Source organism: Microcebus murinus, chromosome 7 (genome assembly GCF_040939455.1).
Source record: "Microcebus murinus isolate Inina chromosome 7, M.murinus_Inina_mat1.0, whole genome shotgun sequence".
Classification (NCBI taxonomy): domain Eukaryota; kingdom Metazoa; phylum Chordata; class Mammalia; order Primates; family Cheirogaleidae; genus Microcebus; species Microcebus murinus.
Genome location: NC_134110.1, coordinates 73,871,087 through 73,943,175, shown reverse-complemented (window position 1 = coordinate 73,943,175; position 72,089 = coordinate 73,871,087). Strand labels below are relative to the sequence as shown.

Here is a 72,089-nt window from a genome sequence, read left to right as displayed (position 1 = left end):
ACATTTTAAATTTAGAATCTTAAACCAAAACTTTGATAACTAGCACTCCAAATAATTTCAGGGTTGAATAATGACAAAATGCCTTCTAATCAGAAGTTCTGTCTTGCACTGAGAATGATATGAGCTGGTAATCAATAAATATATATTAAATGAATAATTAGGTCACAAAGGTAGTGTTTCCAGTATTCTGATAATTCATAAAAATAAATTGAGAGCACATCATTTTAATAATTTTTATGATGTCTCAAATATTAGTGAAATAATAAATATTATGACTAGAAAGGTACCTGAAATGCCTTGGCAGGCAAGTCACTGGCAAACCCACACATTCTTGTTGCTATTGGACAGGAGGGACTCTTTCTGCTGGGCTGGGCAGTTGGCCCAATGTGAGCCTGGGCTCCTGCTGATCTCTGACACATGGGGAAAGACAGAGAGAGACAGCTCTTAATGAAATTGTTAAAGCCCTGGGTACAGTTTCATGAGCTCTCCAACTTCCCAATGCTGTGATACAATACATTTCCTTTTTGTATTTTAAGCTAGTTTGATAGGATTTCTGTCATTTTTCACCGAATGTATTATGATAAAATAAGGACCTTAGTCTTAAACTGGAGGCTATGACTTAAGGAGGCAAAAGAGTAAAAGCAACACTAAGAAGGGCATCTATGTATATGGAAGACTCAGGACACTTGACATCTAGTTTTGACTCTTCTACTCTTAGCTTTACTGACTTCAGTTTTGTTATGTGGAAAAATGAGTGTCGATTCTAGCTCTCAATTTCTGTATTCCTAAGCACTTATTTTATGCCTGTATGTCAGTATCCTGTTTAAATCATACATCTTATTTCTCAGTCTGTTTAGGAAACATACAGTAGTGAGGAACAAAGTTATGTTTTATAGAAAACTGTATTGGATAAGAAAACCAAAGAATATTCAGCTTAGTGTTCTAAGGTCATCAGATCAAAATATGACCATGAAAATAAATTGATTTACTGTAGAAAATATGATGTTAATATTTCCTTTCAATTTGTTCTGTAAGACAAAGAAGACCTAGCTGCAGAGAACGTGCAGAATGCTAATCTCTCAGGAACATACACCCAATTGTGCTGACCAGGTGTTCTGAGGCCCATAAAGGGTATCATAACAATTTTTAAATGGGCTCTGCTAGTCTTGGCTTTTATCTCTTTAGAGAATCCAGGGGTTATTCTTGTATCTTGCTTGGTTAAAACTGCTTCCCTTATTTCCACATCATTGAGTGCATATAAAATGATAACAGTTGTAGGCAGAGAAGACTGATAAGGCTCCCAGGAGACTGAAGGCCACGGGCATCCTGAGGCTGTGGAATCATCCTATCTACACCCCTGTAATCCATAGGAGACACATGCACCTGTGCTTTGACACATCGGCTGAGAAATTCTTGTTCAAAAAGTAAATGTGACATATGTATTCCCATTGATTTCTTTTTCAAATGTGCTTAAAATCCCTATTCTTAAATTCTGGCTTTGGGCTTACATAAATTGTTGGTGTCACTTGGTCCATGAAATGTAATAAAACAGGGCTCTTAGCACTTTTGCAAGCCTGAAAAGAAATATGCTCCATTTATATCAACTTTATGCAATAACCACACTTTTATAATTCCCATTTATTAAAAAGGGAGCTTTTCTTTTGTGTGTGCAACCATGAATGCCAGAGACGGGGAACATTTTTCTATTAACATTTATTGAATTTGAGACAAACTTACAGAGCTGGTAGGATTACGGTGAATCCTTTGATGTTCAGCAGAAGCTGCCATGCTGCCTTCTCTTGGGCTCTGAGGAGTTAAACCCTGTGGCTTCCATAGTGCCTGTGAGTTACATTTAAAGTCACCATTTATTTTCTTGTTCTGAGTCTATTCTTTCCTAATTAAATTTAGTGTATACTAGTTATTTCCTAATGGGATACTATCAACACATAGAGAAAGCCTAGAAGAACTTAGGGGAAAAATATTAAAGTATCAGCCTGACTTGAATAGAGTATGCTTCTCATTCAACATCCATAAGATGTGCTCTTACTAATTTTCCTCAGATCAGTTATTACTCAAATTAGGCTATTCCCATGGCTCCCACCCAGAGCTAATTTCAGAAAAGTTATAAGCTCTGTTGAGGCTTCTTCTGAATTGACTATGGATTTCTACTTGATTTTTACAGAGGAACCCATTTCTCCTTGCTTCTGTCTGCCCATATTTTAAAATTACTCCTGTCATAAGTCAATTTATGTTTTCCATGTGGCTTAGGAGGGATTAGCAGCGTGTCCATCTGGTTTTGATTTGCACACACTCAATTCTCTTCACAGTCTTGCTTGAAAATGGCCTCATCAATGCAGGACAGCAGAGCTTACTTCCTGAACATAAAGATATACGCTTCCTTCTGGGAAATACACTGATTGAAATTTCCACCTGCCCTTCCAGGATTTATAGCATTTACTGAGGAGGTTGTGCACCTGTCCTGCTTGCCCCTTCTCTTCCACTTACTTTTAGTTGGCTTTAAGCAATAAAATATGAGTAAAAAGATAGAAATGATTCATTTCTAGGGACCATGAGGGAATGTGAAGACACAGTTTTCCTCTATCTCACTGAAGGTGAAGCCTTAAAAGTGATTTTTCCCATTTGATCATTCAATCCTGGAGATACGCTTCAGGAAACATCAGTTGGTCAGCATTTACTTTTTATCCAATTCACATACTATTCACCTACTCTTTTTGCAAAAACCAGGAGCATTGGGTAATGCAATTGATGAATGGGAACATCAATAGTTTTAAGAAGCAGAGTATGAAAGCTTCGGATTATAATTTCAATTTAGTATGAGGGGGAACTGGCTGCAACCTTTGTCCTTCCACCATCCCCATGACTGACATGACTGGCTTGGTTGGCCAGGTGGGAGCCCCTCTCACCTACAGAGGTGCCTCATCCTGAAGCTGCCTGCTCGGCACTACAGGATGCCCTTCTAGGAGACTGGAAATACATGTGCATGCTCGCATTTTATTTCAGATTAAAATCCTTTCCCAGTCATTAATTTCTAAGCTGTTATTTCTTCCATTCCTCAGCTTATACCATGGAGGTTTATTACCTCCAAGTCTCTAGACTTGTAGGTTGTCCATGAATGGAATTTAGAGTGTCCATAATCTTTTCATAGTTAATCTTTCCATAGCATAATTTTGGGAGGATGTGCAGTTGGTGATTAGTCTGAGGAAAGATTTCCATAGTGCTCATCAGATTCTTAAAGGGTATGTGAACTAAAATGATTAAGTTAGTGTTCAGGAATCATATTAAATTCTATATCTAAAATAATCCTGATATTTCATGGAATTACTTCTAGCACAGGCACAGCTAAACTGTGAAGTGGTAATTCCATATCGCATAATTTGTGTTTATTTATTTGCACATATGGATCTTGCCGAACTTTCCTTTGACCCATCTACTGAAAGCCTTTTGAGGCTCTGAAGGACTTATCCAGCACACGCTACTGTCCTCACAGCACCAGGTCAATCCTTGTGTACAACCCCATGGCCTGACACTGGGAGCTGGGATTCCTGGTCACCCACCCTTCCAGGCTGCCACAGATCTTAACAAATATATTATTGAATTTTAAAAAATATCTAATCATGAAGATTATTAGAATTTTGGCTCTGTTTCCTTCTTATTTTTAGAATATTTTTAAATCTTTAAAAATTCTTGATGTTGCAGAAATAAACTGAAATATATTAGTATCTACTCATACTTAAATGAAAAACAATTTTTTTAAAAACCCAAATCAAAACAAACCAAAAAGATAAAACGGTGAATATCTTACTCAATGAAATATGCATCTCAGCATTAACAGCTGAGTACAGAAATAATTAGATGCTTTAATTTTTAAAAACAAGGCTGGGAGCCTGTAATCCTAGCACTCCTGGAGGCCAAGGCGGGCGAATCGCTCAAGGTCAGGAGTTCGAAACCAGCCTGAGCAAGAATGAGACCCCCGTCTCTACTAAAAATAGAAAGAAGTTCATTGGCCAACTAAAAACATATAGAAAAAAAATTAGCTGGGCACGGTGGCACATGCCTGTAGTCCCAGCTACTCGGGAGGCTGAGACAGGAGGATTGCTTGAGCCCAGGAGTTTGAGGTTGCTGTGAGCTAGGCCACGGCACTCACTCTAGCCCAGGCAACAGAGTGAGACTCTGTCTCAAAAAAACGAAACAAAACAAAAAAATGATGCTCTCTAATAATGTCACATATATTCCCAGCAATTGGTATTCAATATATGTAAGTATTAATGCTTCCATTTGCTAAAGTAAAGAGAAAATGCCCCAGAATGAATCATACAATAGGGAGAATTTTGTCTGCTTCTGAGAGTAATTAAGACAAAACAGAGTGAAACTAATCACGTCTTTCCCATGTCTTATCTGTGAGATCCAAGACATTATTAACAGCATTTTTCAAGTGGTAGACTTAAGGATTACTATAAAGGAAGCCCCTCACATCTGATCATCACCTAATCTTTCTTTACAAAGATTTCTTTTAACGTTCTCAATGCCCTATTACATTGTTGCCATGCTGGGGAGGGAAGGTTAACTGAATTCCCGTCATTGTGCAATAATACTTAGCAATACTTAATCTGGACCAAACTCACCTAGATTCAGGATGGTCGTCTCCACCTGCACTTAGTCAGTGCTCCTTGTACCGAAAGCCTCTGAACAGCAGACATGACTACATTTCTTCCTAGACATTCTCCAAACATTTTGAGAGTTGCAACTGCTACATTTGTAGCCCACAGAGGACCACATTTCTGCAACTGCAAAATCTTATTAGAGGTTTAAAAAGTTCAGCCACAGACAGGCTGATAAAGAAGGCCTCTTGAACCCCTGAGAGCAATGCTAAAGGGAGCAGGAACAGAGGGTTTGGGAATGGCCAGAAGACCCTACCAGGATAGATGTCGAGGAGTTCTGGTATAGAGTTCATTAGAATATTATTCTCTGAGACCAGCTGCAGCAGATGACAGAGGAAGGAATTTTAGGGATAGTAAGTGACTTCTTAAGGCCACACAGATTGTGGTTAGAGTGGATGAGATTCAAATCCACCCCCTTCAAATGAGTTTCACCAAAGAAATTAGGCGTTCCTTTTGCCATTTTCTTTCTTTCCTCCAGACCTTGTATGTATTATTCTTCAATAACAACCAAATAAACTGGGGAGAATAAGGAAGAAGCTTACTCCTGTGTATAACTTCTCAAAAGAGGGAGGATCCCATAGCAGGAGACAGGGTACAAACAATATGTTTCTTTGGGTTTCTTGACTGTAAGCTCAGTCCCAGGCACGTCTCATGCACAGTAGCTCTTAATAAAGAAAAAGTTAACATAGCTGTGCATTTATAAGAACAGGCTTCACAGAGCTGGTGGCAGTAGCATTAGGGCCACCCTAAGGCCAGCAGCTTTCCATAGTTCACCCCACCCTACCTTTCTGCAATTGTAATTTCTGAGCAGTGAAGAGAATTTTAACATGGGATATCCGTCGACAATGTATAAACTAATTATCTCACAAAAAGGCCAGGAAGTCAGCTCAGAAGTCATAGTCTAGGGGTTTTAAAGTTGAATTATCCATGTAAATCTCAACTCAAATTTGAGAATCATATCAAATTTAACCCTCTCTACCTTTATTTCAGACATGTTGAGAAAATGTTAGACTTAAAATCAGGATTTTACAGCTGGAATTATTAAAAAATGATTGGACTCAACCCATCATTTTATGGATGAGGAAATTTGAGACAGGTTAGCCAAGTGGTTGTTTATGCTGTAGAGTGAGGATCGGAACCCAGATCTCCTTCCATGCATCATAATGTACTGCTCTTCTCACTTTATTAAAAACCTCCCTCAAGTAAGGATGCCAGAGGATGGAATATGCCCAGGGAGTACCCAAAGAGAAGGCAATGTTTTACATCACATACTCAATACAAAAGATTCAAATGCAAATATCAATCTGTGCTTTAAATAGCCCTATTTCTTTTTGTTGAGCTTATTCTTCCTGTAATTTTTTTTTTTTTTGCCCTCTTATTTGATTCTTATATTCCTGTGCATATTGAATAAAAATGACATTTGGCTGTACCACTATAGAAAACAGCTTCGTTCTCCCCAGTGCATTTAATTTTCTGGCCAATTACCTTATCCAAACAGATAGCAATTTAGTGAATTTGAATAGGTTCTTTCTCCTCTTTCCTTTGCAACTTTGTTTTATTCACGTGTACTTCCAGTATGATTTTGAAGATAATCACAGGCTTTTCAAATTCTATTGCTTTGCAGACCAACCAAGTTTTACATTACTTCAATGTGGATGAAAGCACTTTGCAAATACTAATTTATCGCTGTGCTCTCAAAACTGCCAACAAACTCATTTGTTCACTGAATTAATCATTAGATATCAGACAAGCTACCATTTCTAAGGAATTACACTGTTTTGCTTGAATAAAAGAAGCTTTTTTCAATACTGCTAAGGGAGTTCCATATTCCAAATATTTGAAAAAATGCTGGTAATTTGGCATTGGAGGAAACAGTAGGTTTTAAGACAAGGTATTGAGTAGTGGGAATAAATGCCTCAGACTATTTTTCAACTTATCCCATAACAAATTCTTACAGCTACAGCCTTGCTCATGAATAGCTAATGGCCATGGATGGTGACCATCTTTACGACTTGAGTGGCTATACCTTCTAAAGTGCCTCGCACAGAGGGGCAGCAATGAATGCTGAATGAAACAAACATTCACTGAATATATATTTTTCCTGCATCATCACATATATTTTGAAAACATTAAGAATGTATTTGCAAGGTCTTTTCTTGCACTTGACCTTGCACAAGGTCATTTCTTCCTCTTCCACTCCACCCTCACCAAACAGAGTAGCCTTAAGGTCAGTTTTGTAGATGGTGCAATTTCACATTATCCCAGAGATTATTTAAATTGGAAGTATTTAACCAATGTCCGTTTTAACCTCAGCTGATACAAACTGGGATTTTTAAATTAATTAATTTATTTATTTTAGTTGTTTGGCTAATTCCTTTCTATTTATAGTAGAGACGAGGGTCTCACTCTTGCTCAGGCTGGTCTCAAACTCCTGATCTCAAGCAATCCTTCAGCCTCAGCCTCCCAGAGTGTTAGGATTACAGGCGTGAGCCACTGAGCCCGGCCCAGGTATCTTTTTGATATAATGATTTATTTTCCTTTAGGTAGATACCCCAAAGTGAGATTTCTGAATTAAATGGTAGTTCTACTTTTGGTTCTTTGAATATCTCCATACTGTTTTCCACAGATGTTGTGCTAATTTACACTCCCAGCAATAGTATATAAGAGTTCCTTTTTCTCCTTATCCTCACCAACATCTGTTTTTTGTTTTGTTTTTTGTGTTTTTGTTTTTTGTTTTTTGAGATAGGGTCTTGCTCTGTGGCCCAAGCTGGAGTGCAGTGGCTCCATCACAACTCACTGTACCCTTCAACTCCCAGGCTCAAGTGATCCTCCTGCCTCAGCCTCCTAAGTAGCTGGAACTACAAGAGCATGCCGCCATACCCAGCTAATTTTTAATTTTTTTGTAGAGACAGCATCTTACTATGTTGCCCTAGCTGGTCTTGAACTCCTATCCTCAAGCAATCCTCCTGCCTCAGCCTCCCAAAGTGCTGGGATTACAGGCATGAGCCATGATGCCCAGCCTTTTTTCTTTTTAATAATAGCTATTCTGGCTACTATAAGATGATATCTCATTGTGGTTTTAATTTGCATTTCTCTGATGATTAGTGATAGTGAACATTTTTTCATATGCCTGTTGGCCATTTGTATGTTTTCTTTTGAAAAATATTTATTCATGTCCTTAGCCCATTTTTTAATAGGATTTGTTGTTGTTATTTGATTGCCTCATAAATTCTGGACATTAGTCACCTGTCCAGATGCACAATTTGCAAATATTTCTTCCTTTCTGCAGGTTGTCTGTTCACTCTGTTATTTCTTTCATGGTTCAGAATCTTTTTAGTTTAATTATGTCCATTTTTCTATTTTTGTTGCCTCTGCTTTTCAGGTCTTACTCATGAACTCTTTGCTTTCCACTAAATATCTTTGCCTAAAAATTCAACATAAATTTCCATTGTATTAGACGCTCCTCAACTTACAATGGGGCTATATCTCAATAGACTCATTGTAAACTGAAAATATCCTAAGTTGAAAATGCATTTAATGCACTTAACCTACTGAACATCACAGCTTAGCCTAACCTACCTTACATGTACTCAGAACACTTACATTAGCCTACAGTTGTGCAAAATCATCTAACGCAAAGCCTATTTTATAACAAAACATAGTATATGATACACAGATCGTAGACATGATGGGAGGTAAAAACGTAAAATAAAATATCCAAAAACACTGGCAACAGAGTAAGCTGTAGAGCGCTGGTTGTTTACCCTCATCATGGAGTAGCTGACGGGGGGCTGCAGCTCACTGCTCCTGCCCGGCATCACATCACAAGAGAGTATCATACCACAGCTTGCTAGCCTTGAAAAAGATCAGAATTCAAAATTTGAAGTATGGTTTATATGAAATGCAAATGCTTTTGCCCCATTGAAAAAATCATAACTCAGACCACCATAAGTCAGGGATTGTCTGTATTTCATAAAATTTCAAAAGTTCATGCCATTCATAGTTGTTCAAACAGTTCCAGGGACATTCATATCTCCTGCTCTTGTGATAATACATATTTCTGTATTGGAAGAATGGATTGAAAATAAACAATGAGACTGAGTTCTTACTCTTGGAATGAAAGTGCTGTGGAAGTTATTCTATGTCAGGGGCCAACTGTTTTTTTAGTAGGAGTTCTCCAAATTCATTTCCATGTAAAATATAGTGCTTTTTAATGGATAATGTTAGAGATAGGAGAAACCAAACTGGTTTTTCTACTCTCACACTCAATACAACACTCAACACAGAATGCTTTATCTCTGGTATCAAAACAGGTGTGTGGGCTGGTCCAACTGCAGCGGCATTTACAATTAATTGATCACAACCAGTTATGTCAGTGTGACAAGCTACTCTCAGTTCTTGGTGTGCTCTTGGCTGAAGAATGACCAGACACACCAAAGTCTCAAGTCCAGAGTTGAGAGAGACAGACCGACTGACCAACCCATTCATTCATTCATTCACTCATTCATTCACTCACTCTCACTCATTCATTCACTCACTCACTCACTCTCTTTCTGAATGCTCAGATTGTTTCCTTTTATTGGCCCAGTCTGGGGGAGGGCTCTCAGGAGGTATGGGATATTCTCAAATGATCAACAGGTATCCTCAACCTTCCATCTGTGTATATATGAACTCCTTCTCCAAAAGCCCACATGGGGGTGGGGGGTGAACCACTATGCAGATTCAAGCTAATGGCATAATAAATACCCTTAGGTTACTCTAGGTCACTTTCCAAATCCTACCATGGCTGGGCTGGGGAATTCCCTGATTGATAAAACATTCCTTCCTTCCCCAGGTGTAGCAGTTGATCGGGATAGAATTAAGGGTGGGACAACACAAAAACGGAGTGCCCACCCTTATCCTTCTTCCCAGGTGGAGCAATTGCTTGAGATAGCCCCGAGGCAGGGCACCCTTGTCCCAAGAAGAGCAGGAGACCCTAGTTATCTACTTCACAGTTACAGATTCCTTTGTTCCTTCTCCAGTCCCACTGCTTTGCTTGACTAGCTTTAAAAATAAACAAACAGAGAACCAAAATGGGCATGTGAATTTCTCCCCACACAACAAGAAATTCTCCAGTGGACACCAACCAAGTATCCTATAGTTCATTTTCATTTTGACCCTATCTATCTGAAGTTAGCACTAGATCCCACAGGTTAAAGGCTCAATCCCAGAAGACTGCCCCCACTTCAGATGCCAGTCTCAGATGTCCCTCACAAGTCCCAGGTTGTGACCTGTGCTTGTGACTGACCAGCTATATAAAGCAGGTTTCCCATGAGCCCCTCCGTGGGTTTGATTAACTTGCTAGGACTGCTCAGCGAGCTCAAGGGAACACTTACATTTACTGGTTTACAATAAAGAATATTACAAAGGATACAAATGAACAGCCAGATGAAGAGGTACACAGGGCAAGGTGTTGGAAAGGGCATGGAGCTCCCATACCCACCCTCAGGCACCTCTGCATGTTCAGCAATCTGGAAGCTCTGCCAATCTTGTCCTTTTGGGTTTTCATGGAGGCTTCATTGTGTAGACACGATTAATTAAACATTAGCCATTGGTTTTCAACACAATCTTCAGCCCATTCCCCTCCCCTGAGGTTGGGGGTGGGGCTGAGCATCCCAACTCTCTAACCCTGCCTTTGTCTTCCTGGTGACCAGCCCCCATCCTGAAGCCAGTTGGGACTGAAAGTTCCACCTCTTTATTCACATGGTTGGTTCCCCTGGCAACAGCCCCAAATCCTGAGGCTGTTTAGGAGCCAAGAGTTGTCTCATTAGAATAAAAATTGCTCCTATGACCCTGAAAATTTCAGGGGATTTAGAAGCTCTGTAGCAGGAACTAGGATCTAAGGTGCTCACAGGGTAGTAATATTCATTGGGGATTGGGGGAATGGGTGTGGGTAAACTCACAACTAAGGGATGCAGTGAGTATTGTATGGGGGAAAGGGCACGCCTCCCATCCTGGCTTGAGTGAGGCAAAGTTATAACATGTAACCAAAATGTTTGTAGTCCCATAGTATCCTGAAATTAAAAAACAAACAAAAAAAATACAAAGACCAAACATCAGAACAAAATATTTTCCTAGCACGACAGTTTTAGGAACTCTATGTCAGTAATTGGAAGACAGTAATTGGGAGTGTGTGTGTATATTTATCTCCCTCTTATTATATCAAATATCACAGATGAGTAATAAAAGTGTACACATTTGAAGCTCACATATATTATACATCTTATTAAAATCCACAGTAACCCCAATTATTTAGACCTTAGACCAACAAAAGTTGGAGGAAGAGTATTTCATTACTAACATTGTTTAGAATTTGTGGTGTATGGTAATATTAAAAAGCAGACCCACTTTGTGACAGTTCATTATTGTTCTCAAATTCTCTGCAGACATTGCTCTTCCTTTTCACCTACACTCAGAAGTGTCTGTCCCTCTGCTCCACCCTCTGCTTATTCATCTCTGGGGATGCCTTAGCTAAACAAAATTGCCTTGCCCAAGGTCAGGCCTCCCTTCAGGATCAATGCATGTCCAATTATTGATGGACAGAGGGCACAAAGACCTGACTTCTTTATCTCCAATATGGGACAACTCAGAAGGCCATCCCAGCCATGGAGCTCCCTGTGGGGTGGGCTGAGGCCTTCTCTGAGTCTGCGTCAAAGCTCAAGTTCTCCTTCTGCCCAATCTTATTTCTATCCATTCCTTTCCACTGGTGTTGATCCCAGGGATCCTCTCTAACATAGATCCTACACACTAAAATTAAAAATAAAACTATAAATATAAAAAATAAATTAAAAGTCTTGCTTCATGGGGAAACCCAACCTATAATGCTAATTTTTCAGTTTTATGAAGAAGTCAACAAAAAACTGGTAGTTAGAATTGATATTGTTTTGATTATTAGAAAAGTTAAATTTTGTTTCTGACATTTTTGGGTTATTTGTACTTCTGTTTGTGAACTTTCTTTCCTTTGTTTGTTTTTCTTTTGGGTCACTTGCCCCTTGGCCCCCAACAGATTTGCCTGCCCTTTGTCAATTTTGTTCCTTTATTAATTTGCTCTTTATAAAGATATTAATTCTTTGCTTGACACATTCAGGCCTGCCCAAAGTCACATTCCCTTCTTAGCAGAGGATTCAGCCTATGGGAATCAAAACGAATTCTGTCAGTCTTGCTTTCAGTTTTGTTTATGATAATTTTTGAACACATAGGTATTCTAAATATTTCTGTCAAAATCTTTTAATTTTTTTCCTTTACTGTTTCTGCCTTTTGCATAATACCCAGAAAGGACTTCCACATTGGACATATTGTGATGTTGATATGCACTGTGTCATCACTCTCAGTTCTTAGGATTAAAATTCCTCATTTTCTACTCACCACACAGATGTGAGATCACCCAAGCAAATTACAACTCAGGGTTCAGGAATCATCAGAACTGGTTCTCACTGCTTTAGAAGCAAAGTGGAGTGGAAAAGTGGTGACCTAGTTCTCCCCAGGCAAATTTCCACTCACCCAAATCTTTATAACCCCCTATCTTTGGTGACTGCAATTCACCACTCTTTTCACTGACTCTACTGACTACACCTGTATCTGAGGTTCCGTGCTGAGCGCTATTCAGTAGCCTGCCATCTAGTGGTAGCAATGCAGAAGTACAGGTTTTCCCCCATGAGGAATAGCCCCATTTCAGAACACAGCTGTAAGGTCAACTGAATAATAAACCCATATTTGTGTAAAATTATGTATAGTTTTAAAATAGTGAAATTAATCATAAACCTGGAGTTATAATATCTTTGTTTTACCTTGAGTTCTGCCATTATTAATTTGTGATGTCTGGTGAAAAAAAAAAAATTCTTCCAGCTTTTTGAAGTTGGGTTTCTCTTTCGTTAAGGTAAGAAAGATGTCTTTGATGTCCGAAGTTCTCTGTCATTTCCAATATGTTCTATAATTCTACTCCATGTGGCCTTTGGAGCACTTTTACATCAAGAAATTTCTTTTATGAAAAATAGAAAAGTCACTTCAAATATTTTTAAAAGGCATTTTGTAGTAATTTTTTTTAAAAAATTGACCAAGTGCTCTTTTAATAAAAAGAACTTATGCCTTGCAGAAAAAAACCCAGCAGACTGGAATTCTATGAGAACATGTTTCACTGTGTTATAAAACAGTTATTTCTTTTCTTTTTTCTTTTTCTTTTCTTTTTTTCTTTTTTTTTTTTTTTGGAGACAGAGTCTCACTCTGTTGCCTCGGCTAGAGTGCTGTGGCATCAGCCTAGTTCAAAGCAACCTCACACTCCTGGGCTGAAGCAATCCTCCTGCCTCAGCCTCCCAAGTGGTGGGACTACAGGCTTGCGCCACCATGCCTGGCTAATTTTTTCTATGTATTTTTAGCTGGCCAATTAATTTCTTTCTATTTTCAGTAGAGACGAGGTCTCCCTCTTGCTCAGGCTGGTTTCAAACTCCTGACCTTGAGCAATCTGCCTGCCTCGACCTCCCAGAGTGCTAGGATTACAGGCGTGAGCCACAGTTATTTCTAATACGTAGAGATATCTGAAAATTTAATCAGCCTCAAAGTCAAGAGTTCTTCCCTATTTTTGCAGTTGGTGTGGCATTGTATCAAATGGCTTCTGAGGTCCCTTTGTAGTTTGTTAGTATAAAACCTTTTCTGACCCTGTAATATGCTGAAATGAAAAAATAAATAAAATAAAATAAAATAAATAAAACCTTGTCTGATTACAAACCTGTCTCCTGGGCCGGGTGCAGTGGCTCATGCCTGTAATCCTAGCACTAAGGGAAGCCCAGGCGGGAGAATTGCTTGAGGTCAGGAGTTTGAGACCAGCCTGAGCAACAGTGAGACACTGTACTAAAAGTATAAAAATTAGTCAGGCATCGTGGTGTGTGCCTTTAGTTCCAGCTACTCAGGAGGCTGAGGCAGGAGGATCGCTTGAGCCCAGGAGTGTGAGGTTGTTGTGAGCTAGACTGACACCACGGCACTCTAGCCCAAGCCAACAGAGTGAGACTCTATGAAAAAAAAAACTTTCTTCTGTGACATTTTTCTAATCGTATAATAATGTAAAATAATGACCTTTCTACCTATAATAATTTATTTTTCTTAGTTCATATTTCACATAGAAATACTATTCTTGACATAATAATGACATTTATTATTCCCACTGGTAAATTTTCCATCATTAGTTTATGTACTTACCATACAAGTAACTGCTGTAGCAAGACAGTTCCTGGGATCACAGCCATCAAAATAGAAAAAAATTTCAAATGGGAAATATATTAAGGAAGGAAGAAAACACTGTCAAGCTATTAAGTTTTAAAATTCATGTAAATTCAAAAATACAATTTCTTCAAGTTAAAAATTGAATATTTATAAAATAGTGTGGTATATGAGTTTTATAACACTTTTCAAATAATTAATGTTATAAATCAGAATTTCCCAAATAATGTGCCAAAGGATACTACTTCTTAGGTTGTTAAAGGTATTAATTACCTAAATAAAGGAAGCCATTGTCCCATCAATTGTTAGGAAAATGCTGGGTTAAAGTTAAGCAGCTTTAATTATGAAAGGACTTCTCAGAGACTTTACCATGTTAATATGCACAATGGGATACACTATCTATTGCATTTCCCAAACCTATGTATTCACAGAGCTCTCTTTTCCCTAACAAGCATCTTCCAAAAATCCTTAAAAGAAGATAAATTCGCTGTGAATATATAGGGTGAACAAAAACAGACAATGAAATAGCAGATAAAAATGTAAAAAGTCACTTACTGTTTAGGAGGAAGGGAAGAAGAGTGTGGCATTTGTGATGAAGACCAATGGTCATTTGGGAAATGGAGTAAGAGATGGGAGTGACAGAACTCCTTGACACATGATGACATGTCTAAAGAATCTCTTAACACAGACAACTGGAAGCCACTTGTTAAAATTTTGAAGTGACATTTTTCAAATTAAAAATTTACAGATAAGATGAAGCAAATGAAGACACTTGCTATAATGTTATAGTGACCTCTTGTGGTTCAAAACCAATAGAACCCTTTGAAAAATTAATTCTGCCCCCACGAGAAGCAAATATTTTGGTGCCTCAATAACCTTTTTTAACGTTCACTCAAAGTGTTATCAGGGATTATTTCTTCAGAGTGGTTTTTGGGAGACTTTCATCACATATAATTCTCTAATGGTTGTAGTTGTGCAGTTGTGTAGTATCGATTTTTCTGGTAAGCAGAAAGAAAATAAGGACAGAGTAAAATATAATGAAATAGACATGGAAATTATCTTCCTCAGATAATTATTTGTTTCATGGTAATTGGCATATAGAATTTGGATTAAGGTACTAATCAATGCCCTTAAGCATTTGAAATAAACAGCTATTCCATGATTTGGAACTTTTTGTTTTTGCTTTGTAGTTATACCTATGTAAATATTTTATCTACATGTTAATGAGTGGTGATTGATTTTTCCTACTTCTCCAATCAGATTACAATTTTTTGCCATAGAACATATTTTGTAAGAAGAAATGAAATAGTGTTCTGAAGAACAATAGGATATTATGAAGGAAGACATGTATTAAATCAGGTCCAGGGTTACTTAATATATAAAAGCAAAAATATTATTTTGTTAAAGTACAAAAAGTGAACCAGTAGGGTAACTAGCACATTACAAATCACTGACGGGGCGGATTTTATAGCCAACCTGCACCTGAAATTCTTTTAGTCTTCTCTTCAGAAAGAAGGAAATATTCAAATACTCTTAAAACTTTAAATTATTCCAAATCAACAAATGATCCCACTTCTAACCTCAAACATAAGGGAACCTTGTGGCTAAAGTAGCTCAGAGAGTCAATAATTACAATGGCACTTCACTAATTCTCCCCTGTTTATCAGAAGCAAGTTACACCAGGAGTGTGCTCCGGTTGGGTAGCGTGATGGCTGTTCTGAATCAACGTCATGGAAGCAATCTTGGTTTGCCTGCAGAGTTCTGGTCCTGAAGACAGTGACATGCGTTCTGGTCTTTCTCACTGCAGTCTGCTTTAATCAAGTTAGGATTCTCGAAGAACATACACAGGTGTTAAGTTCATGTGGCTTTAAAACTCAATTTTTCCAGGATATTGTTTTTTCTTATACTGGTATGGGAGGTTTGTTTTGTTTTCACATGGTATAATGAGACAAACTTAAGTAGTGGAGGGAATGTTAAGAAAGGTAACCACATATGCAACCACAAAAGCACTGTCCCCAGCTGAGCACATCTGCTCTTAGAAGTCTGCTGCCTGTGTATTCACCTTAAATTCCAGGGAGGAGTGTGGGACCATCAGATGACTTGTTCTACTGCCCAACACACTGCAGGGACTTTGCCTTTTCCTGAGCACACATTAAGAACTACAGTCTTCTCAAAAAGCATCCATGCTATAGTAGGATTGCAGATGGCAGGATTTCCTTCTTTTTTTATAACTGAATAACATTCCATTACATATTTTCATTTATATATATATATATATATTCACATTGCATTTTCTTTATCCATTCATTCACTGATAGACACTGGGTTGTTTTCATGTGTTGGCTATTGTGAATAGTGCTGCAATGAACATAAGAGTGCAAATATCTCTTTGAAATACTGATTTTATTTCCTTTGGACATATACCCAGAAGGCAATACAATATATGATCTCACTTATATGTGGAATCTGAAAAAGTTGAACTCATAGAGACAAAGAGTAGAATTAGAATGGTTATTGCCAGGGGCTGGAGGAAAAGGGAAATAGGGAGATATTGGTTAAAGGGTACAAATGTTAAGTTATAAGATGATTAAGTTCTGGGGTCTAATGTACAACATGGTGAGTATAGTTATAATATCATAATACTGCACTATATTGGGAGGCCGAGGTGGGAGGATTGCTTGAGGCCAGGAGTTTAAGACCAGCCTGGGCAACATAGCATGACCCCATTTCTACAAAAAAAATTTAAAAACTAGGTGGATGAGATGATGCACGCCTATAGTCCCAGCTACTTAGGAGGTTTATGCAGGAGGATCACTTGAGTCCAGGAGTTCGAGTTTGCAGTAAGCTATGATCAAGCCACTGCATTCCAGCCTAGGTAGTAGAATGAGACCTTGCCTCTAAAAATATACAAATAAATACTTATATTATATTATATTATATTATATTATATTATATACCAGAAATTTGTTAGGAGAGTAGATCTTAAGTGTTATCATCACACACACAAAAAAGATAACTGTGTGAGGTGATGGATAAGTTAATTTGTTGGTTGGTTTTTGGCAATCATTTCACAATGTATACATGTCTCAAAAATTCACATCCTACACAGTAAATATATTCAAATTTTATTTGTCAGTTATACCTCAATAACACTGGGAGAAAAAAGATCTGCGATGTTTACCTAGAGCTCCTCAGAGAAATAGCTGATTCCAGTTCTGGGCAAAAATTGTACCAAATGACCATGGAATATACTATCATTGCAGAAAGCAAGGAAGCTATCAAAAGCTATCAGAGTTATATCAAAAGCTATCAGAGTTATATCAAAAGAACATGTGGACTATGTTTAAATACATAAGTTAATAATATATTTTTTTTTTTTTTTTTGAGACAGAGTCTCACTTTTTGTTGCCCAGGCTAGAGTGAGTGCCGTGGCGTCAGCCTAGCTCACAGCAACCTCAAACTCCTGGGCTCAAGCGATCCTCCTGCCTCAGCCTCCCGAGTAGCTGGGACTACAGGCATGCACCACCATGCCCGGCTAATTTTTTGTATATATACTTTTAGTTGGTCAATTAATTTCTTTCTATTTTTTTAGTAGAGACGGGGTCTCGCTCAGGCTGGTTTTGAACTCCCGACCTTGAGCAATCCGCCCGCCTCGGCCTCCCAGAGTGCTAGGATTACAGGCGTGAGCCACCGCGCCCAGCCAAGTTAATAATATTTTTATATTTAAAAACCCTCATTTGCCACTTTTGGAGGATGCTAAGGAACCAATTAACTACCTGAAAACTGGTAAGTAAATGGAAAATTAAGCCTTTATTCTGCCTTTTCTATACAAACTGTATAATACAGCAACCAACAGTTGATGTTGAAAAGTTTCTTTTTATAGAACTATTCCAGCTAATAAATGAAGAAGGAATGATAAATTCACATACAATCGCTTGTTACTCCTAATGAAATAGTGGATCTAGGTAGTGAACAGAAATGGCTGCTTTAAAAAAAGAAAGTGAGAGACAAATGTTACATTCATCCAGATGGTAGAGTTCAGTACTGCTGAGAGTGTTCTTGCAAAAAAATCTAACGTCAAAGTGATCTAGCCTCCAGCTCTAACTACCAATTTGTAGGAATTACAAGGACAAAACAGCAAGTTAAGTGACACGTCAGGATACAATCAGTAATTTCCAGACTGTGGAAAATTCTATTGCATATATGACCCAGTTTCTGAAAAATTAGGGCTGGATAAGATGAGGGAGACATACCTAAACAAAAATTAAGAGACATATAAACCAATTGCTATGTCTCCTATTCAAACAAACCAACTGTAAAAAAAAATAAATAAAATTCAGAGGCAATTGAGAACATTTGACCGTTGACTGGATTTTGATGATATTAAGGAATAACTTTATTCTAAAAGAATTGTGATTACATTGTTAAAGAATCTTTATCTTTTAAAGACACTTACTTAAAATATTTATAAATAAAATAATAAATCTTGGATTTACTTGAAAAGAATTCAGAGTGGATAGGAAGTGAGCAAAGTTAAAGATCAGAGGTTGGCAAATTAAAGCCCAGAGGGCAAATCTGGCTCACCATCTGTTTTTGTAAATAAAGCTTTATTGGAACCCAGTCACATTTATTCATTTATGTGTGGCTTATGGCTGCTTCTCTGCTACAGTGACAGAGTTGAGTATTTTTAACAGAGACTGAATGTCCCACAATGCCTAAAATATTCACTATCTCACCCTATACAGAAAAAGCTTGCTAATCCCTGGTATGGCTGAACCATGATAGGTTATGAGTGGATAATTATTGAAGCTCGGTGATAAATACATGAAGATTAATTATAGTGTGTTTCTTTTTGTATATGTTAGACATTTTCCACCATAGGAAGTTTAAAAGGGCCTGACAAAGCGGCTCATGCCTGTAATCCTAGCACTTTGGGAGGTTGAGCCAGGAAGATAACTTAAGGCCAGGAGTTTAAGAACAGCCTGAGCAACATACTAAGGCTTCATCTCTACAAAAAATAAAAAAATTAGCCAGGCATGGTGGCGCATGCCTGTAGTCTCAGCTACTCAGGAGGCTGAGGCAGGAGGACTGCTTGAGCCCAGGAGTTTGAAATTGCCATGAGCTAGGATCCCGCCACTGAAGTCTAGCCCAGGTAACAGAGCAAGAGGCTGTCTAAGAAAATAAAAATATAAAGTTTAAAAGTTAAAAATAAAATACTGATAGCTTTAGGAAAGGGCTTTGACTTGGCTTTTGACTTGGCCATTAAGGATGGCATCCTGGGGTCTGCTCCAAGATGCATTCGGTACCACACCTGCCTCTAAAAATGCTCCCAGCAGCTGTTTGAGGGTGGATACAGCTGACAACCACCTCAGAGGTTAGCAAAGCCTTGGCCTGCCTTCGCTGCACAAATACATCCAAAGGGCTGTGCATGAGGAGCAGCCTTCATCTCCTTTGCTTCCTCTCTGTGCTTTGAAGAGCCTACTACATCGAGAAAGAAACTTTATGCTCAGGATAGCAGATACTATTACTGCTCCAAGGAATATCTCCATTCCTTGGAAGAATAAGTTCATCCTCTAATGCTATGAAGCCAATGACTCTTGGGAGCTTTTAAAATGGACGGAAAGTCACAATAAATCTTATATATCCTACGCATATATATATATATATATATATATATATGCACAATTATGTACATATGTGTATGATGCTACAAAACTACAAAATGCCCTCCCTATCTGGATACAAATGTGTGTTTCCTAGAGAAACACAGAATTAAAGATTCTGTAAGAGTGATTTTAAGTCATTTAAAGAGTCAAACTCTATGGCCGGGCGCTGTGGCTCACGCCTGTAATCCTAGCTCTTGGGAGGCCGAGGCGGGCGGATTGCTCAAGGTCAGGAGTTCAAAACCAGCCTGAGCAAGAGCGAGACCCCGTCTCTACTATAAATAGAAAGAAATTAATTGGCCAACTGATATATATATAAAAAATTAGCCGGGCATGGTGGTGCATGCCTGTAGTCCCAGCTACCCGGGAGGCTGAGGCAGAAGGATCACTCGAGCCCAGGAGTTTGAGGTTGCTGTGAGCTAAGCTGACGCCACGGCACTCACTCTAGCCTAGGCAAGAAAGCGAGACTCTGTCTCAAAAAAAAAAAAAAAAAAAAAAGAGTCAAACTCTAGTTAATCCACAGAAGAGGTATTGAGTGTCTGCTCCCCACAATGCATGCTACTAAGCACTTGAGAGAGAGAAAATTGAATAAGGCACTGTTCTTGGCCTTAAGAAACTCAATTTAATGTTAAGTGGTTAGGATTACAGTGTTTTGAAGTAGATAATGATAACATAAGAGTAAGAGCCTCTACTATTTATTGAATACTTTCAAAGTCTGGGCACTGTGTAAAGCTGAGTTTGATTCTCTGTGATTTTCAACAATTAAAGCAGAATTTACACTGATTAGACTTTATCTAGCTTCTCCCAAACAGTCTGGAAATACCAAGAGAGAGAAGAATTTCTGGCACTCCAATTAAGGATTTGTGACATTATATATGAAACATTATATATGCAAATAGCGCTCAAGATACTTGACACAATTTTTGAGCTACATACAGTATAAATGAGAACAAGCATTCTTTTTGGAACATGAAACTCAACAATTAAGTCCTGGCTTCATTAAATACTTAAACTGTAGGCCGAGGCGGGCAGATCACTCAAGGTCTAGAGTTCGAAACCAGCCTGAGCAAGAGCAAGACCCTGTCTCTACTAAAAATAGAAAGAAATTAATTGGACAACTAAAAATACATAGAAAAAATTAGCCGGGCATCGTGGCACATGCCTATAGTCTCAGCTACTCGGGAGGCTGAAGCAGAAGGATTGCTTGAGCCCAGGAGTTTGAGGTTGCTGTGGACTAGGCTGACGCCATGGCACGCTAGCCAGGGCAACAGAGTGAGACTCTGTCTCAAAAACAAAAACAAAAACAAAAAAAACTGTATTGCCAGCTGGGCATTTCGAGCTGCCTCATAGCTGAGAGCTGGTTCCTTATCTATGATTTCGATAATAATACTATCTGTGTAGAGTCATGTCTCAGTGTAATCCTGAGATTCAAATGGGAAGAAGAAAATAAAGAGTACCTCATAAATAGTCAAATTTTGCAAATGGCTTATTATTATAGAATCACAGCATTGTGTATCTGCTTCCAGGACTGTTTTCTGGGCTGTGCCCATAAACCAGGTAGGAAGCAGTTACCACCAGCCTTTGGCATGTTTAAGACATTTCTAGTTTCCATTTTTTTTTTTTTTAATGTAAAGGGTCCCATTATGTTGGCTAGGCTGGACTCCCAGCCTCAAGTGATCTTCCATCCTCCTGCCCCAGCCTCCCAAATTGCTGTGATTATAGGCATGAGCTCCAGTGCTCATGAGCCACTTCTCATTGCTCCTGGCCCATTTCTATCCACTTGTTTTACAAACTCATTTTGTTGCAGAATTAGCTTCTCATAATTCTTCAAACTGCCTGATCACATTTGATTTATTTATATAAGTTAAGCTTTTTATTAAAAGGAGAAGACCTTCTCTTTGTTCATCCAATAGTCCTAAAGGAATTTAGGACAAGTATAATGAACAATTGAAAGCTCAGGTGGGGGTCGGAGTGTTTACAAAACACTCAGGAGTTGGAAGCCTCCCAATAGCAAAGGTGGGAGGAGACCAGCCTATGGGAGGGTAAGAATTGAGCCTGACTCTCTAATCTCTTTTTCCCAACAGTGGTTTGTTCCCTGGGTTTACTTGGGTCATCTGGCTGATTCACTGTTGCTATAAAAACAGGGCTGAGCTCGCTGTGTTAAAACCGGAGGAAACTAGTCACAAAAACCCTGACTATCAGCTGATAGATTGCTTTAGCCGCCTGATAACTTACTCACACTTTCCCCACACTAGTGCAAGTTGCAAGTCTTCTGTGGAGACAGGACTACAGAACTGTTTCAGCCTAAATTGGCTGCAATCGCTTCCCCCATGCTTGAGTGCGCAGAGCTGTACTTCAACGTGGACCATGGCTACCTGGAGGGCCTGGTTCGAGGCTGCAAAGCCAGCCTCCTGACCCAGCAGGACTACATCAACCTGGCCCAGTGCGAGACCCTAGAAGGTAAGTGCAGCTCTTCTCACCCTTTAAAAAAGAAAAAAAGGAAATAGCGTCTCTCTCCAGAAGCCTGGAGAAGAAACCATAGTCATGACTGTGGTGGGGCCAGCCCTGGATGCAGAAGTCCTGGCTTTGACCTCGGCCATGCCCAGGCAGGTGACCTGGGGCTCCAAGCCTCTGAGCCTCAGCGTCCTCATTTGGAAAAATGTGATGGTGATGCCCGATTTGCTGAGCCGTAGAAGACATAAATGAGATAAGCACTCGGCAAGTGGAAATGATCTTTAAACCACAATTTTTTAAAAAACCTTATCAAATATTCCACATCTGTAATAGTATTTTTAGGATTAAAATCAGCTACACTTGCTCCTTTTGAAGCATACTTATAAAAATCAGTGCTTTTAACACTTTCAGATTATACTAGAAAAAGCAAGAAAGTGCTAAGAATAAAGCCTCCTGCGAAAGGTATTAGCAGACACAAAAACCTTCTGAAGGTGACTTTGCAGGCTCCTCCAATAGGGCTAAAGAGTGCTGAGGCCACTTGTTTAGGTTTATGACCACTTGAAGCAGGAGTTGAGGCAGAACTGCAAAGTTGAGATAGACCCTGTTCCTCCATTAGCAGTGGAAACTGCTAGAATCTTTCAGATAAGTAATTCTGTTGGCTACAAATAATTACAGTATAATCCCAAGTCTAAAATCACTTCAGCATATTAAATTAGGAGTTTGGTGACTGGAGAATGTTCATAGAGTATAGAAAAAAATTAGTAAATTGAGGTAGAAAAAAATTAAAGAACACAGGGTGCACTAAGTGCTTCTGAGAAAAGCCATTTGAATGAATTCTGTTTAATTTTTAGACAAGTTTTTAAGTGAGCTAAGCAATGCAAATTTAAATGCAAGCAGCACCTAAAATATCCTCCTGACACTGAGATGGTTTAGCCAGCTCACAAAAGAATTCAGAGAGAAACCATAGGAGGCCATATCTAAAGCCATGTAATAAATACTAGAAAATAAAAACGTAAAAAAGATAAAAACCAGATCAGGAGTTTAAAGTTGCTGCCAATATTTTCTGCCAAGGAGCCTTTTGGCCAAAAGGTTCTGAAATTGGCATCTTCTCTTCCTTCCTTCCTTCCTTCCTTCCTTCCTTCCTTCCTTCCTTCCTTCCTTCCTTCCTTCCTTCCTTCCTTCCTTTCTTTCTTTCTTTCTTTCTTTCTTTCTTCTTTCTTTCTCTTTCCCTCTCTCTCTCTCTCTTTCTTCTTTCTTTTTTTTTTTTTTTTTTTTGAGACAGAGTCCCACTCTGTACCCTGAGTAGAGTGCAGTGGTGTCATCATAGGTCACTGTAACTTCATACTCCTGGGCTCAAGGAATCCTCCTGCCTCAGCGCCCCCCTCCCCTCACTGAGTAGCTGGATCTACAGATATGTGCCATGACACCCAGCTAATTTTTTCTGTTTTTTAGTGGAGATGGGGTCTTGCTCTTATTCAGGCTGGACTCCAACTCCTGAGCTCAGGCAATCCTCCCACCTTGGCCTCCCAAGGTGCTAGGATTACTGGCGTGAACCACCACACCCAGCCCAATATCTTCATTTTCAATTCGGGAGAGAAGGAAAGGGTTCAGACCCTCTGAAAGACTTCAAGAATGAAGCTACTTAGAAAACACACAAAAGCGCATACATACAGAATTTTTCATACAATGGCAGGAGATCATAGACCACCCAAAGCCATTCCTGCACGCTATTTAAGAACCCCTGTCATGTGCACCATTGCTTTATGTGTCATTGTATCTCATGGTTTCTACCCTTCTCTCTTCCCAGTAGTTTTATTTTTCCTCCAACTATTCATTTCACAACAATGTTTGAATCTTTGTGCCAATCTACTGTTTGGAGACTCCCAGAAATTCCAAGTAGGAGTCATGAAAGCATGCTTGGGTTATCATGGTTGTGGAAAAGATAAATCTAAACAAAAATTTCATGTCTTCAGTTAACAGTTGAGGACACTGAGACTTAGAATGGCTGTGACCAACCTAAGAGGCTGTTGGTGATAGAGGATAGAACTACCTCTGTCCCTTTTTCCACAAAAATATGCCACTGCCTCCTAAGTATAAATTGAAAATACATGAATAGGTCTGTGTTGAGTTGATGTCAGCTCCATTTTGATATAGAAAATAATAACAAATTAGCCGGGCATGATGGTGCATGCCTGTAGTCCCAGCTACTTGGGAGGCTGAGGCAGGAGGATCGCTTGAGCCCAGAAGTTTGAGGTTACTGTAAGCTAGGCTGACGCCACGGCACTCTAGCCCAGGCAACAAAGTGAGACTCTGTCTCAAAAAAAAAAAAAAGAAAAGAAAAGAAAAGAATGATTGTTCTACCTGATTATTTTATAGGTTATTGAGAAATAAATAGCTTGCAAAGAGCAATGCAAATGTATTTGTGACTATACTTTGAGAGACCCAGCTACCTTCTGAGCTGAATTCAGAGTTGAGAAGAAATCAAGGGCATTTCTTGGGACAGAAGCTAAGGACTTAAGCATTTGTGCTTACTTTTGCACAAAATATACACCATTTAAATTATGGATGAAGAACAGTGTCATTACAGTACTACGTGTTGAAGCGGGCACTTTCTGTAAAAGAAAAGCTAACCTGACAAAGATTGTATTTGCTTTTATTCTTTTATAGTCCTCCTGTCTTTCAAAGGAAAGTGTTCTAATATCAACAAATTGTTTTAAATCAACTTACAAGGAACACATAAGGTTTTGGGTAAATTTAGAAGAGAGAAAATAAAGATTGTCCAGAAAAGCTTTGGAGAGTCTTAATATTCATGATTGTACTTAATTGTGTGCGCAATTGGGCAAGTATGGTAAGACATACTCATCTATTCCAAGACCTGCCTCTGACTAACTGACCTGATCTGGTCACTAGGACCCACTGTGACTCAATGTTTCCTAGGTACAAAAGAAGAAAATCAGTTCCCGTTGCTTTGTCACTGGTATTGCTTAAAGGCTACATCCACAAAGAAACTTCAGGGGCTTTCAAAGTGACTTTGACCCAAAATAATAACTGTAAAGGAGCATAAAATATCCTTTAAAAAAAAAAACCAACAGTGCTGTTTTCATCAGAATTTTTAAAAATTACAAATAAGACTTTAAGTATTAATTTCACCATCTGAAAAGACAAGATGGTGAAATTAATACTTGAAGTGTAGTAATAAATGGTCTTTTCTAAAGCATATGATGACAGTGTTCCTGGCTCTCAGGGTATACACAGGCACTCCGGCTTGAGTTTTTACTTTGTCCCCTTTGACACAATTTTTTGGGAAGGGAACGAAGAAAGCCGATTATATCTCACTAATAATTGTGTCCCTTTCAAGGGACTTGAGCTTTGCTTCTTCTCCAACTATGTCTTCATGTAGGAATTAATTCAATACCATATAATATATGGTATTGAATTATAGATGGTAAGTGCTTACCATATTAAGCACTTTCTAGGTAGGGCCAAGAAAGTAAAGTTATGAATAAGATAGAGTCCCTGTCCTAAAAGGGCTCCCACTCTGGAGAATAAAAATACTAGAAATAAGAAACCCTCAAGGAGGGCAATTGGGCAGTACCTACCCAAATTCCCAATGCATGTATACTTGGCCCAGGAACTGCAAGTCCCACAGACAGACTCGCACACCAGGTGAGATGGCAGCTGTACAAGCTCTCCATGTAGCACAGCTTGGGATAACAAAAGATGGAAGCAAATCCAATATCCCTCTGCAGGGAACTACTTAAACACGTTACAAAACATTCACTTAGTGGAATATTCTGCAGCTATTAAAAAAAAAGAAAAAGAAAAAGCATGAAGAAAAGCACAAGGAAGCACTCTAAGGATGGATATGGAATGATCATCAAGACATGTTAAGTGAGAAAATCAAGAGGAAGAACCATGTGTGGCATAGTACTCTTTAATATAAAGGGAGGATAAATCTTAAAAACATATTTTCTATATGATTTTCTAGACACAAAGAAACTGTGAAAGGGTCCAAAAGAAACTAAAAATAGTAGTTTTCTGGGGCTAGGGATGAGTGGCAGGGGGTGGCAGGTGGGTGGGTGACAAGCATAGTGACTTTCACTGTTTCTCTCTATATATACCTATTACCTATTTTTAAATTTGAAAATAACATATAGGAGGAAGACTCTTATTTCAAAGACTTTTTCCTGTCTTCCCTTAGACATTATTTGTACCTCTAATTATAGCACTTACTTTTTCTGACTTGTATTAAAAATGCATATCCAATACTGTCACTTTCTCATTCAAAAACACATCAGTGGCTTCCATCAGGCAAGATGATAAATGTCACTCAGCTTAAAGAGGCTGATCTCTACCTTGTGAGCATTTCCTCAGAACCTCTGCCTTTTCTAAAGCCTCTCCTCCACTCACAAATTCTATTCTCCATCCCATCCGGTTGGCCTGGAGCACGCCGGTTCCCCATTCAAGTCTCCATTCAAGCCACTTCCTCTATAAACCCTTTCCTGCTGTATCTGTGGTGGGACACAGCTTTATGCTCTATTGTACTTTGTAGTGACCCTAATCCTGTGGGGCATCTGTGACATTTGCAAAGATGTGCCACCCTGCGGCAGAAAATTTGTCTCCTTTGTCTTTCGAGCTCCAGAGACTAACACACAGTTAGGGCCTTAACTAATAGATGAATAAATTAATCTATTTCCTATCTATCTATCTGTCTGCCTTAGCTTCTTTTTTTTTTTTTTGAGACAGAGTCTCACTTTTTGTTGCCTGGGCTAGAGTGCCATGGCGTCAGCTTAGCTCACAGCAACCTCAAACTCCTGGGCTCAAGCGATCCTCCTGCCTCAGCCTCCCAAGTAGCTGGGACTACAGGCATGTGCCACCATGCCCAGCTAATTTATATATATATATATGTATATATATTTAGTTGGCCGATTAATTTCTTTCTATTTATAGTAGAGGCAGGGTCTCGCTCTTGCTCAGGCTGGTTTTGAACTCCTGACCTTGAGCAATCCACCTACCTCGGCCTCCCAGAGGCCTTAAGCTTCTTAAGGGCAGGAATGACACCTTAAACTTTTCCCTCTCCTACCTGCCCTAAGTAAGTCAGCCTAAAATAATAAGACTGTGTTTTGCACATGGTAAGAAGCTGAAAAATCACATTAGAGATGTTTGCACGAGTGGGTTCACTTCCCTGCTCTTCTACTTCCTGGCTCTGGGATATTAAACAAGCTGATTAACCTTTAGCTCGGTGCTTTCCTATCTGCTACTGGCCTAACTCCCAGGATCAAAAATATCTGAGGATGTTTTGTAAACTGTAAGCCTTAAAGTATTCCTGGAATATGCCCCTGAACTGCAGTGTATATATAACAAGAACTCGTTTTCCCTCTTCTGCGAGACTTTGGAATGCCTAAAATAGTTCTTCCCGTTTTATCGTCTTAGTTAAATGACATTTGGTATCTGACTCTATTTATGTAGTTGATTCCATTCTCCTTCAGAGAGCACCAGCTTTGCAAATATTCATGCCGGTAAATAAGAATCAAAATGAGGAGTTTTCACCCTTGTTACAGCCACTTCACGGGGTGAAGTGCCATGTGACCACTGGTGTATTGCTCCCAGATTTTAGTCACAAATTAAATCTAATGTGTGAAACTCATCTATCTGATGACAATTTTATTAGGTGCTTGTGGAGAACATTAAAAAGATTAAGACATTATTCACTACTTAATTATCTAGTTGAAAGGATATCATAAACAAGTAAAAATAAGTATTATAAAAACTCAAAATACAAAAATGATTCAAACCTATAGATAGCAGATACGCTTGAAAATGAACCTAATCTTGAACAATAAATAGGTTGAGAAAAGACCAATAAGATGGTGTTTGGACCGAGAAGGGTGGGGATAGCAAGATATTCTAGGCAGGTGGGAGAAACTGATGAATTACAGAAGGGTAAAAATAAAAGCATGTGGATGAAGAGTCAACCAGTTTGGCTACAATACTAGAATAACTGGAGATAAGGCTGGAATTTACATTGGGGAAAAATCTGAAGGGTTTTGAAGGTTTGATTATGAAGTTTCAAGACATTGAAGCTGACATTGAATGAGGACAAGAGTCATGTCTGAGTCTTTAGTCAAATACTTGCCAGTGTGGAAAACAGGAACAAGTTACTTCTCTCAGCCTCAGTTTCTTCATCTATGAAATGGGGATTATTGTTAAGGTTTAAAGATTATGTGTATTAAAACCATTCTGTCTGTGGTAAAACACTCTACAGATCTTATGAAAGTTTTTTTTTTCATCTGCCTAAAACTTGTCAGTGGCTCCAAGCTACTTGCAGGATCATTACAGGACCAAAACAATTCCAAGGGAAGATTAAACTTGAGGCAGGGAGCCTGTGAGGAGAAATGAGCCTGGGAGAATTGATTAGAGATTGCTCAGTAATCGCAGTGTGTGAGACAATCATTCCAAATTGGGGAGTAGAGAGTGGAAGTCAGGGAAGAAACAGGGACGATTTGGAGTAATTAAGCACCAAAGAGAACTTTGAAGTTTCAACACCATAAGAATAGCAATAAATTAGCAAAAATGGAGAAAGAAGTGTCTGGTTTTGTAGACACGTGTGTATTTATTAAAAATCTGAATAATTATAATAAGATCTTATGGCAGATTCTGATATGTTGGTTGGGAAAATTCTGGTTTAGAGAATAAAAGCCAAAGTCCTTAGCCAATTGAATCCATTTATGTTGGAGGTGGGTGGGTACAAGTGAAAAAAAAATTTATATTTTGGTAGAGGCTTTTCCAGCTAGCTACTCACCTACCTGCATCATCTTGTTTAATCCTTATAGCAGCCTGCAAGCTTAGACTCTACCTTCTGTTTATAGATGAGGAAACTGGGTTCAGCAAAGTGAGATAACCTCCCTGAATTTGGCACCAGCAGAGTGTTAGGAAAGGCTTTGGGGGGGGGGGGCTGCTTGGTACCTGCACAGGTGCCTCTGAAGGCTCTTCCTTGGCATAACCTACCCAGAGTATGAGAGGTCTGGACATTCACTTTTATAGAGAGGCCCAAACAGGAAGCTGCACAGGAAAAAAAGAAGAATTTTCTAAAAATGGACTCCCACAAATTCATAGAAGACAGCCATGAAGTCTCAGTTCCTTGTCCTGACTCATTCACTAGCCAAGTGATCTCTGATAATTCCCTTTACCCACTGACTACAACCCACGGAACACACATTTTTGCGTTATGACTCTGAACACACATGCAGACACACATTTATACTACTCTGTGATATACTCTCATATTTGTTAAAATAGCACAATATATTCCTTTTATTTTATTGCTATGTGGGACCTATTAAATTCATTTAGTCCATAGTGATCCCACAGTTTAGAAAACATTTCATTTCCTCATTTTAATAGAAAAGAAAAAACACCATTACCTCTTTGGATAAAAAAGTAATGTAATTTTCCCAAGTGTGCTCTGTGGGAGGCCTATTGTTTTTTTTTTGGTGGCTTGGGAGGTTCTGTACCATACTCTTTTCAAAGAAATCATTAAATTAATGTACTAAAGACTTTCTGTTCCTACCGTAAGAAGCCTATTTATTGGAAATTTATTTGACCATAAAGTCCTATTACTCACATACCTATTTAGATAAGATAAGCATTTAGGGGAATGCAGGGGGGGGGAAATTAAGCGAACCTGATGAGATTAAGACCACTGGGACTTAGGGATGCTATGTCTGAGGCTGTGAGAAGGTAGGAGGTGAAGGGATTGCCTGAGCAGAAGCCTGAAATAAGTGCAGATATTAACTGCCTAGTTGGGGGACATATATCAGCGATCTGGGAGTACAGCAAAGCATGCTCCAACCTCAGAGCCTAAGGGGTCTCATGTATGAAAAGCCACGAGTGGCCTGACATGAAAACTTCTCATGGCTGTAGAGGTAGATTGCAATATGTCAGCCCGGGAGAAAGGTCTCAAGGCTTCCATAGTGTTTGAACCCTGGGCCAAGTTCCTTCTCTCCCTTTCTCTCAACAATGCCTCAGTTAATGTAAAACCAGTCTCCCAGTGGGAAGCATGTAGTTTCCTTGTTCCTTGATCAAATGGGTTGCATTTGATCATGACTGACATTAACGACTGAGATCCATGTACATAGCTGGAGCTTGGGATAAATCAGTTTACCTTGGTCAAAAGGGACATACGTACTGAAGAATTATGTGTTTTTCACTTCTAGAAAGGAGAAAGAAATTAGCTAGGACACCTTGTGATTTTGGGGGGAGTCCTGAAACCTTTTATCACTGTATCCCGTGATGTTTTTCACATGAGATCATTGTATTTTGCAACATAGCAAAGAGAATTAAAAGCAAGTGCTGGGGTTTAGTCGCTGCCACCTTGGCACCAGAGTGCTAGTGGTCCCCTGACCTCTTCACTTTCTTAACTATTATTTCTGTGTCTTTGTTTCTTTTATCTCTTGCAACACAATCTGCCAGGGGATCCTAACTTTTCGGGGGCATTACGAACCCCTGATATGAACCCATTTTGAAAATTATGAAACCATAAGTGCTATAGTTGTGGCAGTCTATCATCATCTCAGAGAAAACATTTCAGATCCTAAGATTTTCTTAGATTTTGAATGCAAGTGTTTCTTGGATGATTTTTGGTGCTAGGAAAGTAGAGATCGTTCTGTTCCATTTGCCTCTTCACCAACTATAGTATTGTAAGATTCCTACAGGGTATGAAATACTGGAGACATTTAATTTCAGAATCTCCCTGGCAGCTGAAAGGTTTGAAAGTTATTTAAGCTTAAGAGAAACATATGTCACATGAGCAAAATATCATGGTTTTTAAAGAAATACCATTTGTGTCACTTGTGTTGGCAAATATTCCTTGGTGCTGAGAATGCAAACTGTCAAATTGCATAAAAATCTGCACTGCCAAAATAAAAGCCAAACAAGGCATGGGAACAAAGTAGAATTGTTTTAAGTTAATTAAATAAGTAATTGAGCAAATAAATTCTGCAGTCAGATAAAGAGCATTTTCTGCTGCAAAATCTACTCCAGACACTGAGGAAGAATGCCTGTACCCTGAATTTCAGCCACTCAAGAACCACATTGTGACTAATGGCAGATCCACCCTCCCCTGGCTATCAGAGTAATCAATTCATAGACCACAGTGGTCTCCTGTTATCCTCAGGATAAGACGTCATACCAAACCCTCCTTGGGACAACCCTGCTTACTTCTTTACTTCTTTTCTACCACCTTTTTTTTTTTTAAAGACAATGTCTCATTCTGTTGCCAAGGCTAGAGTGTCATGGGGGTCAGCCTAGCTCACAGCAACCTCAAAGTCCTGGGTTCAAGCGAGCCTCAGCCTCCCAAGTAGCTGGGACTACAGGCACTCACCACCACACATGGCTAATTTTTTCTATTTTTAGTAGAGATGATGTCTCACTCTTGTTCAGGTTGATATTGAACTCCTGACCTCAAATGATCCTCCCGCCTTGGCCTCCTAGAGTGCTAGGATTACAGGCGTGAGCCACTGCACCCAGCTGGTCTACCACTTGTTTTAAAATTGCTAAATAAAAATTGTATATAGGCTGGGCGAGGTGCCTCACGCCTGTAATCCTAGCACTCTGGGAGGCCGAGGCGGGCAGATTGCTCGAGGTCAGGAGTTCAAAACCATCCTGAGCAAGAACGAGACCCCGTCTCTACTATAAATAGAAAGAAATTAATTGGCCAACTAATATATATATAGAAAAAATTAGCCAGGGATGGTGGCGCATGCCTGTAGTCCCAGCTACTCAGGAGGCTGAGGCAGGCGGATTGCTTGAGCCCAGGAGTTTGAGGTTGCTGTGAGCTAGGCTGATGCCACGGCACTCACTCTAGCTCTAGCCTGGGCAACAAAGTGAGACTCTGTCTCCAAAAAAAAAAAAAAAAAAATTGTGTATATTTAGCTTACACAACATGATGTTTTAAAATATGTACTCATTGTAGTGGCATCTGAAATTAAGGCTATTGAGGCAGAAATAATTGGATAACTTGTTTATTGGCAGCCAAATGTGAGCGTCGACCACAATGTTGGGTGTGTTCCAGAGACTGCTACAAGTTGGAAGGTTTTTATGGGAAAGGTTGCAATTGGTGGCTAACGATGACAACGTACAGGCTAAAACATTCTACCTGCAAGATGCTCGGCAAAACTTCATGATTCAGAATCAAATCAGCAAAGTTTTCCCGATTCAGAAACAAATGAGTGTACTTTAAAGTGTCAGTAAGTTATTTATTAATTAGTACATCAACAGTTTGAGGGTCACACAGTAAGATTCTCTACTCAGGGACGTGATGCAAGCCATGAATCGTAAGACCTTCCCCAGGAAGGTTAATTTGGAAGTTTGCCAGATGTGACTTGCATGGTATCATGGAATGGCTCACCCAGCTGAATTAACATATGTATTAGCTCACATACTTATTGTCTTTGTGGTGAGAACACAAAATCCACTCTCATTTGTCTTTCAGCCTGGCTTATTTCACTTGACATTGTGTCCTCCGGGCTCATCTGTGTTGTCACAAATGACAGGGTTATCCGAGTTGGCACAAATGACAGGATTTCCTTCTTTTTAAAGGATGAATAGTGTTCCGTTGTGTATTTATACCACATTTTCTTTGTCCATTCATTCATTGATGGACATTGAGGTTGATTTCATCTCTTGGCTACTGTGAATAATTTTGCAATAAATATAAGAGTGCAGATACCTCTTTGATATACCGATTTCATTTCCTTTAGATACGTACCCAGTAGTGGGATTGCTGGATCATATGGTAGTTCTATTTTTAATTTCCTTCGCTCCCACTTAATGCTTCAGCAGCACTGAACTGCTCCGAGCTTTCTGCACGCACCATCCCCGTGCTGATTCATGGAGCGCCTTCCTGCACTCTTCCTCTCCCTCCACTCTTACGTAGCACTTTCAGGCTCATCTCTGGCTTAATCTCCTTCAAGAAACTTCCCTAGACTTCTTGCTCCCATCCCTACGAATCTGGGTCTCATTTTCTATGTTCCCACAAATTAGGACCTAATCTTTATCATTGAGCTTAGCACAACGCTTGAATCATCTGTTTGTGGTTGCCTTCTCCCCCACCAGTTTGTGAGTTTCTTAAGGATGAGGAATAAAATATGTCTAGTCTATCTTCGGGTCTCTTGTAGGTGACAGCACATACTAGATGCTTAATAAATGATATATTTATACATAGTGTAACTTCCTTTTTGGGTTAACATACTTAAGACTATACAGTATCTTGTAATAGCTGTCATGCTAGAGGTATTATCAAAGTACTTTGAAATTCAGATGAGTGAGACTGAATAAAGTAACTCTGAAGTCAGGTAAACCTGGCTTTGGATCACAGTTTATCTATATGATCTTGAGAAAGTTATTGACCTCTCTGAGCTTTGCTATTCTTTTCTGTACAAGGACATAAAAATCATTCCTACCTCCTAGGGGTGCCATGAGTATTAAATGAGATAATACGAGCTTAGTCCAATACCTGGCACATAATTAGAACTCAATCACTTGTATTATTTTAATGTTATAACCTGACCTTGAAGGCTACATTATAATGAGCAAATCTGGAAAAGGGGTGGGGGAAGAAATTCTAGAGAATGGGGTTGGGGGCAACATCAACAGAAGTATGGATGCTAGAAAACACATGGTTTGCTCAGAAAAAAGTGGCAACAGATGAAGCTGGAATTCAGTTCAGTCCAATTGTCTGGCAACCAAAACCATTGACATTTAAAGGATGCATGTGGTCTGGTGGAAATGATGTTGGATTTTAAAAGTAAGGAGACTCATCTCCTAGTACAAGCTCTACTGTTATATATCCCCACTGTTTAGCCCACTGAACTTCAATTTCTTCATCTGTAATAAAATGTGTTGAAATATAGTGGCTGCCCATTCCACCGCCATACTCTGGGTAATTATTACTAATAAATTTCTCCTTTCTATCAACTTGGGATAGAGCCTTAGTATCCTCAATGATTCCCTGAACAGCTATATCCAAATAACTAAAACTGTTTTGAGTAAAACCTATTTGCCGTCTCTGAACTAGTGTTTGTTATTATTATTATTACTTTAGCCTTGTTAAATAATACCAGATTTCTTAGGTAATGGAAAATTTTGTGGTGTGCTGAAATATCCATATTCACGTTGAATTTTTCATTGTTATAGAAATCAACACTGAAGTCTAAATCCTATATAGACCTATGTTAAGGTCTAATGAGTTATGTTTGTACCATTATCAAGTTATCATAAATTCAGTTAATGTTGAAAAAGCTACTCATGCACACTCAAAATTTAACTTCATTCGGGGTTTTATTTTATTTCAGATCTGAAAATTCATCTCCAGACCACTGATTATGGCAACTTCTTGGCCAATCAAACAAATCCTCTTACTGTTTCCAAAATTGACACTGAGATGAGAAAAAGATTATGCAGAGAATTTGACTATTTCCGGAATAACTCTCTGGAGCCCCTCAGCACATTCTTCACCTACATGACGTAAGTGACAACCTATTAGGCCCCAAGATGCTTCTACGAATGACCCCTAACAGTTACAGGTGGGACATTAGGCCAAAGTGATACCTAAAACCTTTTACATTGTTTGTAAGTTTGAATACGTTCAACTTTTAGGAACTAATAAGCTCAGAGAGCCACATTTTCACATTAGAAAGGAGATTTTATTTATTTACAAACATGATTATGTAGGTAGTAGTGGCCTCCATCTAAAGCAATATTTTTAGTTTTCACTTTTAAAATAATACGTGGTATTGATGCTTGAGGTATTAGTACTGAAGATCACTTGTGAAGGTGGGGTTGACATATCACAAATTATGTCAACTCCACCTTCACAAGTTACAAACTTAAGGTTACAACTACCTCTCCTGATTTGGTAACAATATAAGTAGCACCTGTCAAAGTTGCCTGTGTTTTATTTTTATCCATCACCAGTGGTTCTAATCTTGCAAGGCATGGGCCCCTCATCCTAAAAAATGTTTCAAAGCCTACATAATAATAAATTATATTTTTATTATACCAGTTAATAAATTGCATTTTTTGCTCAAATGGGCCATTTTAAATAGCTTTGTGCCTCTCCAGTTCTCCTAGCTGAAAAACTGGAAGCAAAGGTCCAATAGATGAGCCGTGTGCTGTGCAGATAATATTTAGATGTATAGTACAAAATTACGAAGACTAGGTCCAAGTCCTAGCCTGGGACCTGGCACCCAGGCACTCAATATATTTGTGGAAAGAAGCTAACAATGAAGAAAATGCTGGATTATATAAGCCAAAAATAAATCAAAAAGGGAACAAAAGAACAGGACTTCTTGTCAAATGCTGCGCTCAGCCCTAAAGATAGGAAATTAGAGAAATGTGTGAATAAAAGAAACTTCACTGGGATGTGGGAAAGCAGGGCTTTGAGGGATGACTTAGAATTTTTAGAGACAGGTTCCAAAAGAATAAGAGATGGGCTGGACAAAGTAGGTGGCAGAGGCACCTTCCGAAAGCTCAGTGTCAGCCTCAGTCTGAGTTTAGTGACCTGCAAAATGACAATGCCGCTTCAAGGACCAGGGAGAGAAAAGAATCAGCTTATCTGACCAGAAAGATACTCCCTTGAGCCTTCTAGGCTTTCTTCCATCCTTCCATTTCTAAATCATCCATTCCTCCGTTATACAAATAGCAAGGGTGCTGCCCTTGAGTAGGGAGCAAGAGAATGGAACCACGAATTTCCTAATGTATCTGCTGAGCTGAACAAAGCTAGATGGGCTCCAACTGCTACGCATGGCTTTACATGGAGGAGAAAATAATATGCCAGAAATCAGCAAGATTTCTCACACTGTAGCTGATATTTCTTGGAATCTAAATATGGCAACCAGAAAACACTCCGTGGAAATAGAACTGCATTCCCAGGCCATTGGCACAGAGGAAAATCGTTGTAAACTTTCTGTTATTGATAGTGGGCAAGACCAGAAGTAAAAATGAAGCCCCTTCTCTTTGGGATTTTGTCTCACACATGCCATTTGTGGATTAACTCTACCAAAGGAATATCTTTGAGAAAAAAAGAAAAATGATTAAAGGACATGATTACAATCTTCCAAGAGTTTGAAAAAGCATAAAATAAAAATTTACTCTGTTCTACATATCTCCTTCTTCCCCACCCAGTTCCTCTCCCAAAAGTCACTACTTCTCAGTTTCTTAGGTGTTTTTCCAAGAAAATATTTAGGCTTATGTGTGCCTGTTTATATATACTCTCTCCACTCCCACATTTCATATTTATTCATATATTCCTTCTGTACTTTTTCCGCACTTAATATTTCTTAGAAATATCCTTGTGAAGACCATTCCTTTTAAACAACTGCATAGATTGTGTGTTTTGTGGGGTTTTTTTTAATATAGTATTTTACAGTTTTTTATTTTTTTATTTAAAGGCAATGGTATAAGATTGTGTGTTTTGTATGTCATGACTCCATTTATCAGTCATCTATTGACCAACAACAAAATTATTTTTTTCCATTACAAGAAATTTTGCAATTAGCTTATTTGTATGCAGGTCTTGAATTTCTAAGCTCAATTTTTAGCAGGGGAAGTGGCGAATCAAAGGAAAGTATATTTTTTATTTTGGTAAATATTGCTAAGTTTTTGTCAGCAGAGGTAGCACCAATTTGCACCCCCAGAGCAGATCATGAAAGGGCCTGTGTCCTTATACTATTACCAACATTGGATATTCTCGTTTTAATTTTTGCTAGTCCAATAAGTTTAAAAATGGCATCTCTTGCTTCAATTTATATTTCTTTATGAACAAAATTGATAGTTTCATTTTTAGTATTTTCTGTGTGTATTTTCTATTTAATCAAATTACCTATTTTTTATTGGAGTTTTCAGCATTTTTAATTGATTTATAAGTGCTCTTTGTAGAATAAGAAAGTTAGCTCTTCATAGTATATGTTGCAAAACTATTTTATTGGTTTAATATAATTTAATTTCTATAATGTTTTTGGTTTTGTTTCTTTTTGTAGAAAAATTGAACATTTTTTTAACATAGCAAGATTTCATCATAAACATTGAATGTTTTTAATTAGCTACAATCATCAGTGCTTTCATTTATTTATTGGCTCCCAGTAATTTTATTGTATCCTGCTTAGAAAGACCTTCTCTACTTCAAATGTATAAATAAATTCACTTGTGTTGTCTCCCATTCATTTGTTGCTATTGATGTTGCTTTAATTTTTACATTTAAGACTTTGGTCCACCTTAGAATTTACGTTGATGCAAAGAATGAGACCAGAGATCTAGCTCAAATTATTTTTCCTAATAGCTCTCCAGTTGTTTCTGCACCATTTCTATAAATAAACAAGTAGGAGAAATGACCATAGTTGAAAGAAGGAAGGAATTGTTGATATACCTGAGGCATGTAGTTAGGACCAATGTTCCTTTGTTTGCCATAAACAGTCCTAACAGCACTGTGGGTTAGGATTGTTCTCTCCATTTTATTTATAGGCAAGACACAGATGCTGACATTTTCTATGAATTCACAAATGCACCAAATATGCAGTTAAGCAGGGATAAAGGTTAGACATGAACTTGGATCTTACTCAGTCCAGGGCATCTGGAAAGTCTTCCCAAAAAGGGTGACATGGTTGCTGAGCCTGGAAATGGGGAAGAATTTGATGATGTGGAAGAAGGCTCAGCATCCGGGGCTAAAGACTGTAGATGGGAAGGTACCACATGCGTGAGTAACAGGCCATTTTGGCTGTAGTGGGATGTGCTGAAAGGGACGGAGAGAAATGGAAAAGGAAGGCTGGAGAAGCAAACTGCAGCCAGATTACGGAAAGTCTACAAGCCAGGCTAAGAAGTTGGGCTTTACCACATCAGAGCATTTTTCAAATATGTGTATTTGTTTTGGTGTGTAGGTATTTTTCCTTGAAAATAAAAACCTTAAGAAGAAACTCAAAATGTAAGAGATGAAAGAAGAGGCCAGGTTTGCTCGTTGAATTCTTTTCCCCTCCCCATAATGGTTAAGATGAATTAGAAAGAGCTTGAGCTTTGGACTGAGTCATATCCAAGTTCATAGCTAATCCTCAATGCCTGCATGAGAGAGAGGCTTTGCAAGAATGTTAATGCAAAATTGGAATTGGAAAGGTAGTTTTGGTAACATTAGTATCGTTACTGAAGGACACATTTTAATTTACCTATTCTGGCCAGGCATGGTGGCTCACACCTGTAATCTTAGCACTCTGGGAGGCTGAGGCAGGCAGATGGTTTGAGCTCAGGAGTTGGAGACCAGCCTGAGCAAGAGTGAGACCCCATCCCTCTCAAAAATAGAAAAAAATTAGCAGGACATGTGGCACATGCTGTAGTCCCAGCTACTTGGGAGGCTGAGGCAGGAGGATTGCTTGAGCCCAGGAGTTTGAGATTGCTGTGAGCTAGGCTAGCTGGGGCAACAGAGTAAGACTCTGTCTCAAAATAATAATAATAATAATAATTTATCTATTCTCCCTATTTGCTGTACACTCTTTTGAACTAGTTCTTTTAGTATCTCTGTCTGAAGTTGCTAGTACATAATAGGCATTGAATATTTGTTGAATCAATATACAATCCTATATTTATCAACATCTTACACAGAGCCAGGAAAATACTTTCTGAGAACTTAACATTTTATATTTTATATAGTACTTGAAAATTGGTTATTTATTAACCAGTATGTTAGGGATAAAAACTGAATGTCACACCTGCAGATACATTTTGTGAGGCCAGCTCAGTGTTTAAAAAAAACAAAACACCCAAACTTTTAAAAAATACATTTTGCCAGGGCTTGCATTCTTCAAATAGCCACAGTCTCCAACACTCCTTATTGTTTTACGAGCGTCATATATTTAGGTTACTTACCAAATCCCTGAAGATATTTACTCTGACCTAGATGTTTTACCTGTATCTCTACACAAGAATCCTGCAAAACAGGTGTTTATATCTCCATTTTTAAATTAGAGAAACTGAAGGTTAATAAATTAATGAGTTTTTCAAAGTAAAAAAAAGTAAGAGATTTGAAAGAGTCTCCATTCAAAGTCCATCAGTCTAGAAAGCTAATGATCTTGCCACTGTCCTGATAGTTTAAAACAAAGCAAGTAAATCAGAAATATCTGTTGGTCTTCAAAAAATATGCATATTCCTAACCCTTACTCTAGGAGATTCTGATCTAATTGACCCTGGAGGGGGGCCCCGACTATATTTTGAAAGGCATGTAGTTGATTCCGATGTGCACCTCTGATTGAAAATGTCTTATCATGGTATAATGACTTCTTATCACTTGGAAGTCACTGTCACAAATACTTTCATGAGTTTCTCTCAACAGTTATCTACACAGATAGCATTATCTCCCTGCTAGAGACCAGATAGCTCAGCTGCACTAAAGCCTAGGTCTTCTGAATCTCAAACCATGGTTTGTTCCATAGTGCTGTGTGACATGCCAGCCCTGGCAGCATCAGACTGCTCTCTGTAGAGCTTAGAGATTTATTACAATAACAAAAGCTGTGCTGATGGGAAAGGTGTCCCTCAGTTCGAAGCCATTTTTCTTATTTCTCTTCCAGAATATTTTTCAAAGTCAAGTGTCCATCAAGCACCCATTAACTTCCATCAAATAGAATTACTTCTTTTTTTTTTTTCCCACAACCCCTCCCCACCTAGAATTACTTCTTGTCCTCATAGGAAATACCCAGGGTGACATTATCGAAATGATTGAATCAACCCTAATAAAAGCAGTCTAAGTTTAAGTTGGTATAATAAATACAATCTTGAGCATTGCACATTTTATGTGATATAATTACTGTACATGTGAAACTTGTTTTGAAAGTCTGGAATGGATATTTTTAAATACTTAATAGCAGAAAGATCTGGAGGTTTTGTACACTATAATTATACACAGTTGTGTGAAACAAAGGAATGGATCTAATAGCATTTTAATGAAGAGACTAAAAGAGACTGTCTAATATAGGCCTGGGTTGTTTTATTTTTTCTTTATTTCTACCCAACACTTTCCAGAAGCATTTCAATTTCTTGCCTCTTTCAAAATTAGCCATCTTTTAAAAATAATCTCTTAAGCATTCAAAGGATCCCACCTCAGGGGCTATAAAATTTCTGAATATAGGATAACCAAGGAAATACAATCTTCAGTACTTACACAGTAATGAGTAATCTTAAAGACCTAAGATTACTGAGAATCTGAGGTTAAGGATCACACACTGAAGATATTTTTAAAGATTCATCATGATGCCTAATCAAAGTTTTTGACTATCCTAGTGATGCATCATAAACCATGGACAGGCTTTGCACTGTGCTGTACATTAAGATGCTGCACACTGGAAGCATCCTGTGTGGTTTGCTGCATCCTGGAAGGTTTCTCAGGATGGAGGAATTTTACTGCTGAAACCAGACAAGTCCTCAGAAAACCAGATGAGCCGAACAAGAAAACCAGATGCCTCAGCCTCCTGAGTAGCTGGGACTATAGGCACACAACACTACGCCCGGCTAATTTTTTCTATTTTCAGTAGAGACAGCATCTCACTCTTGCTCAGTCTGGTCTCAAACTCCTGAGCACAAATGATCCTCTCACCTCAGCCTCCTAGAGTGCTAGAATTATAGGTGTGAACCACCACACCTGATTGCTCACACTTGTTAATCCCAGCATTTTTGGAGGCCAAGGTAGGAGGATGGCTTGAGGCTAGGAGTCTAAGACCAGCCTGGGCAACATGGTGAGACCCTATCTTTACAAAAAATTTTTAAAAACTGCCAGGTATGGTGGCACATGCCTGTAGTCCCTGCTACTTGGGGGGCTGAGGCAGGAGGATCACCTGAACCCCGAAGTTTGAGGTTGCAGTGAGCTTGATCACTCTACTGCACTCCAGCCTGAGTGACAGAGTGAGATCTTGTCAAAGAAAAAAGAAAGGAAGGAAGGAAGGAAGGGAGGGAGAAAGAAGTAAGAAAGGAAGGAAAAGAAATCATCCTAATCTCATCATCATTTGACATATTTCTACAGTCTTTCTATACATTTTTAAAGAACTAAAAGCACTGTCAGTTTAATTTTCAATCTTAATTTTTCCATATCTCCTATCAGCATTTTTCTCATGTGAAAAAAATTTCATATTTTCAAATTTACATATTTTTACATATTTTCAGTAACTATATAACCCTCCATCTGGTTATGGACATTTGAGATGTGTGGAGTTCTGTGTCTCCTTTACCTCAAACTCTGCCTAGTATTCAATGTGTTAAATTCTGATTTCAACATTCACATTCCAAATAATAAGGGATTGACTTTTTTGACACCACTATGCATTTGGGATTCTGAGTCTCTGGCCATACGAGTTCTTCTACAGTCTTAAAGATTGTGCTGTCTTAAAGGTTTTATATTCAGAGATTCAGCAAGAGTGTTCAATGGAGAGCAGTGCAGGGCAAACACGTCTCAACTGTACTTGCTGATAAGGCCTTCAGTGTTTAAGACTCTCAAGGACTTTGTGAATTAAAAACCCACTGGTGCTGTTCTGCAAAAATTATACTTGGTCTATCTGTAACTAAGTGATATTCATTTAATCAGCATAACGTTTATTAAGTGACTGCTGTGAGTGAAGGCTTTTGCTAGACTCTAAGATTAGAAATGAATTGACTTTGTTCTCTAACTAGCAGAAGAGTTACTTAAGGTACAGATTCCAAGGCTATGCTTCTAAAAACTATGATTTAATAAGTCCTGGGAAGTGATCTATGAATCTGCTCTTTTCAAAGTTCTCCAAGTGACTCTGATGCAGGTGAGAAACTCTCATCACCACGAAGTAGGCTCTGACCTGGGTCTATAATATACCAGCTGTGGGACCTTGGAAAAATTCTCTTAGTAGTGCAAAGTCTTGGTTTTCTCATCTGTAATAGAGAAACAGTAATGATATACAATATAGAGCTGTGAATTTAATTTAAAAACAAAACCAGCTGCATATTTTGTGAGGCATGGTGCAAATAAAAATACAGGGCTCCTTGTTAAGGAATATTCAATGATTTCGAGAGAACCACAGCAGAGACTTGAACCATGCATGGTGCCCTGTGTGACTACATAGATGACACACCCCTGACGCTGGCTGATTGAAAAAAATGTATATTTATACAAAATGTGAATATATCCACACATACATGCACGTGCTCAAGGAATGTAGCCAACTTTATTTGTGTATTTGAGTATAATGTTCACCTGTGAGAATGAGATAAGGTTGCAACAAGGAGGTGATGTCTAAGCTAAGACTTGAGAGGCTAAGGACTGTGTTTGTACGTGCATGAGGCTGGGCCCACGCGAATTCAGCAGAGAACAGAAAACGCAGGCTCAACCAGTACTGCTGTTGGGTTGCTGGTGTCGCGCGGCGTCAGCAAAATTAGTGGTTGAGGGTTGAGGATGTCAGGTAGTGGATGTGAAAAAGCTCAGGATGCCTTTGCTACAACAGTTCTTCTCAGAGTGAGATACAAATGAAGACCAAGGTGCACGTGTGCTTTCCTTTGCACTCCGGCAACTTGCTGGCCAGGCATCAATTGACCACCAGGGGGAGGGATTGAGCCCAGTGGCCTGTTTTCCAAATAGTACTTGTTCCCCAACAACTGTTTAGTTTAAAAAAGATTTGAGGCCAGGCACGGTGGCTCATGCCTGTAATCCTAGCACTCTGGGAGGCCGAGGCGGGAGGATCGCTCGAGGTCAGGCGTTCCAAACCAGCCTGAGCAAGAGCGAGACCCCGTCTTTACTATAAATAGAAAGAAATTAATTGGACAACTAATATATATAGAAAAAATTAGCCAGGCTACTCAGGAGGCTGAGACAGAAGGATCACCTGAGCCCAGGAGTTTGAGGTTGCTGTGAGCTAGGCTGACGCCATGGCACTCACTCTAGCCTGGGCAACAAAGTGAGACTCTATCTCAAAAAAAAAAAAAAAAAAGATTTGAGGCTGTCCCATAACCTTCATTTTCAGCGTGGACACTGAAATCCACCCTAGTACTGATGATATCCATTGCCCTAGTTTATTTTATTGTATCTTGTTTATTATTTCAATTGAAAAGAAGCACCTGTGTGTTTAAAAACAGAGAAGTTTTTCATTAAGACTTATTTAGTGCTCACTACAAGCCAATACTTCTATAATCACTTTACATGTATTAAACTCATTTAATTCTCACAACAACCCTATAGGGTGGCATTAACATTAATGGATTTTTAGAAAAAAGTAAACAGATTGAGTAAAGATTATGGCCGGGCGCGGTGGCTCACGCCTGTAATCCTAGCACTCTGGGAGGCCGAGGCGGGAGGATCGCTCAAGGTCAGGAGTTCAAAACCAGCCTGAGCAAGAGCGAGACTCCGTTTCTACTAAAAATAGAAATTAATTGGCCAACTAAAAATACATAGAAAAAATTAGCCAGGCATGGTGGTGCATGCCTGTAGTCCCAGCTACTCGGGAGGCTGAGGCAGGAGGATTGCTTGAGCCCAGGAGTTTGAGGTTGCTGTGAGCGAGACTGACGCCACAGCACTCTAGCCTGGGCAAAGAGTGAGACTCTGTCTCAAGAAAGAGAAAAAAAAAGATTATACTTTAGTACTCATGTCCCAGACATAACCACTCAGAAATTTGATGCATATCTTTCCAATTTTTTCTGTGTGAAAAATGTTTCATATATTTGCGTATATTTCATGTTTCATATATTTGTGTAAGCACAAATATAAATATATGTAGTTGGTCTTATTGTTTGTTTTAGAACAGTGAGATCATATTATATGTATTGGCTACAATTTGTCTTTTTTAATGTAATCTATTATGAATTTTTCACATAAGTACATACAGATATGTCTTATTTAATGAATACATTGTATCCCATTGTGTTGGGTGTACCATAATTTATTTAACTGTTCACCTTTTGTCCATCTAGGTTGTTTCATTTCTTTGCTATTTCAAATAACACAGCAACAGAGGTCATTGGACATGTACCTTTGCCTTCTTGTTCCGGAATCTTTGGGATGGATTCCCAGAAATGAAATTGCTTTGTCAGAGGAAATGTAGGTTTTAGATTTTGATAAATATTAGCAGATTGCTCTCTCATACTCCAACAGTGTTTGAAAGTCTTGTTCCTCTTCTATCCTCTCAGCCGTGTTTTTTTTTTTTTCCTTTCCTTGTCAGAAAAAAATAAGAGTCTCCAAAACCTATTTGCCTGCTGTTTTGAATATAAAAAAGATGAGATCCACTCACCACTGTTCTTGACCATGTGGAAAGCAGGCTATGATAGACACTCACAGCATGTGTAACCCATCTAACTGGCAAGAAGAATCACTCCATTGGTATTTTTCCATGGGTTACCAGAATATTCACATGCATGGCTAGAGAAAGGACAACATTGGAACAATCTCTCTAGTATCATTATAACTCTCCTGGAGGAAAAATTATTCTTAAAAAAAAAAAAAAAAAAAGCAAGAAATAGGCAGCTATATGACTCCTAGAAAGGAAATGAAGGTAAGGTACCAGGGAGCCAGTTACTTCCTTCACTTCTATTTACCCAGCGAGTTAACATACTTATCTGACCATAGAGGAAAAACTTACCCATCAATTGAAAAATGATCATTGTATCTCTATTCTGTGCAAAATGTAGGGTTCAGGCCTCTTGGAAGCCATGGAAAAATGTATTCAAGATGGTCCTATCTTCAAGGATATATGATAGTTGATAAAGATGGGTATGAATCATTTGCAAATAACTGTAATTGAAATGAACATGTGAAATGACTTACTCAAGAGCACACAGTTGAATGTGGCAGAATTAGTACTGGAATCCAGGTCTTATGACATACTAAAAATATAATAAATAGTTGTTCATCACTGCTACTGCCAATGCATATTGAAAATTAATTTTGCCAAATGTGGTGGCTCATGCTTGTAATCCCAATACATTGGGAGGCCGAGGTGGGAGGATCACTTCAGCCTAGGAGTTTGAGATCCGCCTGGGCAACATAGTGAGACCCCCATCTTTACAAAAATAAAAAAATTAACCAGGCATGATGGTGCATGCCTATAGTCCCAGCTGCTCTGGAGGCTGAGGCAGAAAGATTGCTTGACCTCCAGAGTTCAAAGTTATTGTATGCTGTGATTGGGCCACTGCACTCCAGCTTGGGTGACAGAGGTAGGCCCTGTCTCTTAGAAAAAAAAAAAATGTTAAAAAAAGGAAATTTCACCCCAAGATAAATAGAAATACAAAAACTTAGAAGAAAAAAGATATCACATCTAGCTGGAGACATCTTAAAAGCTTAAGGAAAAATGTGGTATTATTTGAATATGGCCTTAAAGGATGAGAAGGATTTCAACTTTTACCAATTGCTGGGGAAGGAAAGCTTTTTCATCTACAGAAGATAGGAAGAAAGACATTAATATAGAAAAGGACAAATAAGTTTGAGGAATTCTTTTCTTTTTTTTTAGCTGTGGGTTTACTCAAGAAAAGTTTGAGGAATTCTTAACCCAAACAGTTGGGTTAGAACAAGATTGTAGAGAATCTTAAATACTGAAGAGTTTTCTTAGAATTCCAGAGTTACCAAGGGCTTGGGAAATGCACAGCGATCAGCATTCTTTTTCCAAAATATGCTATTATAGGCAATGCTGACTTCTGACTAATTTTTTCAGTATTTTATTTTGCTAGGAGAAAAATGAGTGTGACAGCAAAATTGCTTTTTCAAGTTATTCTAATTTTCACTTCCCTCTATTTGAAAAAGGGAAGCTCCAGAGAAGTAAGAAATGTCGACAAAAACATCAAATTTCAAGAGGGAGAAGAATGTTTATGGGGAAAGTCTAAATCTCAGCAGACTATTTAGCAAATCAGGCAAAATGGTAGGGCTATCCCCACGTGAGCATATGTGGTTAGTGTTGGATTGAACAAATCCAGGGCATAATAGAAATGTTTACCAGTGTAACCAAGGAAAACCTTCATTTGAAAAGTAATACATTGGAAAATACTTGCAACATGGCCCTAATTGTCCATGTCACAATAAGTAATTATCAGGCTTGCTAAAAGTGGATCATCACCTCTCATTAAAGTGTTTCATTGAGGAATGAAATAACTTATAAAAAATGCACCAATTATATTTCACACACACACACAGCTAATCCTTTTCATGAACAATGACCCCTAAAAATGCATTTTATGTCTCTATCCCTGTGTATTACATATGTACAAATGTGACCTATATAGCATATTCTGGTCACCTAAAACAGAATCCTTGTCCTCAAGAACACATGATTACATATTGCAGCTGAATGGATGCTGATCTGGCCTCCCAGATAGAAAGGAACCTATAGCAATCTTAGTCACAATGCTTTTGGACAATGAATCTGTTGTAATCACCACATTATTTATTATTCAGTCAGGGTCAAAGGAAGAAGTACAGACTGAGCCTTGAAGTGCCTCCATCTAACAAAGAGGTTCAGGCCTTTTTATATACAGAAGCTGTTATCGTTTGTGACAGCCAGTTGGCAAGCATTGCTTTGAGATTAAAGATTACATTCCCAAGGGGATACCATTGAGCTTTCTGAAGTTCAGCTATCTTAAAGAAAACAACATATAAAATAACGACCACTCAAAGACAACTCTAATGTTACAAAACATAAAACAAGATAGTAATAGCCTTTATAAAATAGGTATAAACCAGACTTGGGAGCTAATAACTCAAAAGTAACACGATTTATTGTCTTGTGGAGGGTCCAGCCTTCTCAATGACTGTACCACTTAGTTTTTTGCCATCACACCACACCTGGCATGATAACCTCTTATTGTCTAAGAGCAATAGGTAAATTTAGAAAAGATTCTTTTAGCTAGAACTAAGTGTAAAACTACAAAGATGTAGGAAATCTCAGGCTTAATAAAAGAGTGTGAACATTGCAACTTTTTTTCTATTAGAGATTATGTGGCTTACAATTTTCTGCTTCCATTTCTGCAAAGTCCAGTTTATAGGAAAATATCTTCTTTTAAGAGTTCATGCCCCTCCATCTTTATACAAGGCACTATTCTAGTGCATTCGTATGTATTACTAATCTTGATGCCAACCATTCAAAGTTGAATAAATATTTTCATTTTATTTTTTTATTATTTTAATGTTTAATTTTAAATTGTTATGAGTACATAATAGTTACATCTTTATAGGGTACATGTGATGTTTTGATTATAGGCATATAATGTGTGTTAATCAAATCAGGGTAATTGGGATATCCATCACCTCAGACATTTTGTGTTTTTCAGGTTCTTTGTGTTAGGAACATTCCAATTACACTTTTTAAAAGTATATCCTAACTTATTGCTGATTATAGTCACTTTGTTATCCTATCAAATATTGTTCCCTTTATCTAACTATATTTTTGTACCCATTAACCTTCCCTATTTATCCCTCGCTCCCCACCACCCTTCCCAGACTCTGGTAACCGTCATTCTACTCTCTGTCTCCGTGAGGTCAATTGTTTTTAATATTTAGCTTCCACATGTGAGTGAGAACATGTGAGATTTTTCTTCCTGTGCTTGGCTTATTTCACTTAACACAATGGTCTCCAGTTCCATCCATGTTGTTGCAAATGGCAGGATTTGATTCTTTTTTTGGCTATATAATATTCCATTGTGTGTATGTACCACAATTTCTTTATCCATTCATCCATTGATAGACTCTTAGGTTGATAATATTTCCATTTTAAAATTGAGAGAATGGAGCTCTTGTTAAACTGGTTTTTAAGTGGCAGAGCTGGTCTTAGAATCAGATTTATCTGTTTCAAAGCCTGGGCTCCTTCTACTGTGACAACTTCTTTATGATTTACCCATATATGATTTGATTTAATTTGCACAGTGACCCTGTGAAGACAGTGATAGTCGTCTACTCCTTCTCACCTGGTGATGCCAAGTTTCTTGAAAAGAATAATTTATACTCCTGTATAATAATTTATACTTCTCACTTAATTTATACTTCTCACTTCTTTACTCAGCCCACTTCAGTCTCATTTTCTTCCGCATCATGCCACCAAAACCATTCTAGCTGTTGAGTCCAATGGATATTTCCTCAGCCCTTTTCTAACTCACCGTGGCATTTACAGTTGTTGATGTCCTTGTCCCATTTATTCTGTGATGACTCTTAGCGCTCCTTTTACCATTCTGACTCTTTCTCTTTCTTCCTTGCAAAATCTCCTTCCTACCCCGTAAGAACAAGGGAAATAATAAACAACAGACTTTAATAATAATATATCAATATTAACTCATAAGTGATAACAAAGGTGCCATACTAATTTGTTAGTAATAGAGGAAACTGGGTGTGGGGTATATGGGAACTCTCTGCTCTATCTTCTGACTTTTTCTGTGAGTCTAAGATGGTTCTTTAAAAATTAAGTATACTAAAAATAGTTTTATAAAAAACAGAGCTCTTATAATCCTGTGATATACAATGTTTTTCGGACAGACCGGAAAGAGAAAACAACAAATGGGCTGACAGAAAGTGACTGCCCTGAGAGATAGGAAAACCATAAGACAAGTTATCACAGAATTCATGTTAGGAGTGAGGAGGAAGGTGTTGTGGAGGAGTGTTTAACACTGTCAAATACTAATGCAAGGCCTGGCAGACCAAGTCTGAAAAGCACACTGTTCCCAGAATGAAGCCCTCTTTATTGCTGGCACTTGAGAGAAAGAATCCATGTGTCCAACTGCCTGCCTCCTGTCCTTGTCCCAGGTACCATCCAGGAAAGCCTTGGGATATTTCTACTGCCCCTAACAATTGCTCCCCAGTTCTTCCTTTGATTCTGTTTTAAAGGTCTGGATTCACCTCCATCTCTGCTCACTATAATTTTGTGCTCATAAGCACATCAGAAATCTTAACTCTACCCTTCACTAACTCAGAGACTCTTTTAGGTTTTGTCTTAGGGACAAATGACATTGTGGCCTTTGTCCCTTTTGTCCTTTTAGATCAGTGATCACCGTCCTTTGATCCAATACTCCAATCATTTAAAAATGAGACCACCCAGTATGTAAATATAATTAATGATAAATCATATGCATTATTTTAATACATTATATATTTATATTTAAACATACATAAAAATTAAAATTAAAAAAGGAAGAAATTAAAATCCATCCTAGTGAATAATTTGGATATTGTCTAGGATAGTAATCTTCCAACTGTGGTTTATGCCCCTTAGGTATACAGGATGGCTTTCTAAGGGTTATGGAGATAGGAATAATTAATTATAAGATGATCCGTTTCCAGATCCTGAATGCCGATATGTCTACACTGTGCTAATACTACCTAAGAATCCCTGAAGTCAGAGTATCATGCTGGGTTCCCCTTCTCGCCTCCCTAGTCACAACTGTCCCTTTCCCACCATCTTTTCTATACCATGCTACGATGCATGGTCTTGAAGCATAAAAACCTTGAGGGCACTAAACAGACCATTTGAAGTATTGGTGTCTTAGAGGATACTGAAGGCTGAAAGATAAGGAGAAGGCAGATTGACTAAAAAACTTGAAACCCTCCCCCACTTCCAACTGGATGCTGGAGAATCTTACAGCCCAGAAAGTTAACGGGCACAGACCAAAAACCCCAAGAAAAGCCTGTTCTCTCTAGCCAAAGGAGCAGGAGAGGGGCAGCCTAGAAAACAAAACAATCTTTCAATAATGATTGCCCTACTCCAGCTGAACATCATGGAAAAAACTGCAATTCCACCCCAGTCAGCAAAGCTGAGAGGGGAGCCCAGCTGCCCACCCTTACTCGGCTGCGAGAGTCATCCTTCCCTGGCTGCACCCCACCAAGGTGGGGCAGGAGGAGGCTGAGTGGGAAGCTGGGACTTTGCCCACCGCCCAGAGGCAATGAGCCCTCTTCTTGGCCTTGGTGTCAACCGAGGCCACACCCAGAGTAGTAATGACCCCCAGAAGGAGAGGAGAAAAAGAGAGAAGACAAAACATATTCAAAGAAATAATGGCTGAAAATTTCCCAAATTTAGCAAAAGACACAAACCTACTGATTCAAGGAGTTAAGTAAACCCCAAATCCGAAAAACCCTATAAAATCCAAAACATGCCATAATCAAACTTCTGAAAAACAAAGACAAAAAAATCTTGAAAGCTGTGAAAAATAACACCTTCCCTATGAGGGAAAAGCAATTCAAATGATAGTAGATGTCTCATTAGAAACCATGGAGCCCAGAAGGAAGTGGCACAGCATTTTTTCCCAGTGCTGAAAGAAAAGAAATGTCAATTATAGCATTTTATATTCTGTGAAAATATCCTTCAGGAGTGAAGGAGAAATCAAGACATTCTCAAATGAAGGGAAACTAAGAGCTTTTGTCACCAGCAGACCTTCAAAGAATGGCTAAGCAAAATTCTTGAAACAGAAAAGAAAGGATTAAAGGAAGAATCCTGAAGCAACAGGGAAGAAGAAAGAACAACAGAAAGAGAAAAAACATGCTTACACACAACAGACACTTTCTCCCCTTGAGTTTTCTAAATTGTATTTGACAGTTGAAGCACAAACATTACACCGTCTGATGTGGTTCCCAATGTACATAAAGGAAATACTTAGAACAATTGTAAATAGAAAAGGTAAAGAAAGTTAAAAGGAATAAAGTTTTTAGACTGCACTGAAACTGGTACAGCCACTCTGGAAAATAGTCTCTCAGTTTCTTAAAAAACTAAACATAAGATCATAAGATAAATAAGTTAACTAAACATAAGATAAATAAGTTTTGAAAGATCAAAACTTATTTTGACGTAAACGCCAGCACACAAGAGTCTATAGTAGTTTTTATTTGCAATAGCCAAAAACTAGGGGAAAAAAAAAAACCCAAATGCCCATCAACAGGTGAATGGTTAAATACACTGTGGTATATCAACACCATGGATTACAACTCACCACTAAAAAGAAACAAACTATTTACATGCAATGGCTTGAATGTATTACATGTATCTCAATGTATTACATCTATTAAGCAGAGTTAAAATAGCCCAATCTCAAAATATCACACATTGTAAGCTGCCAGTTATATATTATTCACAAAATGGCAAAATTATAGAGGAGGAGAACAGATTCTCATTTTCCAGGCTTTGAGGTGGTGGGTGGGAAGGGAGTAGGCATGACTAGGAAGAGGTAGCACCCTGGAGAGCTTCTTTGCCAAACTGTTTTTCTTAGAAGGCATTTTTCTATTTCTGTCTCATGCCAGAGTGCTTAGTGAATGACAATCATTTTTCAGCTACTGCTAATGCACTAACATTTTTATTCATAGGAGAGCAATTCTTCTAACTCACCAGATTATGGATCTACATTATTTGACCATTTAGCAACTGTTAAATCAGCAGAATATGGTAGTTATCATACAGAAGATACATTTTCGTTGTTTTCAAGATCCTTAAACAAGCTAAGGAGCAAGAGAAGCAGCTCTAAGACTAAATTGAGGCCGGGCGCGGTGGCTCACGCCTGTAATCCTAGCACTCTGGGAGGCCGAGGCGGGCGGATTGCTCGAGGTCAGGAGTTCGAGACCCCAGCCTGAGCAAGAGTGAGACCCCGTCTCTACTATAAATAGAAAGAAATTAATTGGCCAACTGATATATATATAAAAAAAATTAGCCGGGCATGGTGGCGCATGCCTGTAGTCCCAGCTACCCGGGAGGCTGAGGCAGAAGGATCACTTGAGCCCAGGAGTTTGAGGTTGCTGTGAGCTAGGCTGACGCCACGGCACTCACTCTAGCCTGGGCAACAAAGCGAGACTCTGTCTCAAAAAAAAAAAAAAAAAAAGACTAAATTGAAATGTTACAATATTGTCTGGCTTGAGTTGTTTTATGTGAGCCCACTGGGGAGCCAGTCGCTTTGGCTTTGGGGCCCCAACTCTTCTGATTCCCAGCAGTGTGATCTTGGCAAGCCATTCAGCATCTCCAAGCCTCAGTTTTCTCATCTGTAAAGTGGTGATAATAATGGTCTTGACAGCATCGAACTGTTGTGAGACTCTAGTTAGAACGTGCATATAATGCCTGCCACATAGTAAAAACCTCAGAGTTAGCATAAAAACATTTTTATAACCTAACATTTTTGAAATTGCATCATTTACTGTATCAATGTTGTGCTGAGTTTATGATTTTCTCAGGTGCGGATATCAACGTTATAGAATAATACCTTTAGAAAGGGCTAAAATAAGGATGTGTGTCTAAACCATGAATAGGAGAAAAATGAACCTGACTGGATGGGCACGAATCTTGGCATGGTCACTGCTTGTGGGCACTATTCTCTGAAACATGAGGGATTTGAACTAGGTGAACACCCAGGTGTCTTTAAGCTCAAAAATCAGCATCAGTCACTATTTCCTTCCTACCCACTGTATGTATGTATGACCCTGGAAGCCCGTAAAGATTATAGTCTGGAAACAATAAACTGTCTTCTGGGCATGTTATCGCCCTGCTGCCCCAACAGCCAGTGATGATTATCTACCTGGAGCAGAAGTGTGACGCAGCTGGGAGAGGGGACAGGAAAGAGACACTCCCGCCCGTCACCATGGGCCAAGCCCTGGGGTTCCCACTTCATTTCCTGAACAACACTATGAGAACCAGTGTCATTGTCCCATTTTTAGAAACAAGGCCACTCAAATAATGAGTTGAAATAAAAGTGAACGGAATCTCTAAAGCACTTGCTCTTTGCAATATAAGGCCTCGCTTCTCTATTAGTAAAAAAATTAAGCATACTCAATACACGCACATGCACACACTGCATAGGCATCGGTTTGGGTGTTACAAGTGGGCTAAATGGTACCCACAACCTTGACATTGGTTGCCCGTCAACACTGGCCTGATAATCCTCTGCAAATTGGGAGTGCTGGCAGCTCACGTGCCTTTACATTACAGGGGTGCCGTGGGAAACAACTAAATGTCTGGAGCCTCCTAAGGATTATTAAGTGCTTGCAATTCCCCTCTCAGGTAATTGCTTTTGAGCCATAAAGGGACAGTTAAATAAGCACTTCCATTTTAATATCATTTTGAAGAGATAAAAAGGATTCTAAAATTCCATAGTGTCTAAATTTGGTATTACTGTTCGGGAGGTGAAGAAACTTTATAGTCATGTGCTTTTTATAAAGGGATAATTGCCTGCTCCGGAAACTTCTTCAGTTAGAATTTTTACTGGGCTAAACCGTCGAAGCTCCATAACGAAGGAGCTCGCTTTTCCAGCCAGAAACGAATTCTTGCACAGGAAGTCTGTCTCCATGCAGCCACGCTCTGGTGACAATGTTTCTAAGTGTCCGGGTTGATTTTTATCTAGAGAAAGGGGACATTTTTCAAGTTTATCTAGCAGCAGTGGCTGAGCCTCCCGTGGCTGTCAAACCTAGGGGGCCTCAGTTCATCAGTGGACTGTCCCTTCCCTCTTCTGATCTGCACGACCTCACCTTCTCGACTGCCTCTCTCTCCTCAGCACTTAAGTGTCTTTGCTTCTCTCCCACCTTAAAAGCACAAATACTAAAACTGAAAATCAAAAGCTTCCTTGGCCCCTGGATCTCCACATAGTCATCTCCCTCAGCCTTTAAGGCCAACGTGTAGTGTGAACTCTACTTTTAAGCCTCTTGACTTCCCATTCATTTAAAACACATAATGGTCAGGCTTCTGCCTGCCTCTCTCTTCCCTCCCACAAACAGCCCACCCACAAACAGGGGTTTCCAGTGCGTTATCAGATGACCTCGTAGTTGCTGTGTCCTATGGATGTCTACTTGAAGGTCTTGAATTATCATGCAAGTCTTTCTAGAACTTTCTAGAATGTCCTAGAATTCTCTCCCCTGGTTCTCCTCCTCCATTCCGGTCATTCCTCTGAGTTTCCTTCAAGGTCCTTAAATGTTAGCATTCCCCAGAATTCTCAGGGAATAACTCTTTGCATGCCCTCTAGAAAGTGATCTTAATTGTTTCTAAGACTTGGGCTTCCACCTTCAAACTGCCTCTTCCCAACTCACAGCTCTCCGGTTTGTAGCTGTGGCTGCCATCGTGAGCTAGATATTTATCTCTCTGGGCCTCCAGCTCCTTATCTGTAAAATAGAGAGAATAACAGTCTCTACCTCAAGGGGTTGTTATCATGACTAAATAAGACAACTTTTTGTACAGCACCTCACTATATAAGTGTGTGTTTACCTCTTCTCGTGTTTTAATATTTATTACATAGCTCATACTACTTCCTTCAGCTTTTTGTCATTCAGTATCTTCCATTGCCCTTGACATCTAAATTCCTCTGGTTGCCTTTCGGGCCTGGCACACTCAGCCCCAGGCAAAGGAAACAGGCCGAATATGCCTGTGCCCTCATCTCTGGGGCTTTTCAAGTGTTCTTCCTCCACCTTCAAACACTCTTTCCCCCCAATTCCCAGCCCCTTTTGCCTGGACAACTTCTACTCATCCTTCAAGTTTCAGCCTGAATGTCACTTTCCGAAGATGTCTCACAACTGAACTGTCTAGTGCCCAGCTACATATGCCCACACCACCCCGTAATTTGTTTTGCATAGCATGTGGGCTTCATTGTCATTTATTTTAAGTGACTTTTTGCCCAGTTCCTTTCTCAAGCTGTATTCTCTGTGAAGGAAGGAACTGGGTCTCATTTACTTCTCCACCTCATTGCTTGGAATATCCTAGGTGTTGATTACATGAGTGAACAAGCACATGCACCCAGAATATCCTAGACAGAGCTTATATCAAAGAAAGAAATCACGTAAATTATGAACTTATGAACTCTCGAGGATCTGAGGAGGGTAGGCTAGAAAATTCACTGTCTGATCTCATAGGAGAAAAGGAATACAGAATATTTTTTAGTATTAAATTTTGAATCCTCAGTGATAGGATTCATTGCATATTCAAATACAGCAGTCAGTTTTAAAAGTAGAATAAAATGCTCCAGGTCTGTGTTTCTCAATTTTTCAAGTCATCTCCATCCTCTTGAGCTAAACAATTTCATACCCTCACCTGCCCCACCCCATAACCTTTGTTGTTGTTTGTTTTTATTTTTGTATTTTTTTGAGACAGAGTCTCAAAAGCGCTTTGTTGCCCAGGCTAGGGTGAGTGCCGTGGCGTCAGCCTAGCTCACAGCAACCTCAAACTCCTAGGCTCAAGCAATCCTTCTGCCTCAGCCTCCCAAGTAGCTGGGACTACAGGCATGCGCCACCATGCCCGGCTAATTTTTTCTATATATATTAATTGGCCAATTAATTTCTTTCTATTTATAGTAGAGATCGGGTCTCACTCTTGCTCAGGCTAGTTTCGAACTCCTGACCTGGAGCAATCAGCCCGCCTCGGCCTCCCAGAGTGCTAGGATTACAGGTGTGAGCCACCGCGCCCGGCCTCACCTTTGACAATTACTGCATAGGGACCATCTTCACATATTCCCACCAGCCAAGGTTTTATTTAGCTTCAGTTAGTTGTCATAGCATTGTCATTATATTGAATATGGCTTTTCAAATTATGATACCCCCAGAGGTCAGATATTTTCCCCCATCCACACTGAAACCCCAGAGTTTAAAATAAAAAGAGATTCATCTCTTGTATCTCATGTGCCTGAACAGTTTCTATTTTTCACTTGTGGGGATGCTTCTTATCCTTATGCAGCTGTTTTCCTAATGACTGAGTTGTCTTCCAAACCAGGTGCAGTTACATGATAGACAATGTGATTCTGCTGATGAACGGTGCCTTGCAAAAGAAATCCGTGAAAGAAATTCTGGTGAAGTGCCACCCATTGGGCCGTTTCACAGAAATGGAAGCAGTCAACATTGCAGAGACACCTTCAGATCTCTTCAATGCTATTCTGGTGGAAACACCATTAGGTATGAATACCCAAGTAATTACATAGCTGCCTGCGTATGTTATCACAGTCATGAGAAAATGTACTTTCAGGCCAGGCATGGTGGCTCACACCTATAATCCCAGCACTTTGGGAGGCTGAGGCAGGAGAATCACTTGAGCCCAGGAATTCCCAATCAGCCCGGCTGACATAGCAAGACCCTGTCACTTCAAAAATTAAATTAACAATTGGCCAGGCGTGGTGGCTCAAGCCTGTAATCCTAGCACTCTGGGAGGCCGAGGCGGGCCGACTGCTCGAGGTCAGGAGTTTGAAACCAGCCTTAGCGATATCCCGTCTCTACTAAAAAATAGAAAGAAATCAATTGACCAACTAAAAATATATATATACAAAAAATTAGCCAGGCATGGTGGCACATGCCTGTAGTCCCAGCTACTCGGGAGGCTGAGGCAGGAGGATTGCTTGAGCCCAGGAGTTTGAGGCTGCTGTGAGCTAGGCTGATGCCATGTCACTCACTGTAGCCTGGGCAACAAAGTGAGACTCTGTCTCAAAAAAAAAAAAAAAAAAATTAACAAATTAGCCAAGCATGGTGGCACATGCCTGTAGTCCCAGCTACTTGGGAGGCTGTGCCTGGAAGATCGTTTGAGCCCAGGAGTTTGAGGCTGCAGTGATCTATGATCTCACTACTACATTACAGCCTGGGCTACTGAGAACCTGTCCCTAAAAAAAAAACAAAATCAAACACAAACAAAAAAAATAGAAAATGTACTTTCAATTCATACCTTTTTCCCCATGAATACAGTATCATACCATACGGATTCCTAGAAGTGGCTGGGGCATTAAGGAATCATCTAGTCTAGCATCCTCAGTTTTCAGATTAAGACAAGTAAAGCAACCTGCTCAGGGTCACATGCAAACCATTTGTAGCAGAGAAGGAACTGGGACTCATCTCCCAGCCTCCAAACCCTTGAACTTTATTTATACCAGGCCATAGCAAATAAACGATAGGACTTGTGATTCTTAAAAAATTAATTTTATAGCCAGGTTTTTTTATGGTTAGTTTCTCATCCTTTCATTTTGGATTTCTGCCTACATACATTTGCATCTAAGGATGCATTTGTTTGAGGAAGCTTGGGAATGCCATTTTTCTGAGGTCCTCAGAAGTGTCTGTCAAATGACCTGAAGTAATAATGAAATGAGTATTAATTTCGTTGTAATTTGTCACTGACAATGGTTGTGATATTCAAAATGCTAAAGGGATAATTATATAAGTGTCTCAGTTATCTAATGGTGTCAGGAAACGTGGATACAGTAATTCACTATTGATCATTTGTCAAAGTAGTTCCTGTTTAAAACAGAAATTTTAAGGAAAAAAAAATATTTGTGTTGTCATTAAATGCTGGATGCTGGGGCAGCGTCACCTGGTGGGAAGTGGGTGAGTCTGGACCCAGACAGCCTTGACCGTGAAGCTCTGACCAGTCCCAACAAGGAGACGTGGGGCAATTCAATTCACTCCAGTTTCCTCATGTTAGAAATAACTGTATCTTATTATAACAGAGTTTTCAAAACTAAATAAAACATAGTTTTAGGAGAACCCAATGCCTGGCACATAGTAAGGTTGCAAATGGTAAACATTACTATTAGGTTGGGCGTGAGGGGGATTTCAAAAAGTAAGCCTTAAGTGAATAGTTTCAAGGTGTTGAGAGGATTGATAACTTTTTTAGTGTAATGAGCAGTGTTTAGGCTTCACACATAATAAATGTTTAGTAAATAATAAGTCTTGGCCAGGTATGGTGGCTCACGCCTGTAATCCTAGCACTCTAGGAGGCTGAGGCAGGTGGATTGTTTGAGCTCAGGGGTTTGAGATCAGCCTGAGCAAGAGCAAGACCCCGTCTCTACTAAAAAAAAAAAAATAGAGAGAAATTAGCCAGGTGCAGTGGCGTGTGCCTGTAGTCCCAGCTACTCGGGAGGCTGAGGCAGGAGGATCGCTTGAGCCCAGGAGGTTGCGGTTGCTGTGAGCTAGGCTGACATCATGGCTCTCTAGCTGGGGCAACAGAGTGAGACTCTGCCTCAAAATAAATAAATAAATAAAAAGTCTTATCGTTCTCATTACTATTAACCCTATTAAGTCTACATTGCAACTTCACAGTGTTCTTGTCAGGGGCGAGCAGAGGGTGGTGTGTTCAGGAGACGTTTTTTACAGCTTATAGTCTTGCTTATGATTTATTTATTTTGTATGGCGATTTCTGCTTTTAGCTCCATTCTTTCAAGACTGTATGTCTGAAAATACCCTTGATGAACTGAATATTGAATTACTGCGCAATAAACTGTATAAGGTAATGTTTTTCCCAGATATTGTTTTTCTTGGTTACACAAAACATCATAACTAGAATCTTTTTTAAACATTACTTTGCCTATTAGCCAACGTTTGCAATTATGAAGCTTTGCATATTTGGAATATAGCATTTATAGTTCTGGCCTGGCTTCTAGTTAAATACACGCACGTCAGCTTCCCTCGGCCAGCAAGATTTTTGTATTTCTAGCTCTTTGCAGGGTACTTGGAACATTAAAGGTGTTAATTGGATGGTGGTAGGTGAATGGGTAGATGAGTGGGGTGAACCATATCAATACATTTAAAGCAACCAGCATACATACCGTGTTTTCCTGAAAATAAGACAGGGTCTTATATTTATTTTTCCTCAAGAAGACACTCTAGGGCTTATTTTCAGGGGGTGTGTTATTTTCCCCTCAAAGCCTCAACTTGCAGCACCTACAAGGATGGCCGGGACCTGACCGGGGGAGCCGACCTTATTGGTGGGGCTACCCGCACCTTTCCAGTCACCTCTGGGATAGTAGCTGTCACTATGGGGCAGATGAGAAGGGCTGCTTGTCTTCTTTACCACTCCGAGACGAAATGCATGGGTTGTGCAGATCATGGTTTTGTGCAGACATGCTGTGTAGCCACGCCCATCACTAAGTCTTATTTTCCGGGGGCAGGGCTTATATTGCTAAGAAATCCTGCTAGGGCTTATTTAATGGGTAGGTCTTATTTTGGGGGAAACACGGTAGTAAAGATTCTGTTATGCAGTATCCACCTCTGCCCTCGATCCTGGTACAGAGTCCCTGAATCTCACAGCCAAACTGCCCACACAATTTTGATCAATGGTGTGCACGTAGCATACCAGAATGACCAATTTGGGGACACTACAGCACAGGTACCAGTTTGCTACTACTCACCATTTGAGTAGTTCTGTGTACTACAGACTGAGCAAAGTACGTCCATTTTTACTTGTACAATCATAGCATCTTGGGACATTCTCACAGAGTAACTGAATGTATACTGCCATGTCATATATATATATATGTTCAAATATGTGGTCATCTCACAAGCATTGTAATGGCTGGGTGTGGTGTCTCATACCTGTAACCCCAGCACTTTGGGAAGCCGAGGCAGAAGGATCACTTGAGCCCAGGAGTCTGAGGCTGCAGTGAGCTATGATAATGCCACTGCACTCCAGCCTGGGCAATAGAGCCCAACCCTGTCTCTAAAAATAAATGAACAAATAAATAGCATTGTATTGCAGGCACTTTTCGCTTTTGTAATGAGACCTATGGGTTTAGAGGAGGCATCCCTGAGACCTAGACAACAGAAGGCACTAAGCAATTGATAGGCCTTAGCTCACTTAATCTACCCAGCAAAACTATGATGTTTGTGCTATTCCCAGTCCTCAGATGAGAAAACAGAGGCATGGAGAGGTAAGTTTTCCTTGGCGGAAGTCAGTTGCTAATATGCGTTAGAGTTTAGATTCAGACACAAGCACCCTGATCCCAATGGCCCAGACTTTCTGCCTTTCTAATATATCTCTGTGCTCAAAGCCATCCCAAATGTGTCTCTCAGGCAGTAAATGTCAGCATTAGGGCTGAATCTAAAATCATTTGCTGAGCTCAGAAAAGAATTTGCTTGTTAGAATAGCAAGAATTAACCATGTGAAATAATCCAAGAACCATGCAAAAAAAATGTGTTTGTTAAGTAATTATAAGTTATGATAAGTGCGATTTTGTTCTTTTATGGAATTCTTTCCAGTTTGTGCAACATGCTGCAACGTGAAACTTCTACCAAATTTATTATAAAATATCTCCCCACAGGAGAAGTAATTCAATTTCCATTAAGGCATTTAATAAACTGTGAAAAGTTGATCTAAAATTTTCTAAAAGAAAAATATACTCATTTTATTGTTTATCCTTCTTCTTTTTAAGTCTTACCTTGAGGCATTCTACAAATTCTGTAAGAATCATGGTGATGTCACAGCAGAAGTTATGTGTCCTATTCTTGAGGTAAGAAAGACTTCTTAGTAATATGCTTATGTACATTTCATTGTTTTAATTCTACTTATATTTCTTTAACTTATAAGTTCCTTTATCTAGAAATAAAATAAGCAGTATATCATTTGATGTCTTTGGTTAGGAGTAGTATTTTCCAAGTTTTCTACATAGAAGAGTTATTTTGGAATTAGAAAAGAATAATGCTTATAAAGGTCATGATTCATTTTGATGTAGTATGTAAAAGTTGATTATAAATAATTAAAACTTTAGGTTACTATGAGCAATGGTCACACTATAGGTACTCAGAGTAATCACCCAAATTCTCTCCAGTGTGGGAACATTGAGCACCTGGGAACCCCACAACTTGGCACCAAAGTCCACTGTGGCTTCATCCACAGGGACACCACTCCTTATATAATCCTAACATGAAGGCTGTCCCAAGCAACTCATGAGCAGGAAGACTTTGGTTAGACAACTCACAGTTGGCAAGCTCATTTAATTATGCATCAAATGCCACCATTGCTGTCTACCTCTGTAAGTTGATGTTGTACTCTTTCTAGTTCCTCTATATCACCACAGATTTTTGTCTGTGCTCAGAGGTCCCCTTGTGTGGGAATGTTGATCTGGAAATTGCATGGGGGAGTTTGAGGACAGAGATCAGAAGGGTCTGAGGGCATTCTAGGTGTAGTTTGCCCTGACTGTGTGTTTTACCATCTCTCTTGCTGATTTCCTAATTCACTTGAATAGGGGGAAGAAAGAAAAAAAAAAAAAAACCTGAACACTCTGGGCTTTTCTAAGCCTTTGCTTTGCCCTGTGAAACTAAGTTTTATTGAAAGGATATTTTAAATCATGAGATTATCTGTTATGAGGGCTTCACTGGTAGGTAGGTATTTATGTAGCTCAAAGACTTCTGATTTCAAGAAAGACCTAATAAGCATTGCCCTTTAGGCAAAAAGGAAAGAAAAAACAATTAACTTCATCTGCATATATTTTAAGCTAATGTTCTGAAACTGCATATGATAAAATTAGTTCCCCATGAAACATCTAATCATTGAAATTTTAAGGTTAATGACACTTTGCTATCCCCTATTGAAATTCTTAAAATAAAGCCAAAACAGTCCTTGAAGTAAAAATCTTATCACTGAAAACTCCAAAAAATATTTTTAACTTGTCTATATTACACAGGAAGTGAGCATCGAATATATAACTAATATTTTTATGGCATACTTAATGTCAGAAAGTGAGGTGGTCTATTTCAGACATGCTAGTCACGTAAGTCACATAAGTAACCCTATGAAGCTCTCGCCTTTATTTTCATAAATTCAACTACCAGCCACACTATAAGAAGCTACATTATCTATGGTTTAAAAGTAGAAGTTCTACTCAGCGTTATTCCTATAGGTTAGAAATGGTTTGTGTATTTTATTCTCACAAAATATTTGAAATAAAAGGTATGTCAAAACTCATTAGCCTTACAAAGGATAAACAGTAGTACTATTAATAGCTAACATTTACTATGTGTTAGATGCTACCCTGAGTGCTGTATATATACATGGATTCACTTGGACTTTAAAGCCACACAAAATGGGTATTTTAGTATGTATTTTTCAGGAGTGGCAACTGAGTCACACAGAAAGCTAGTAACTTGCCTGACCTCTCAGAGTAGCAAGTCAGGATTTGGAACCAGGCAGGTGGCTCCAGTTTCTACACGCTTCCTCACTATGCCATATTGCCTCTGCATTAACTTCACCATTCACAACTCTTTTATATAAAAGCATGTGCTAATTCATAAGGCAGATCATGCTGTGAGTACTGTAAAAATCAGAAATAGGTAAGAATTATGTTCTCGGTAATGTAAAAAAAAAAGGCAGCATAGTATTAGAAAAATGCTTATCACTGGGATGATTTGATCAAACTACTATACACCAAGCGTTCTCACTGTCCCTTTCCAAATTTCATGATACTATCAGATTATATTATATTTTTTTCAAACAGTATTAAAAATCCATTCAACTATTTTTATTTATTTATACAGAAATATCAGCTACATGTGGCATGCAATGATAATCTTTGTAACGATAAGATCAAATGGATGTCAGTTTTACATAAATATTTTAGATTATGTAATTACCTCCCTTTTATTTGCACAGTTATAGAGCACTTACAGTATATAAATTCTTGTTTAATCTCATTTTACTGGAGAATTCAAAAAACTAAATCTGGCAGAAGAAAGTGTCAACCTGGCACTGCGTGTGAAAATTTGACCTAATTACAAGATTGTAACTTCATATGAGAAGAAAGGAATTGACTTATATTCAAGGCAAATGCCCTGTAGTGTACTGTCTGCCCTTTATTCCTGCTCTTCTATGTGGTTAATGGGACAGTGAAAAATAAGCGCAGAATATATTTGTTTTATCTCTACTGGTCAGTACACATGCTAATAAAGCTGGATTCCACTCCAGTTCACTTCACGCTCTTCCGTTGCCATTGACACCTCTACCCATGGCTCCTGCCAAGTGTACCCTTCTTCCTGTAAGGAACTGGGGAGAATGTGCCACCCGATCAGTCCAACTCTATAATGTGCAACTGATAATGGTTTTGAACAAGTCAACAGTACATTGCTATCTCTTGCAACAACAACAGCAAAATAAGCTATGGTTTTAAAAGTGAATGAGCTTTTGTAGGGAAGAGTGAAAATAAAGGCATAAGACCTGTGTCACACACCATACCATACAGTGTGCCAACTCTCTGCAAAGGAGACAGGTGCTAAGTCAAACCAATACCATTCCGTTTAGTCTCCTAATCAGATGTTGCGTCAGACTTGTTTAGGGTTGATCAAAGAACAGTCCTTATGCAATTCTAAAATAATAGTTCTTTTCACTAAGAGGCTATCCACACTCACATGCCAAGAGCCTCTAGACTAGAAGAGTCAGGTAGATATAGAGTCAGTTATAATAGAAGGAAAATTGAATGTAATAGGTGTGCAATGAAAATCACCTTCAATTAGGGACGAAAGAGAAGGGCTTATTATGAAAAAGATGGCATTTGATGAGCCCCTCAAATGCAGATAAGATTTCAACATGCAGAATTCTGGAATGAAGTTACATGCATGGCAGGCTAAGGGAAGAAGTAGTAACAAGGACAAGGCATTGGAAAGTGTAGAGAGTGTTCAGACAGCCTGTTGTATCAGTCAGTGTCCTCTCTTCTTGACACAGCTTGTGAAGCCTTTCATGTTCTCTTCCCGATACCCGTTGTCCCACTTCTCCAATTGCTTCCCCAGAGCTGGAGCTATAACCATGCCTCCAAAGTGTCCTGCAGCTCCCTCCTCCCACATGGCCTCTGCTGTCTTGCTTGTCTGCAGTGCTGCCTGTCCTGCCCTATTTCTCCCCCTAAGATCTTAACATCCTAGAGCCAGAGAGCACATTAAAGAACATGTGGGACAATTACCTCCATTGTTGCTCCTCCTGCCCTAATTTTTGTTTTAAGGTTTCTTATTGCCATGAAGTCTTCCTCTTACATTTCTTCTGTTATCCCAAGAAGGCCTAAAATTACTTAAAATGACAGGACTGGTTATATTCAGTAGCCAGAGGCACATGCCTTTGCTTCCAAATAAGGCCACTCTCTACTTTTCCGCTCACCCATAATTTCCATGAGAGCAACCAGAAGGATCAGACGGAACTAACTGTCACACTCTTTCTGATGGGAAACACCTGTTCCAACAAAGGAGTGCCAGGAAAATCTGTTGCAGGTCTAGTTTTGTTATTGGTTAATTCGTCAAAAGCTGATTAGAGGATAGTATATAGCAATTCTTTTCAGCTTTGATGTGCATGCAAATAACCTTGGAATCTTGTGAAAATGTAGATTCTGGCTTGGTAGGACTGGATGGTGGCCTGAAACTCTGCATTTTTAATGAGCTTCCAGGTGATATCAAAGCTAGTGAGCCATGAAACACACTTTGGATAGCAACATTGTGGAGAATATTATAGAGTTTCAAAAATAGAATCATAGACCATTCTGTTGGATTCAACAAGCAGTTAAGATTTTTTGATGTGTCAAGCACTGGCTATTCAAAAATAGACAATGAACAAGAGAAAGGGGCCAGGCGTGGCCTACAGGTGGCTCACACCTGTAATCCTAGCACTCTGGGAGGCTGAGGCGGGAGGATCACTCGAGCTCAGGAGTTGGAGACCAGCCTGAACAAGAGCAAGACCCCGTCTCTACCAAAAAATCAAAAGAAATTAACTGGACAACTTAAAATATATAGAAAAAAATTAGCCAGGCATGGTGGCGCATGCCTGTAGTCCCAGCTACTTGGGAGGCTGAGGCAGGAGGATCACCTGAGCCCACTAGTTTGAGGTAGCTGTGAGCTAGGTTGAAGCCACGGCACTCTAGCTCAGTCTACAGAGCGAGACTCTGTCTCAAAAAAAGAAAAAAAAAAAATAGAGAAATGGTTCCTCAAATACAGGTACAGATTTCAAAATAATGTGGTAAGTGCAGGGTACTTTGGATACCTAGAGAAGAGTTGCTTAGGCCAGGGGCACTATGGCAAACACTGTGGCAGGCAGAGAAGGAGCCCTGGCTGAGATAGAATGATCAGTGGGTAGAAGGAGAACCAGGAGAGTAGAAACCTACAGATCCAAGGAATAGAAGAGAAATTTTAAGAAAGACTGAGTGCTTAGATGAAATAGAGAGAACTGACGTGGGGATGGGGAGCTCAGGTGCCTCATGGTGGGCAGCACAGAGAAGACAGGCCATAAGTATACATTGACCTACCTGGAAGGTCAGAAAGCCAATCTCAGCATCCAAAGGAGAAAACTTAGGTCTTGAGAGGAAGATAACTTGTCCAAAGCCACATAATTCTTAGCTACAGGGTTAGATTTATTGATCCCTACCCTAGCACAATATAAAAGAAAACCAAAACTATGAAAGTATAAACAGATGGTCAGTAGCCTAAAGTTTCAGTATGTAAATGGTTATACTGACATCCAACAATTAAAAAGGGATATTAACATATATAACTTGCACTTTTTGTTCCAAACACAGTGCTAGGAACTTCCACTTACATTATCTGGTTCTATCCCTGAACGAACCCTAAGAAGTAGATATTATTCCCGTTTTTATGGAAGAGACATTTTGTAACGCTAGTGGCCTACGTGACAGAGACACATGAGTAGCTCATTGCAGAGTGCCTGGGAAATAAAACTTCGAGGGATTTCAAGAGTCATAGGTCATCGTCGCTGCTGCGTGATAACTGGGAAGCAGTTGTTCCATCGCAAGGGGAAACTAAGGGAACATTAATAACACATGTTTGTATTATAATTAGACACACATCCAGAAAGGAAAGAAAATCACTTCAGAAGTGAACTTGTCTATTTAGGGTTCTGTGTATGGCAGTTAGTACTTTATTAGATTTCACTGATTTTGTCTTGCAAATTCAGTTTGAGGCTGACAGACGTGCTTTTATCATCACTTTTAACTCCTTCGGCACGGAACTGAGCAAAGAAGACCGGGAGACCCTCTACCCGACCATCGGCAAGCTCTATCCCGAGGGGCTGCGCCTGTTGGCACAAGCAGAAGACTTTGACCAGATGAAGAGAGTGGCGGATCACTATGGAGTACGTGGTGACACTGGGGTCCCCAAGTGCCTCATGTTATTTCATCACATGTGCCTTAGAAGCTCACATATCAAATTTCCATTTCTTCTCATAAGAAGCTATGATATTTGTAAGGTAGTAAGCAGTGTCTCTTGCTGTTAACGATCTCTTCCAAAGAAATACTTTAAATTTCCAGCCCGAGCCAGTATTTTTTTTTTAAGGTTCCTGCCAAGCAAGTACTTGTTGAAATCTCCAAGGAGTGGTCATCTGAGCACTCCTTTTGAAGTGCTTGATAAAGCAAGTTCCCCAAGAGACTGGCGCAATGTTCTGGAAATGTGGGGTCATGTCAAAGCTATACAAAATAGCCCGGACCGGTTTTAGGTGCCCAATGGAGGAATGAGGTTAGGTACAGAACATCTCAGGTGGACTACATGGGAGAATGTGGGTATATTGGTTTATCCACTCCTTTTGCTGAGTGGCCAGAGATTGGGAAAGGAAAGATAGCTGCTATATCCTCCCCCTACTCCTGCATCCAACTGCTCTAGGACAGCCTGAAGCTCCTCAGTTCAAAGCTATACACCTCGTCTCTGACTCCATTCCCTCTGATTTGTGGACAGTTACAGACACACCCTCCAGGTAACTTTCCCAGGACCTTCTAGTCATTCTTGACACTCATCTTTTCCTGTGGATTTCTGAAGCACTCCAGGAAAGACAGAAGCCAGCAAACAATGAGTAAACCTTCATAACATCTCGTACATAATTGCATGAGACTCTTTAGCATAATATTAAAATTTGCATTTCTTCCCAAATTCCACACCGTCCATGCTTAAAATTGCATGTGAATTCTATCAATTGTCATAAGAACCCATAAATCAAACCCATGCTAATCAAATCACAGACATGCACTGAGGCTCTGTAATGTGCCCAGCTGGCCCTAAGAACCTGCGTGTGGAAATGGTTCAAACAGAACATATTGAACATATTGAAAATAGAATTGCCTTGTGCCCCTGAATAAGGCAATAGGCTAAAATTTCATCCACACTCTTATTATTTGGATTTCTTTCTTTTTTTCTTTTTTTTTTAGTGGTTCTCAGGAAACCAAAGGTCCTATTAAAAAAGAATTCAGGCCTTCTGGTATAGACTTAAAAAAAATCAGCACATAATCTCTATATTGCAGAGAAAAATATGTTCACATATATTTATGAGAAATGAAAATTTCTTTAAAATTAATCTCTTGTCTTTTGTTTCTAAGGTATACAAGCCTCTGTTCGAGGCTGTAGGTGGCAGTGGGGGAAAGACGTTGGAGGACGTGTTTTATGAGCATGAGGTATGAAATGCTATTAACTTCTTTTTTTGTTACTGCAGATTTTCAATATTTTCTTACCTGGGGTTTTCTTTTTACAGTTGATCAGGCCAACTGATTAGGCACATTCATAGCTTGAAGGTAAACAGGGTGTTAATAATGCTGACTTGTGGAGCCAGGGCCCTGTGGCTCATATATGAAGGCTTCACACGGAACTGTCCTATCCAGACAGTTGTGCTCAGAGTCAAGCTCTGGAAGGAATGCAGCTATTCCAAAATTGATTAACTGGAGAAGCAAAACTAGGATGTCCTCATAATCACATATTGGCCCTTCTCATTCTGGGTCATCTCCCTCTCTAATCCGTTGCTCCTTCAAGAAAGATTTACCGGCCCAGAGAGGTGGCTCACGCCTGTAATCCTAGCACTGTGGGAGGCTGAGGTGGACACATCGCTCAAGGTCAGGAGTTCAAAACCAGCCTGAGCAAGAGTGAGACCCCGTCTCTACTATGAATAGAAAGAAATTCATTGGCCAACTAAAAATACATAGAAAAAATTAGCCAGGCATGGTGGCGCATGCCTGTAGTCCCAGCTATTCAGAGACTGAGGCAGAAGGATTGCTTAAGCCCAGGAGTTTGAGGTTGCTGTGAGCTAGGCTGACGCCATAGCACTCTACCTCGGCCAACAAAGTGAGACTCTGTCTCAAAAAAAAAAAGAAGGATTTACCCATGGTTATAACGCATGGGCACAATTATAATGCTTAGAAATTAATCATGTGGAAGTTCATTCAGAGGATCTAGATTATTCTTTCTTTTTCCCCCCAAAACAGAAGAGTTCTTAATTCATTTGTAGTCAATTTCTAGGATACTATATGGTTCAACAAAAGTGTTTTTTGTTTTGTTTTGTTTTGTTTTGTTTTTGTTTTTGTTTTGGTACCAGCTAAAGTCTCCTAGATCTAGAGCTTGTCTAGTATATTCTATTCATTTTTATGAAATCGTTGGCCTTGGCCTTTCCATCTCAGTCTAATTGAAACTAACAGAGAACCCTAAAATCTACCTAAAACTTACAGCTAGGCTGGCTCCTGAAGCTTTCTGTAAGTTCTACCCTTTAGAAATTTTCCAACGGCTCTCTAGAGTCTGTCATAGAAGTAAAAGTATTTAGGTTGTTTCAAAATTCTACACTACTGCACCACTGCTGCAAAGGAGGCTGTTAAGGAATCTTCCCTTGGCAGGAAAAATGATTATCCCTGAGAACAGAGACATCCTCCACTGCCTGACTACTTTGCTTGAGGTTTTCAGAGCTGCATAAGGGAATCAGTACCTCTCCTTCTTTCCATTCTAAATATTGAAATGGGAAAGAAAAAAGGAATTGTTCTATTTTAGACTTTAGTTTTAAAAAAAATTTTTTTTTTTTGAAAATTTTCTTTTGCTCATTTAACTTCTGCAGAACAAAACAATTTGACTGTATATAAAGTTGAGGCAGTATCTCATAATAACACTCAGACTGAATTCCAGGGACCTGTGACATTGCCTCCGAGAGGAGTTAGGCAGCCTAAAAACCTTTTTAAAATTTTAAATTGTGGCCAAGAAGAAATACTTTACCTAATTGAGACAATTCCACTAGCTAGAAGCCAGATAAATATTATTACAAAGTTACACACACACACACACACGCTTCAAACTTCTCCTAAGAATCTTTGTGCTGGCAATGTTGTTAAGCTTTGGGGCTTGTCTGGTGACTCTACACACTTGCTTTCATAACTATAGTTGTCTACATTTATCTGCAGACTGACACTCTCCCTTTTAGAACTTGCTGCATTGCCACTGTTTTCCTCTAGTTGGCTCAACGTGGACATTGTTTATTTAAATACAAATAAGCATTCCACAAGCACAAGCCGGTCTGTAGCTTAATATTATTTCATAAGTGTAGTATGTTCCAAATAAGTTGATGGTCTATGTTATTTGTTTCCTTCCTCAGGTACAAATAAATGTGCTGGCATTCAACAGACAATTCCACTATGGCGTGTTTTATGCATACGTAAAGCTGAAGGAACAAGAAATGAGAAATATCGTGTGGATAGCAGAATGCATTTCACAGAGACATCGAACTAAAATCAACAGTTACATTCCAATTCTGTAGCCTGCAGGGGGTAAGGGAAGCTCAAATGCAGGAGGCATAAATATTGCAGGAAAGTTATTGAGGAAAATAAAAGAAATTGCGTTGCATTATCTAGGTTACACAAAAATAAGCCACACTGCACCTTCACGAATTGCAAATCCACTAGAAATATAGTAGTCCAGTCCTAAAACAAAGCATTTCTTTTTTTGTAATACCCTTAAATCGTGTTTCCACATTTCTGTGTCATTCTTCACTGGGCCTTAGGCATTAATTTTAATTAACCCTATGGTACTTTTCCTATTCTTGTTTAACCATGTTAAAAATTGGACCTAATAAAAGTATTTTATTCTTGCTTTTGCTTGCTTCTCTAAATGCCCACATACTGAATGTGTACTTTACTTTTTAACTGTCTGTTCCATCCCTAGGTCCACCAAAACCCAAAGCTGTATGTCGCCAACATGCACCACATTAGATGGGAAATGTTGAAGGTTTTTTTCTAGTACATTTGATCCAGTAGGCTTGAGAAAAAACAACACAATTTCAAATCATATTCCCTAGATGCAAGTAGTGTTCAATTTGTTAATAAATTAGTTTTTCACACCTTTCTTTAAATAAAAGGCTTATCTCTTTCCTTTGTAAAATTTTTATTTATATAAATATGTGGGGTGCAAGTATAACTTTGATGCCTGAATATATACACAGTGGTGAAGTCAGGGCTTTTAGGGTATCCATCACCTGAATAATTTACATTGTACACACTAAGTAATTTCTCATTATCCCATCCCCCCACCTTCTGAGTCTCCACTGTCTGTCATTCCACACTCTAAGTCCACGTGTGCACATTATTTAGCTCCCACTTGTAAGCAAGAACATGTGGTATTTATCTTTCTGTGCCTGAGTTGTTTCACGTGAGATAATCTATTTCCATCCCCGTTGTTGCAAAAAAGACACAATTTCATTCTTTTTGTGGCTGAATAATATTTCATTGTGTATATATATATATCACATTTTCTTTATTTAACTATTCACTGATGGACACTTAGGTTGATTCCGTATCTTTGCTATTGTGAATAGTGCTATGATAAACATACAAGTATGGCATCTTTTTTAATATAATGATTTTTTTTCCTTTGAGTAGATACCCAGAAGTGGGATTGCAGGATCAAATGGTAGTTCTATTTTCAGTTCTTTGAGAAATCTCTGTACTGTTTTCCACAGAGGTTGTACTAATTTACATTGCCAGCAACAGTGTATAAGAGTTCTCTTTTCTCTACATCCTCGCCAACATCTGTTATTTTCTATGTTTTTAATGATTGCCATTCTGACTATCTCATTGTGGCTTTAATTTGCATTTCTCTGATAATTACGGATGTTGGGCATTTTTTCATTTGTTTGTTGGCTATTTGTCTCCTTTTGAAAAATGTCCATTCACGTCTTTTGCCCACTTTTTTTTTTTTTTTCTTGGCCAGCAACATTCAGGAACAACGCCCACTTTTTAACAGAACTTTTTGTTGCTGTTGAATTATTTGAGTTCCTTTTAAATTCTGAATATTACTCTCAGATGCATAGTTTGCAAATCTCTCTTCTGGCTCCTTCATACTTTATCTGAGAAGAAAATAACCTCATTAATTGTATTTTATTCATTCAGAAGCAAAAATTACAGGTCCAGTTTGCAGGGCATGGATTCTTCATAAAACTTCAGTAGAACTGGTATATAGAGCTACCCAGAAAAATGAGAAGCAACAAAGCACTGCTCAAGTCTTTCCTTTAAATGTTAATATAAAGGATATTCCTAAATATAAAATCTGTATTTGATGTTTTAAAAATTAGACATTATATATATATGAGAGTTCTTCAAAGGTGAAAATTTTACAGAGAATATAATCTATACTGACATCTAGAATTTGGTACATAGAACAAGGAGTAAATACATTTTTCTGTAAAAATCCACCTTTTCTTAGGAAAATATTTTAGTGATAAGAACTTTCAAGCATAAGGAAAATAGTGGGTCACAGGACCAGGAGGAAAGCCAACTGCCCAGCCTCACACCCATGCAGGGGACCCAGCCCACAACTGAGTCCTGGTAGTAACTAATGATGCCTTGTAGAGGGTTAGTGCAGGCCCACTGGTCAAGTGCAGTCTCTGGTCTGGAACGCACCCTCCCTGCCTTGCTCGGGCTGCTGTCCTTCACATTAGGGCTTGAACTGGGAGACGCTTATATTTTACATTTTAACCTGTAGTGTCTGCAGTTGTGGGTTTAAGACTTAGAGCTTCTTAAAAGGTTGGAAGGAAAGATGCTGATAGGAAGGGGATAGCTTAGAGAAAGACAGGGAGATAATTCTCTGACTATCCCCTTCCCACCCCATCTCTGCATGATATCAGTAGGTGCCCTTAATGTCCAATGAGTCTACAGGTTGAAATTAAACTCCGTTTTCATGCATATAAACAGAGAAGACTGCAATCCTTCTAGCTCCTAGCCCAGCCACCCAACAGCCCAAGCATTGTGTGAATATAGAAGACAGGAACTTCCCTACAACTCCCTGAGGCAAGTATAACAGAATGTGCCTCTAGCATGGATAAGGATACACATGCTGAAATTTGAAGAACTTGTCTTGAAGTTTCATAGGTTTTTTTGTTGTTTTTTTTTATTTAGAGACAGGGTTTCCTGTTACCCAGGCTAGAGTGCAGTGGCCCAATCATAGCTCACTGTAACCTTGAACTCCTGGGCTCAGGCAATTCTTTCACCTGAGCCTCCCAAGTAGCTGGAACTATAGGCATGCAACACCACTCCTTACTAATTTTTAAATTTTTGCAGAAACAGGGGATGTAGGGGGTCTTCCTATGTTGCTCAGGCTGGTCTCTAACTCCTGGGCTCAAGTAATCCTGCC

General features: G+C 39.1%; 1 protein-coding gene across 1 annotated transcript; it reads left to right on the top strand.

Annotated features, from left to right (window-relative positions):
• Positions 1–21,675: 21,675 nt before the first annotated feature.
• On the top strand, positions 21,676–69,554 carry ATP6V0D2 (ATPase H+ transporting V0 subunit d2). Its single transcript, XM_012774244.3, has 8 exons — positions 21,676–22,051; positions 34,399–34,570; positions 55,714–55,892; positions 58,124–58,203; positions 60,125–60,202; positions 65,629–65,805; positions 67,037–67,111; positions 69,061–69,554. The coding sequence occupies exons 1-8, from the start codon at positions 21,922–21,924 to the stop codon at positions 69,220–69,222; spliced, it is 1,053 nt and encodes a 350-aa protein (XP_012629698.1). The 5' UTR covers positions 21,676–21,921; the 3' UTR covers positions 69,223–69,554.
• Positions 69,555–72,089: the final 2,535 nt, after the last annotated feature.

Excerpts from the sequence above, each read along its gene's own strand:
- ATP6V0D2 (XM_012774244.3), top strand. The coding sequence starts at position 21,922 with ATGCTTGAGTGCGCAGAGCTGTACTTCAACGTGGACCATGGCTACCTG. Across the intron at positions 22,052-34,398 it reads CCAGTGCGAGACCCTAGAAG|ATCTGAAAATTCATCTCCAG; the intron begins GTAAGTGCAGCT and ends ATTTTATTTCAG. Across the intron at positions 67,112-69,060 it reads ACGTGTTTTATGAGCATGAG|GTACAAATAAATGTGCTGGC; the intron begins GTATGAAATGCT and ends TTCCTTCCTCAG.